This window comes from Chroicocephalus ridibundus, chromosome 11 (assembly GCF_963924245.1).
Source record: "Chroicocephalus ridibundus chromosome 11, bChrRid1.1, whole genome shotgun sequence".
Lineage (NCBI taxonomy): Eukaryota > Metazoa > Chordata > Aves > Charadriiformes > Laridae > Chroicocephalus > Chroicocephalus ridibundus.
In genome coordinates this window covers 8,598,228-8,659,175 of record NC_086294.1, presented here as the reverse complement: position 1 = coordinate 8,659,175, position 60,948 = coordinate 8,598,228, and the positions used below count along the sequence as shown (strand labels likewise).

The 60,948-nt window shown below is 38.3% G+C and overlaps 1 protein-coding gene across 2 annotated transcripts; it reads left to right on the top strand.

The window, feature by feature from the left end:
- The first annotated feature begins 3,789 nt into the window (after nucleotides 1–3,789).
- On the top strand, nucleotides 3,790–30,391 carry GABRA6 (gamma-aminobutyric acid type A receptor subunit alpha6). Of its 2 annotated transcripts, XM_063348652.1 has the most exons (10): nucleotides 3,790–4,295; nucleotides 4,714–4,832; nucleotides 5,146–5,213; nucleotides 6,481–6,701; nucleotides 6,807–6,889; nucleotides 7,460–7,603; nucleotides 8,036–8,188; nucleotides 12,614–12,873; nucleotides 23,473–23,736; nucleotides 28,322–30,391. In XM_063348652.1, the coding sequence occupies exons 1-10, from the start codon at nucleotides 4,258–4,260 to the stop codon at nucleotides 28,370–28,372; spliced, it is 1,401 nt and encodes a 466-aa protein (XP_063204722.1). In that variant the 5' UTR covers nucleotides 3,790–4,257; the 3' UTR covers nucleotides 28,373–30,391. The 2 variants fall into 2 exon arrangements, with proteins under 2 accessions (XP_063204722.1, XP_063204723.1); XM_063348653.1 differs by lacking the exon at nucleotides 4,714–4,832.
- Nucleotides 30,392–60,948: the final 30,557 nt, after the last annotated feature.

Below are 60,948 nucleotides of genomic sequence, written 5' to 3'. Positions count from 1 at the left end.
CATCCTACAAGGTGATAAAATTAGCAGTTGGAAAGTGTAATCTTGCCACCACACTTTTCAATTTGCCATTCACTTCTTCCAAGCTGTTGTCCAGTTCATGTCACTTTTTCAGCAAATTTCCAAATTGTTTGTTTGCTTAAATGCACAAAGCATATGCTGCTGACAAGCCTTTTATAAGATAAATATTTTTTGTTATTCTCATGAGACCCTCCTCTCCCAAGAAAATTCTCTTGTCTCCATAATCGGTATTCCTTTATAAAGCTTGCTCAGATCACTTATAAAATTATGATTTCCAAATAATTTTCTCAGCTGTGTTTACTCTCAAACTGGCCTGATAACCACAGTCTCATTAAAACTTGCTGGTGGTTCAATCTTCTCTGATAAATGAATTTGTGTGTTTGATAGTGTGAGCATTTCTCTTCACAGTTAGAAAACAAATACAAGAGCACACAACTTGGTTCAAAGAATATCAAAACTGCTGAGAAAGGGAATCTATCTGTTTCACTCTTGAAAATTCCAAATCCATGAAAAGAAAACATTAACTGAAAGGTCAAGATAAATTAGATTTAAAAATCTATGCAAAGTCTATTTCAGCTCATGAAACCATTTAGCTCTGTGACAGACAAAAAAGTCCCTTCTACTGACTTTACCATGCAAAGGCTTTTTTTAGCATTTTAAAAGGCTGGGATATTTTGAATGGTTTTAAGATTTTTTTGCCTGTCTGACTCTTCTCTGCAAATTCCTTACAAAGAATATTATCATGTCGTTTTCCTGCAGAGAAATGCCAGACTGAAATTATATGACTCATTCAAACACTGCAGTCCACTTGCTCAGGTTATCTGCCTTGCCATGGTATCAGCCACGCCATCAGAGATCCATGCTGCCATGCAAGAATTGCTAGGCTAGCCTCAGAAGATAATAATAGACAACTAAGGGAGTCCAGCCAGTGTTCAAGCTGATGCACAGGTATGTTTTTCCTCTAGTTTTTTCAATACATATATTACCCTAAGATGGATTTGCTCTAAACCCTCATTGATTCACTGCACTTGGACTCACACTCAGCTTCCAACTTGCAACTTGCACTCCTTTATTTACAGCATTCATTAATTTCAACAGTAGCATAACAGCAAAGCACAGTGCTGCGTAGAAGTATGAAAGCTAGCTCGGGGACTGAAAAGGGAATAGCTGTGTAGCACAGAATCCCGTGTTAATTTACTTTGTTACTCCTGTAAATTATCCTTTTCAGCAGGGCAAGCTGGCATCAAGAGATGTGCGCTACACTCGTTACAGTAGCAAAATTAAGCCTGGATAACCGAACACGCGCTGCTAGACCTCCCTTAACTGTTGGCTGGGTTTCAACACAACTGTCCTGTTTGAGGACAAGTGTCATGATCTATATTTTTAGTTTGAAGGCAAATATTGAATTGTTTATCTGTCCAAATCATCCCTTCAGCTTGCCTGATCTTAAGCAAAAAGGATAGACAGAGCACAGTGAACTCCCAGAACATTTAAATTCATATAGTGTTTCTGTTCTCTCTTACTTTGTTTTCTCTACAAAGCACCTATTTTTCAGTCTAAATAAGTTACGAAGTAGGCTTCCATGGATGGGCATATATCTAACCCCAAATTTCTTAAACCCTGCACTTACATAGATGCCTTATCTATAAAACCATCACGGATGTCCCAGAACAGCTGCTGCACTGTAGGTCCAACATGATCCAAAAAGCAAATGTAATTATCTCCCCCAATTTACAGGGGAAAACCACAAATATTCCATTTCACTGACTCCTGTCCTAGTCTACTCTTAGTGAATAAGACAGACTGTCTTTTCACACAATAGGAGTCTAATTTGGAACTGGGTGCTATCGAACAAAAGCAGCTGTAAATTATTTGATTAACAGACAATGTGTTCTTGTTTAATTCACAACAAAGCAAAGTGAAGTAAAGAAAATAAGGAACAGTTGGTGTCCCAATGCAGCACTGGGCTTTTAATGCCCAGGAGATGCTTATTAAAATAAGTTGCTAAAATAAACCTTTTAAAAGAAGACAAATTGGATGTGTGCAATTAAGTTGGGGGACGCTGATTGGACAAGGTATGTGCTTAATTTTAAAAAGTTTGCTCCTCTTGCACATTTTGTGAATGAAATAAGAATACTCTTGCTAATATTTTACTAAGACTTCTTTTTCCTTTCATTTGAAAAGGAAAAGGACATTATTCCAAGAGGAGTCATAAGGTAAGCCATACAACATAGATCTCTTAGCAGTGAATAAAATGATCCAATGGAGCCAGAAAAAGAAAAAAAATACTTTAAAATGTGTTTACATATTTAATACTAATGAAAGCATATTTGCAAAAATGAGTATTAGTGGTGTTTATATACTAAATGCAGTTTTAATATTCTGAGAAAAGCAATGCACACAAAACCCTCAAACATGTCAGTAAGATCAAACATATTTGAAAAATGGGGTAAGGTTTCAAACTGGTAGGTTTAAAATCAGGACCAGACAGAAGAACATAACCCCCAGAAGGTTCTGATTTTCTGATCTCCCTTTTCTACTTTTCCCCTTTCTACCTAGTAGTTCATTCAAGCCTTTGATTTTTCATAGATGCAGTACTATTGTCTGTCAATAAATTCATGTAGATAAATGGTTCCAAGTACCAACAAAAATATTGAACACTACTAACTCATGATGAATTCACAGAGATAATATCTTTGGTGCATTCATAGAGCACCAAAGCCTCTCAGGAATTTGGGTTCACAACTGTTCAATGGCAGAGCCAGAGCTCTGTCTGCCTGCCACTAGCCCATCTATGTGGATTATATGATGCTACTGCCCATAACAGGGAAAGGTTTTCAGTGGCAGAGGATATCCTATATTTTTAACCACATTTGTACATTCTCCTGTTTTTGTAGTGTCACTGTCCCTCTTAAACACAAAACTTAAGCACAGAACCCCAGTGTTGGACTTCATCTAGTGTTACTGCTGAATAAATACATGGCTCTCCTAGTTTTATGCAAATACTTACTTTCCATTGCTTGATAATTATATTTACTTAGGAGGTGGTAAAGCAAATGTGGTTTATGCAACAAAATTTTATGAAAAAAAATAATTGCTTTGGTCTAGTTATTTGTTCCTCTGTACTACCATAAGGAAAAAAAGTGACATGATTGCTTTGTTCACAGCGTAGCTAAATGACATAGGTGCTCTATCATTCATTGGTTTTACAAGTAATGAAGTCACAAAAAAGGCTGGGGCAGCCTGAATTTATTTTCCTTTAGGGCTGACTACATTAACACACTTACTGAAGGATGATTGTGAAAGTGACTGATTGTGAAATCAGTGAAATCAGAAGTGAAAAAGATTGTGAATCATAACTGAAAGTAATGATTCAGTCAGTACTTATCAGGACAAAATTAGTACTGATATACAATCCCAGTGGTTTAAAAGTAAGGAGCTCCAATTCTAACAAAAGTCCTAGTAATGCTCTGCTTTAAAGTCCAAGTGAAATCTGTGTATGTAACCCTCCAAAACAGCTTAGTATTAAAAAAAAAAAAAAAATTAAAATCCAAAAACCTGAACCGGAATCAACTTTTATCGTTCAATGTTCATGTATTAATATGTTTAGATACTCATGCCCTCTGCACAGTTCTGAAGGATTGATCATGAGGAAATCTGTTCAGAAAGGGCAAAAAAACCAGTAAATTGGAAACTGTCGGGTGGTGGTTTTTTGTGTTTGTGTGGTTTTTTTCCCCAAAGTTCTAATGATGCAGAAGCTGCATAATAATCTCTCTGTGAGCCATAAACATAATAAAAGCTGAGGCCATTTCTAACATAATCTCTATCAGCAAGATGCCAGCGCTTTTCCAGATTTCCTAACGGGTCCCTGCTAATTCCATGCCAAAACTAGCAGTGGATTTCTTCCTTTTAATCTCCCCTAATGCCTTATTCGATTATTGTCACTGCTCTACGACCGCGCACCGTCCCTTCAAACCCTAATTCCCCCCTGGAACAGTCAGATGCGGCTGAACGGCGGTGGCGAATCTGAAGGACGCGCACGGCCACAGACACCCCCCACCTCCCCGCCCGAGGCAGAGGGCGGCCGAGGACCACGGGGAAGGGGGTGAGCCCGCCGGACTCTCCCATATCCTCACCCGGCGGGGCCCCGGGCCAAGAGGGGAAGAAAGGATGAGCCCCGGCACTCGCTCCAGTTGTCGGGTCTGAGGGCACCTGAGCGTCCTCGCACATACGTGAGGCATGGCTCTGCTTATCGCCTGGGTGTGCGTCGCTGTGAGGTGAGTGAGCTCTCCCCGCCATAGCACCGGTCCCACCGACACCCAAAGGCTTCCTCCAGCCCCGCTGCAGCCCTGAGGAGCAGGCAAGGGGGAGCCGGGCCCTCTCCCCTCCTCTGTTCCTCCCGGGGGCCGGTTCCTCCTCAGGCGCCGGTTTGGCGGGAAGGCTGAGGCGAGGGGACGGCGGCGCGAGGCCGGCGCGAGGGGGCTGAGGCGAGGGGACAGCGGCGCGAGGCCGGCGCGAGGGGGCTGAGGCGAGGGGACGGCGGCGCGAGGCCGGCGCGAGGGGGCTGAGGCGAGGGGACGGCGGCGCCAGGGGGGCTGAGGCGAGGGGACGGCGGCGCGAGGCCGGCGCGAGGGGGCTGAGGCGAGGGGACAGCGGCGCGAGGGGGCTGACGGCGCGACTCGCCTCTCCTGGCAGCATAGAGAAGGCGCTGGGCGGCCCGGGCGACGGGGCGGACCTCTTTTCGGAAAACATCACTCGGATCCTCGACAAGCTGTTGGACGGCTACGACAACAGGCTCCGGCCGGGCGTCGGAGGTAGAGGGGAAACTCCCGTCCCCTCGGGGGGCCCGAGAGCGCGCGGCTCGGGGCGGGCGGGGGCTCTCAGTCTGCCGGTGGAGGGGAGGGGGTGGTGGCTCGAGGGGCGCGGAGACCAGGGCCCTGTCCCGGACTCGGCAGGAGGTAGGCGGTGAGATCCCGAGAGGCGGGCGGCACAGGAAGGATGTTTCCCGTGCCCCGCCAGCCGCCGGCTCTGGCGGGGCGGCCCCGGTACTGTGCTCCCATGGCGGCCTCGAGGGGCCCCGCCGGCTCTGAGCCCGCTCCGCGCCCAGCTCGTCTCCCTGTTCCCCAGGAGCCGTGACAGAAGTCAAAACGGACATCTACGTGACCAGCTTTGGGCCGGTGTCCGACGTGGAGATGGTAAGGGCCCCGCTTGCTGCCCCTGCTCTCCTTTCCCGGGATTCATTACGGTGGCATCTGAGTTGACCGTCATTAAAGCAGATTACGAGGCTTAATCTTTTTGACAATCTGTAGGGCCCAGCAGAGCGGTTTGGCTGGAGCTGCATATAGCTATTTCCCCATCAGAGTCAGCCAGGGTGGCCCAGGCCCAATGCTGGGCACAAAGGGCAATGCTAGTCTCTGGTAGGGGCACGGAGGGGAGGTTAAAGATGCTTCTTTAACCTCGTCAAGAAGATTGTAAGCATCTGTGGCCCCACACATCGGTTTGCAGGAAGGCTGCACGGTAGGCAACCTAATGAGCAGCTCCAGGGGAATGGTGCCATTTCTGAGACAGCTGCCCCTTGTCATGCTGGGCACCCCCAACTTCAGGCAGCTGTGGACTTGAGTGAACTCCACCAATTACAGTAGCAGCCCCAGGAAAATGTTAAGCCACTGGAGTGAGGATGGTGTTGCTGCTCTCATTCTGGAAGTTTACTTTGATCGCTGGTTTTGCTCTTGTACACTTCCTCCAATACCTGCTCACCTGAGCCTGCAGTCCAGGTAGCAGACAAGGAACTGTGGGCCCCAAGACAGAACCAAAATTTTTCCACCTCTCTTCATCAGTCCATCTAAGAGAAGGCATAACCTTGCCCTTCTTACACATTTGCCTCCAAATAAGCTTTAGCTCCATTTCCTGAACAACTTCTGTAGAGAACTCCTTTCTGAAGGCTTGTGAGAATATTACTAAAAATCCTTAAGAAAAATAACTTAGATTAACTTGACAGCATAATCCTACTGAGATGTGACTCACATCAGTCCTTTCTTTATGAATATCCAAAGTAAGCTGCAGAAGAGGCACTGAGCATGTCTTTTTGTTCCTGGCAATTAAACATTTATAGTTTGTTTTTGGACTTTGAAAGGATACTAAATCAGACAATTGTACCTCCTTAGACCTCAGTCACTTTGAATTAAATTATTACCTCTGAAAGGAAAATTTTCCTTACTCATATCAAATTATCTGTTCACTGATTAATTTGTAACTATTCTGTAAATAATAAGAAAATACGATATTTTTTCAGAGACTTTTTTTTTTTAGTAACTACTTAATGGTAATAGGATTAAGTGTGTAAGCAGTAAATGAAATGCCATTGACATGTGTGCTAAGTTCTCTCATGGAGTTACTGTATACACAGCAACTTGGGAACGCTGGCCCTCACACATAAGTCACCCACCTGTTTATTTTCCATAGGAATACACAATGGATGTCTTCTTTCGGCAGACATGGACTGATGAGAGGCTGAAGTTTAGTGGACCAACTGAAATTTTGAGATTGAACAATTTAATGGTCAGTAAAATTTGGACACCAGACACATTTTTTAGAAATGGAAAAAAATCAATTGCTCATAATATGACAACTCCTAACAAACTTTTCAGAATTATGCAGAATGGAACTATTCTTTACACAATGAGGTGAGAGCCTATTCTTCTGCTTTTAGTTGACCTTTATTTTTGATTCTTTCAGCAGTGTTCCTGCATACCATTTTTTTCATTGTCATCTACTATAATGTATTCTAGACTAACGATTAATGCTGATTGTCCTATGCGGTTGGTGAACTTCCCAATGGATGGACATGCTTGTCCATTGAAGTTTGGAAGCTGTAAGTTTTTCTGTATCTTTCTGGTTCTTACAGTAATACATTTGGTCTACATGTATGTGAGAAGATCAGCAGTGAGATCTTAGGACACTAATGACATTGAAATGTTTTATTACATTTTTTCATATGAGAATACTTTCTCGTCTGAGACTCAGACCATTCATAAGTACATGGATTTATTCACTGAAGGGTGACTGTTGAAGCACATTATTTTGTTGTTTATTATTCTTACACATCTAGTAGTCAAAGTGGGTCCCTCAACAAGTCATAAAATCTGTGGTACATTTATTCTATTACTTCTAGTTTTGGCAAATGAAAATATTTAGTCAATCTGTGGTAATCAATGTATGTGTTTTATAGCAAATCAAGAAACAAAAGCTAGTGCCTATCAGGTCCCACCTCAACTGTTCTCTTGCTGTTGAATTTTTTGCATTTTGTCATTAGTGAGGTTAGGAACTTGCTGGAGTAGGATGCGTGTTTCTCTGGGTATTTGAGCCACAAACGGGATCATGCTACTTATTTTTTCAGTTGCTTACAAATTACATAATAGTAATTTTTTCCTCTTGAACTCAGATGCTTATCCAAAAAGTGAAATAATTTATACATGGAAAAAAGGACCCCTGCATTCAGTAGAAGTTCCACAAGAGTCTTCCAGTCTCCTGCAGTATGACCTCATAGGACAAACTGTATCTAGTGAAACAATCAAATCTAACACAGGTAAGATGTGGCCATGCGGGAACTACTGATATTATAAAACACATCTTGAAAATAAATTACAGGTTTTTTTCCATATAGAATGGGATTAGTTTAATTCTCTTCTGCCATTTTAAAAACTAAAATCCTTGGAAATAATCTAACCATTGTCTCTTAGAAGATAGCTTGTCAATACTGTCACTTTAAGCATGCAATTTTTCATGAGATTCTTAAAAATCACCTCTGCCTCCCCTCCCCAGTAGAAACAATACATAAAATGAATATTATTCTCTTCTGCTTCCATAAGGTCACTTAAACTTTTTTTAATCAGATAATTTTTATTATGCACTAGAAGGCCTGTAAGTACTTTTCTCAGAACATAGTACGTTTGGTTTAAGCCAATAATGTTTACTCATGTGTTGCCAAAATAATGCTGACATACTTGTCTCTTAACAGGTGAATATGTAACCATGACAGTTTATTTCCACTTGCAAAGGAAGATGGGCTACTTCATGATACAGATATATACTCCATGCATTATGACAGTCATTCTTTCTCAGGTGTCTTTCTGGATTAACAAGGAGTCTGTTCCAGCCAGAACAGTTTTTGGTATGCTGCATTAAGGTCATTGAACAGCTCAGCATCACATATACCATTCATTCATTACTTTCATTGCTTGTTTGTTTTAGGCGAATATTCACTTCAGCTGCTCTATTTCCATCTTCAAAGGAAAATAGGCTACTATCTCATTCAGACATACATTCCATGCATCATGACCGTAGTCCTGTCTCAAGTTGTGTTTTGGATCAACAAAGAATCTGTTCCAGCAAGAACCGTGGCTGGTATTAATGTTTTGTTCTTTTATCATTCACTTCATTCACTGTATTGAATCCATTGTATCAAACAGCTACCTGTAATCCAGTGGGAATTGGAAAAGACAGCTAGGTTTCAGTGAACAAAAGTAAATCCTAAAATTAAATCAAATAATGTTCAATCTGCCCACGAGGGTCATAATTCTTTACTCAGAATGTTTGGTTATACATACTTGTTCATGATGTTTTTCTTCCCCTCAGTATTTCTTCATACGCAGGAATGGACAATTTCAGAGTAAATTAGTCAACCTCTCCATTTTTTAAAGAAGAATTTTTCTATTGATTTAGTCTGTTGTTAAACCAATCTCAGTTAAAAGTTTTAAAAAAATAAATCACATGGGATGGAATTAATCTCATCTGACCTAAGGTCTCACTTAGCCTTATCTAGCACTCATTCTGAAGTACTCTCTTCCCCTTGTCTGCTAGTTGTTTAGATACCAACTAGCAAGAACTTTAGATGGATAAAGTTGGTGAGATAAATCCTGTCTCTAGCACAGGTCAGAGTCGTAATGTGAAAGGTGGGTCCATATTGCATGGCAAGGCCCTTTTTTCATTCCAGTGGTTTGAATCAATGCTCCCAAAGCTGCTCCAAAAGACGGAAGTTTTGTCTCCTTAATTTTTAGTGCGTGCTCTGCTATTAAATCTGCCACACACCCCCCACTTCAGTATTGATAGGCTCTGAAACTGCACTCATTGTTAAGGGGTAAACTTTCACTGACTGAATTGTTTCTAGAAGAGCAATCATAAAAATATTAAGAAAAATAATAAAACTTGTCAAAAACTTCATGAATCCACTACCCATGCATACACGTTTTGCAACCTTATCTATTTTCTCTTAACCCAGTAGTTGGGTACAAAAAATTCCCTTTGTGAGACTTGTCTTCAGTAAAAAGAAGGCAGCTATATGTTCCCTAAGCATAAATGATGCAAATCTCATAATTCAAAATGAGTCTATATTTGTAGTTAGCAGGCTACAGAATTTGTATAATTTGATTTCAGTCAATTGGCATTTCCTACCTGCATGGAATGGCATTGCAAACTTTTAGGAATGCTAAGTGAACACAACTTCCTCAGGTGCCTCTTGAAGGAAGATCAACAGTTTTGTTCTTGAAATCCCCAACTGGGAGCTGGGATACAGTTTGGCATCATTAAGCACTTACAAGTCTTATTTTCTGATAATAAGGATTTGTTTAAGTACTCAAAAATATTAAAATATCAGGCAATAGATTTTCAACGATGTTTTTTGCAACTGAAGAATAAAATATAGATAGGAGGTTTGTGCACAAATTAAACTACCTGATTTGGCTTTGTTTTGCATCTCTAGACTATACAGTTACATCCTCTACATTTTGACTAAATATAATTGCTACCTAGTGGGCAGTGGAAGTCAATTCTATATGCTTGAAGCAATGTGCAAATGAGTCTTTAGCTGATTCAGTAATAATTACATAGAGACCCCAACCCTGGAATGACAACTCTTAGATGTCATACTGAAGAGTAAATATAGAATTAGAAACAGAAAATATTTTAAGAGAATTGTAAAATAGACACCTTTTTCAATATTGTGGAAAATTAGTCATGTTGGCATTTTAAAAGAATGTTTCAATCCTTATTCCACTCTTATTTCTCCCAGGCACAGTCTGAATTTTAGTCCTTACTAATTCAAAATCCCACAGATTCTGAATACCTTTATCTAACGAAAAGAGGGCAAATTCCTTATGACAAAAAAGACTTTCAGGCCCCAGTAAAAAAGAAAAGGTTTAAAATGGAGAAGTAAGTCTCTTTTCTGCAGCATATTGCAAATACTTGAACTATAAATTTTCATTTTTACTTCTAAGTTCCTAAACTATAAGTTTGAGTGAAAAGAAATTAATAGTAGAAGAATAACAATAGTGTGCCCAAACCAGTTTCTCAGAACAAATTCATTTAGCGACTCTACCTGCTAAATGGATGCCAGTTATACTTTGCAGGTAATATTACAATAAATACTCTCAACATTTTGCAAAGATAAATTAATGGTCAAAAGCACCTACTCTCTACAGACCCAAACGTGAAAAATGGAAGACAGAAATACTTGAAGATGCACTCTGGCATTCTTTATAATTCTGCCATTGGAAAGAACAGCAGATTGCTAGTATGAAATTCCTTATTTTATGTGGAGCTATGTATATAGCTATGCATATACATATATGTGTATACATGTGAAGTTTTATGAACTTATTATCAGAATATTACCAGAAATTACTTAGAGTAAGAAACATGGTTACTGGAGGCCTAATTTTAAGTATGCTCTGAATCTATACAGCAATAGCTATTATTTCACATTTTTATGTGCCTTTATCTAATCTTTTTAATTCCTGGAAAAAAGTTCATCAGTTATTTTGCAGAAGGATAGTAGTCAGCTTCTACGTTCCTAGCAGGTCACCCTGGGAATTTTAAATTAATACCTAGTCATTAAACTTTAGTTACAATAAAGACTCAGACAGGGAAAGGTGTTTGGCTTTTATTTTTGTTTCATTTTTAATAAGAGAGGATAACATATTTCAGTATTTGCATTATGTAACAGATTCTTCAAAACTTACCAAGAAGTGTACAAAGTGAAAAGACAAGGGTAAACAGTCATCAGTTACACAGTTTACCAACTGTAATTTGGCATTCAGTTTGATAAAGCAGTTTTCCACAGTGCAGAGCATTTCATCAATATTCCGTCCACATTGACAGAAGTCTTATCTATATCTGTAACAGAATAGGACTTCCTATTCCTAAGTTTAAATTCCTGCTGCAGTAAGTTTTTATTCAGACACAGAATATATCATTTTTATTACTAACTAGCACATGGACAGATTCTAATCTAATCACACATCATATTGAAAAGTTCATTCTGGACCTTTGAAATTGAAATATATCTCAGCATACTTGTATTCATATTATAAAATGAGTCTGGCAGATTTGGGAGAAGTAGTGATCCTACATATTTTTATACCATCTCCTATTCGCATTTCATTAAAACATTTTGAGTAATGACATTGGGATGTAGTTAACCTTAGACAGCTGGCAAGCTACATCATGTGAAAGAGTTGCAAAAAACCTGAAAATAATCAAGTCACCCTGTCTTGATGCTGCAGTATACAATGACACTGCATCCTTTCCACTGAGCATCATTCATAGCATACTGATTCATCATCACGACATGACATTATAACATCTTTTACTTTCCCACCTACCCTTTCCCAACTGCAGAAAAGACCAGAAGAGGGTATTCTCCACCTTACTGTCTTTAAATACCTGTAGTTTTCACATTCTAGCAGGCGTAATTACAAGTAAACATGAGTCACAGAGGCTTATATGTTAATGAATGAGTTTGCTCTTGCACTTTTTGCTTGTATCAGGCAGCAGTGGGAAGTAAGTATATTTCCTACATTATTAATGTTGTACAATCTAAAACAGAAAGAATAAATTCATGAGTTCACGTGAAGAACACTATGGGGCCCATGAGCTACATCACCAGATTTGTTGTATGAAAACACATAAGCAGCTCTAGAGAAGTAGCTTTTCTGTCCTTCATATTTGTAACTATGGGTGCTTTCAAATCAAGATACTGTTAGTGAATCTTAAAGAATGTATTCAGTGATTAAAAACAACTGCACAGAGGTCCAAACCTATTAGTAGAAATATTTGGATCATAGCCTACCAGTGATTTTAATGAAGAATTAGATTCATTTGTTGACGGTTCTGTAAGCCATGATCGGTTTTGTGCAAGAACAGGAGAGAGGATCACTGTTGGGAAATGACAGTATGTTAATCTAGATTTCTGCCAAATGTTCTGCTTACTAACCCCTCAAATAAAGTGTATTTCATAGTTTGAGCCTGAATTTTATTATACCCACATTTATCACAGTTCTAAGAAGCTGCACCATGTAGTATGTAGTTAACTTTCAGTTTGATCAATGTATTAAGGAAGTTTGTTCAGAGCTTTTAGATGCTGAAGCCAATATACACGAATTACTTAAGAATACAAAATACTTAGCAGTCTTGTTGGTTAGCTGGTACACAGCTAAAAATAAAGAGGAGTTGTTTGGGTTTTTTTAATATATATGAATTTAAGAGTAGCAGGGTTGAAGGAAAATTCTAATGCCCCCATTTTCTTTTTCTTATTTTCAAGGAATCACTACAGTTCTAACAATGACGACATTAAGCATCAGCGCACGCCATTCTTTGCCCAAGGTGTCCTATGCTACTGCCATGGATTGGTTCATAGCTGTGTGCTTTGCCTTTGTCTTCTCTGCACTTATTGAGTTTGCAGCTGTCAACTACTTTACCAATCTTCAGACTCAGAGAGCAATGAGGAAGGCAGCCAGGGCAGCAGCACTGGCAGCAGCACTATCAGCAGCAACTGTACCGGCAGAGGACGAGATTGTCTCGGTAATTGCTTGCTTTTCTGATAATAAGCATCATATAGGAAGAGGCAGCTGAAGTAGTGAATGCGAAACAATATTAAAGTGATCTTAACCTGAAACAGATTATGTAACTAGATCATGTCTATTTATCAACAACATTGCTCTTATTTCAGAAACTGAAAAGACTTCGTTTATTCATACTGTTCATTTATATTTGAGATATGATTTACTAGAAAGATGTTTATTTGGTAAGATATTTAAGGAAAGCCATTAGATTGTAATCCATAATACTTCTCTTGAGCAACGCTGTAGGCAGTGTGGTCAGGCAGCTGCGGTTCTCTCAGAAAGTGCAGAATTTGTAGGACGCTATACAATGGAATGAACATGTGCATGGCCAGATGATTATGGGATCAGTGTAGTACACTGGTGCATACCATAAGTGGGTCATCTGGAAGAAGAGGAATTAGCCTTTACATAAATTTGGCATCTGTTACTTTCATAAAAATCTGTGTTGGTGGAAGCTTGAGGAGAAAACATAAATGTAAAGATTAAGATAGATTTTAGTACATGCGAAAGACAGGAAGGCTTTCTAGTATCAAAAAAAGTATGTCAGAATTGCTTGTAAGTATTATTCCTTACATCTCAGGCTAAGTAGTGAATGCTGTCTCACAACATATGTTAATGTATTTACCTCTATAGCCCTCCTGTTCTAAAAATCAGTTTTACTACCGCCACATTTCCCATTTTGAGAGAAATAACAGAATTTGAATGACCTTTGCAAAACCTTTTAGTTTGTAGTTGAATAACAAAGTCAATCTAAAAGCTATTAAGTATCAGGGCAACACCTTACCCACCACATAGTAATTTTTCTACATTTACTTATAAAGAGCAGTTAAAGTTATAACATTTAGGTACATTCAAATCATTAAATTCATAATTGATAAGGTCCAATATTGGCAAAACCAAAGCTCCACAGCATCTGTGATTCTGTGATCTTGCTACTAGTCCTCATTGGAGCTAATCAATAAATGTTCTTCGACTTGGAAGCATTGTGCTTGTAAGCCATATTGTATTTTGCTTACAATTTCATTAAATATTGAAAAAAAAGAAGACATTATAAGATATAGTAAAATAAAGAATTGCATTTTATTTTCACTAAATATGTAAATGCAAAAAGAAGCAAATCTTTATACATTTTAACTCAGAACCACAGCTTTTTTGTTTGGTTTTTAAAACCACAGTTATATAAAGAAAATACAAAAGGAAGTCCAAAAAATTTAAGTGGAGCTTGGAAGCAAACGTTCACTGAATCTTGCACTGATTTTGAAGTGATAGCAGAAACGCTGATTTAGATTTGGCAATATTTGCAATGCTCATATCTACATTTATTTTAACTAGTAAACTTTTATAATTATATTTAAACCTTACAAAAAACAATGAGAGGAAAAGAGAGTATGCATTTGCCAATATTTAGGACATACTTCCCCCTCCCCAATATCATGATATTTGACTGAGAAGTACTCCGGACTGAATAAGCAAAACATTGCAACAGTAAAATACTGCAAAATAAGAAAAATACTTTTAAGACTGAAGGAACTTTAAAATGTACTAAAGCTTCATTTTTATTCTTTTGCTGACTTTTTTTGAGGGCAAGCTATCAGAAAAAAAGTTAAAGAGATCACTTGGCTTTATGTAGCATGAGGAAAATATTGATAACTGCTATATAACAAAGAGGAAAAACAGCTCTGATCTTTCCTGCACACACTTCCTTATTCAAGTTTGAGTTAATCATAGGGAGGTTTCCAAGAAGAAAAAAACCCCAACCAGCTACTAATTTTAACTGAAGTCCCTGCTGAGTGATATGAAAACAGTTTGGCCTACTCTGCACATGCTTCTACTGGTGAATCCACAGCAGATGCTACAAAGCCACCACCACCTCCAATCTCTAGAAGACAACTGATTCAAAAAATAACCCTCTGCATGTGCCCAGATATACTAGAACATGAGGATTGTGGGTTCTCCAGTACTTGTGGGTGTTTTACATGGTCTGTGTATCACTGCAGACCAAGCTAAGCACAAACTACAAAATTGCTGTTGAACGAATTATTAAACAAAAAAGAAATTGCAAAGACTTCAAGTCTCTTATCAAGGGCTTCAGCAAAAAACAAGCACAGAGACAAACTAAAGACACACCTTCCTGATTTTGTAAATACTTACTTGTTAGCTTTTCCAAATAAAAACAAGCAAAAAATAAGCATCTAGGAATAAAATAAACATTCAAGAAGCACACTGCAACCATTTTGTCAAGAAAGCCATTTACAACTAGCTAACAACACACAGATTTAGAAGAGTAGTAAAACCCGTAACATCAAGGTCCCAAGGTAAACTCAGCCTCTAAAACAGCCCAAAGTGTCCACAAAATTCTACAGTCCTGATCTTGCTCAAAGCTCGTATTATCCAAGACAGTAATTTTCAAGCCTTGTAAGTCCAACACTTTTTTCTCACAGGACCAGTTCTCTGTGAGAACCCATATCTGCAGTAATAGAAAAGCAAAATCAATGAGATCATAAAAATGAAGGTTACTAACAACTGAAGAAAAGATGATGTAGTCAAAATGGCTTCTAGAAGAATTAACTGATGGATTTAAAAGGTCCCATTCCAGAAGGGCATGCTGGGAAAAAAGAATTAATTCTAAGATAGCAGATTTTTAAGAAACTTCTTTTTTCTTTTTTCTTTTCTTTCTTTTTTTGTGTAGTGAAGGTAAGGGGGAAAGAACTTTTGTATGTTGTCACATAGATGGATGTACTGCAGCCAGTGATCTAATTTCAGCTGACACAGACCTGAACTAGCTAATTTGAATGCCAGCAGTGTAGTTAGCACAGGCTGATTGTGTGAGTATGCGACCATTTCCTCAGGATTATCATCCTCTACTGAGTTTTGTACTTCTATAGCTACATTACTGGTCTTACAGCAGTTATGTTTAAATAAGCATAATACAGTTTCTTTCTTATTGTAGCTTTAGGAGCTGTTTCTGAGGACCTGATTTCCCTTTTGTTGCCCCTTACACCCCAACTTGTTCCATTTGTTTGCCTCTAAATTCTTTCATCACTTTTCCTTCCAGATTTTTCTTTTTACTCTTTTGATTGGATAGTAAAGGTTTTCATCCACTTGTAATGCTGGTATTTTTATTTGTGATTTTTAAGTGCATGAAAGTTGTCAGAATTTTAGCTATATGAAAGGGCAGGTATAGGATGAAGAGTAGTGGACAGTATGTTAAAAATGCCTACTGTCTTCTGCATTTATAGAAATCAGATTGTATTTTTACATTGAGAAAACTTCTGAAGATTGTAAAGGTTTACTTAATTTGGGGGAGTCCATTTATAAAAACAAAAGTGAAAAAGTGAGATGTACTTAACTTGAAAATTTTCATGTCTATACAACTGCCAATGGAATTCTCCTACCAGTAGCAACATTAGGAGTAACAACATAGACGATATGTTTTTAATAATCTATTACCTTAAATTATCTGAAGAGTGACTAAAGAACACTGTGGTAGGAATAACCTTAGGCTGTCTGAACTAGTACTTTCTGTATGACAGACCTATTCTCCTGCTTCGCATAAGAGAAGCTCAGGGAGACAGTTTGGGTATTAATGAAAATTCAAAGGAGTTATAAAACAGCCAGTTAGAAGCTTTTTCTGCTTGACTGAGGGCCTACCATCAAGATAAATGTATTTACACAATATATTCAGTGTTTTTTAAATTCCAAATTAGCTGTTTCCTGAAAAAAAAAATCAAAAATCTTTCAAAAATAATATCAAAAAGCCTCCTTCCCCTTAAGTCCAGTTAATTTTATTCAAAATCTTTCTTTATTCAAAATCTTTCTTTATGCAAATGAACAAAACTTTTTCTCATGGGTTTTTATATTATAGCCATAAAACCTGTACACTCAGAAAAGAAAGATGGCAGAAAACCAAATTCTGCTCTACTGTACTAATGAAAGTAGGAGGAACTCTGCTCAAGTCATTGGACTACAGTGGTTTCAGTAAGAGAGAGAGTGGTCCGACTACATTGTCAGTTAACTGATCACAGCCCAGCACGCCTGTTCTGGTTCCAGGAAAGCCACTCTTTACCTCAGTTAACTGAGAGCAGAATTTGGCTTGCTCTCTCTGTCAGCTGCAGGCAATCCCTGTGTGAAATACAAAACTATGGGTGTTCCACTCCAAAATACGATGGCAACAAGCTGAGTAGTCATCTGGACCCTGACAGAAACCTGTTTTTATTCATGCGGTGACCAAGCTTCTTCTAGCATGTACAAAACCAAACATTATATATACATAAAAAACATTATGGCATTTAGCTTTTTAATCCATTTCAAATATGTATTTTCTATATTAATCGTATTATTTCATCATTATGGTTTCCTTAATCCAGGAATATCCCAATACTAGAAGTTGTAGGGGAAGGGGAATTGGTGGTACTGTCTGGTGTGCACCATTTTGAAGTAATGCTGTGCGAGATGGTCAGGAAGTACACACCATGGATCAAAAGTCATGCTTTCCATACGTGAGACTACATGTAAAAGACAAAAGATGGTGACGGGGTGGTAGCTTGATTACAGTTATATTCTAAAAGACCTGTTGTTTTAACAGAAAACGGCACAGAGCAGTGAAATACTGCTGGGAGAGCTTCCTTCTCCCTACTAATAGCCCTGTCCCTGTGTTTCAAAATAAGAAAGCTTGGGCAGAAAAGGATTCTCATTCTCTTTAACAACCCTGCCCAACTGCAGAGAAGCCGTATGGCACTTCAGTATAGAGGATTTAGTTTTCCATGATTACGTCAGAATATATTGAGTATGTTTAATGAATATCCTAGTGTAACTGAAAGGAGAGCACTTCTATTTGGATTATCAACAACCCTTTATGAGATCATCGTAGCAACAGCTATATATATATTAAAGTCTTGACTGAGAACATGGCACTTTCAGTCAAATTAGGGAGACCTTCCTGTTCCTCCACAATTGCAGATTATCAAGTAGACTATTAAAAACAAACAACAACTTTCAATTATATTAACTTTTCATCATTCCAAGAAGGAAAGCAGATGCCAATTATTTGGTTCCGCCTGAGATAAATATTTGTCTGATTGACAAAGCCAATGCAGGGCACTAAGGAAGGTCTAGAAGTAGCTGATATACACCAAAATAGAAAAATTCAAGATGAACTGGATTTAGACATTTTTTTGTTCAACATTGAAGTCTAATCCCAGTACCTTTTTTGCAGGGGGGCAGCGAGAACAAAATGAAGTTAGTTAAATTATAGAAAAACACCCAAACAAACCTCTCTACTGCTGTTTGTATAATTCTGTCTCACTTAAACACTCAAAGAAGTAGTTTCTATACGCTGCAGAAATTTAGCAAAGTTAAAGAGACAAGGATTGTTCTGGACTGACACTGATAAATTTAAGAGCCAAATGTGACTTTGAACATTTAAATCCATTTAACATAAACATGTATTTTGACAGGGGCTTTCTGCTAATTATGTGATTTTTCTGATATGCTACATATAAATGTTAGGAAGAGACTCTACCACAGTACATTCCCATTGGAAAAAGAATGAGTAGGGTTCCAGTCTCTGTTCTCCTTCGTGCTTATTTGTTTCATATGACAGCAGTTTTAATGCAATGGGTATGGTATATTTTTCAAAGGTATGCTTTCTGCCTCGAATGGCTCTTCAGATTTTCCATGCAAAGTAAACCAGCTTTGAAGTAATAAAGCAAAACCCTCTCCCCCTAACCACCTTCACCTGATGGTTAGGCTGTATTTTGAGAGGTGAATTTCAATCCCCAAGGGCTAAGAAAGAATCTGAACATGGCTTTCCCATGCTCCAAGTGAGTAATTTAACCTAAGTGATTTAACCCTTTCACTAGGGTAAAGCCTGAAGAAAACAAATTTGCACGCTATTCCTCATAATACTTCTAGGAAACTAAATTTAGAATTCCTAAAGAGATGCCTAAAGCTAGGACTGCTGATGACTTCTAAGCTATATTCAGCTTTTAATTATGCAGAACACTGTTTATAGATGTTTGCAATACACGTTGTTTGAATCAGATGCCACATATGAGATATGCAAAGAAATGTCTAAATTATAGGTTATAATCAATCTCTGGCATGAGATGGATACTTAAACTGCACAGGACTGTAAAGATTGAGGTATCTTAGTGCATGCCCAGAAGGAGCTCTTACATAATGTGGTGAACTTTCCTGCTGCAAGGTGCTGCATATGGATTGTTCAGTAGCTAAGCAGAGTTTTTACAGATCACACTGTTGAATGTAGGGGCTAAACGATGCTTAACTCCCTGTTTGGAAGTTAAGTCACTAGCATGTGATTTTATGTGTATAATATGAATGGCTGAAATTACTCAAACTGTATCTACTAATGAGATGGGCAGGGAAAAAGAATGTTATATATTTAACTTAGCATTCTGCCTTGTACAAACATTGAGGTTTGGTCTTAGGGTTTTGTTTGTTTCTGGGGGGTTTTTTGTGTGTTTTGTGATGTCAGCAAAGTTCAATATCCTTAATCCAATAAATGATAAAGAAAAGGAGGAAAAACACATTTTTTTTGTCTAAACTTTTAGAGTTTATTCTCACAAACCTCTTTTTACTGCATTGCCCGCAGGAAAGAGAGACATAAGCGAGTAAGAGAGAAGTATGTAAGGACATACTGATGTTAATTTGTTTAAAGTTAGCCAGTGTCTGAGTGTATACATAAGATTTTCATGTTACTGCTAGGTCATAAACTAAACTGATAGTAAGAATATGTATTTTCAGTACAAAGGAACAGTAGAGAATTTTACAAATAGGAATTACAGAAATCTCTTGAAGAAAAGAAACATAGGAACAAAGTGCATTCAGAGCCTCCTGAAATATTCTAAGCATAAGCAAATTCTAGTGATATTGATGAGAGCTGTGAAGGAGCAGCACCTTTATAGACAAGATGAGGCTGCTTTGTGAGCTTTCTAGGGGATCAGATAGCTGAGCTGCAAAAGATTAACAGAAGCCAGACTATACCTTACAGGCTATATACATACCAGTCTTAGTCTACTCCAGCTTTATGGTATCTCACATTAAATAGCGATCTTGCAATCTGTTCTGTGTCACTGGGTAGTCATACATAGTGACAAGTTTAATTGCCTTATGGGACTAAATTCCACATGAGCGCAAGAGTACTCTTCTGAATCAGGATTCAGTAACTTAACAAAATTCATTCTTTCATTATGACACAGTGTGCCATGCCTCAGGCTTCCTGTTGTTGCTCTTGGTAGTTGTAAAAGAGACCTTACTGTTTGAGTGATTGGCTGTGTGAACTACGCAAAACAGGCTATTCATTCCTGTTTTCTCTCTGTGTTATGCTAAAGTTTCATGATGTCATTGTAGGTAAGCTGTATCCCGGGTAGTGGTATACAAGAAAACACACTTGACCCTGACTTGCTGGATGGGCAAACGAGGGTGATAAAGAGAGTATGAAGAACTACTCAGGGACTTTCTGAATGATTTATATCAACTCTAAACTATCTCCTCAGCATGTGAAGAGCATGACAAAAAACTGTGGCTTTACTGAGACAGTAAAATGCACTGGTCCTTCCTGAATATTGGAATAGGCTATTTTAGGTAATGAGAAGTTATTAATATTACTCCATTGATAGAAATTGATGTAAACTGGCCCCAAAGTGGGAGCATAATCAAGTTAGTTAGTGCAGTTCCCAAGTTCTGAGGATATACACTGACTCCAGATCTTCCCTTCTCCAAGGTGAGATGAAATTGCAGAGATAATCCTGCTTCTGTAGCAATCCTCCTTCTATAGGAACGAGCTTTAATAAATATTCTAAATAAAATAATGACCAGGATTACACTTTTCCAAGTGCCTGTTCAGATGATCACGATTATTTACTACCTCTACATTCTAAATACATTCAGTATGGAATGTCATCCGGAGACCATAAGCTACATCTGTTCTGCCTGCCATTAACTCTATCACCTCAGTACAATAACTCCCAATTCATGCTTGAATGATCCAGAGCAGAATTTGACCCACCTTATACCAGAATATTGCACATCTTAACACTTACATTTTTAGGAACCACTCATTCTGCACAACAGGTCAAGCAACCTTGCAGTAAAGCAAAAAACAAGCTACCTTATAACTTCTACAATTCAGTTCAAAGCAGAGCACACAAACAAAATGGAATAGCAACCTGAATGAAAGCAGTAGCCCAGGCTCTTGTCAGTCAGTCTGTTTATAGAGTAGGATTATTATAATTTTTATTATTATGATTAGTGCAAGTGGACATGGATCCATGTCCCTTGCCCTCTTTCTGAGAAACATCTGTAGATCATCCTCCATTTAAATCTGTCTGTTGCTTGCTGTGTTACTAGAAAATGCAAAAACAAAGGTCTGCATTACAGATAGGCACAGCCCCAGAATATGAATGCCATTTAAGATCCATCCAAATCACGATACTAATCATTTAATGTGTAAATAGCAAAGTGAAATAAGGAGGGATATGGCAAGTTGGAAGTATTGGGAAGTGTTGATGGGATGTGGGGGAAGAAAAAAATTAAGAGGTGAAAGAGATATATACAGAAAGAGCACTTTTTTTTTTTTTTTTTTTTTGCAAATAGGATGTTGTTCTCTCCTCCTTTTACTTAGACTAAAATCAATTGTGAGGAATCTGTCTCTCCCTAATTTCAGTTAGATACCAGTCCATTCATCCACGAGCATCATGCAAGTGACATTGTAGCAATGTCACTTGTTCTGATACTGACTGTTAAAAGGCTAATTCCTGTTATAACTCTATTTTAAGTCATACATGAGATACCAGGTGTGTTAGGCTAGCCTTTTATCTAGAAATTATGGCCCAAGTACAAGTATAGGCAATGTATTTCCAAAAATACTTATTTTCCTTTTAACACATTCATTTATGCGATTGACTAAAATCTTTTTCCATGCATAGAAATCCTGCAAGTTAAATCCCAAAAATGCTGACAATGGGCTACATTTAATTGAATGATTACCACTAAATCACTCCTAAGGAATTAATTTGGAAATTACATATCTAATAGAATTTTGCTACCTTAAAACTATTCAAATGTTATGATTCCATTTTACAGTACATATATGCAGTTGTTTTGTAAGTTATTTACATTGTCTAAGACTTCCCTCATTAGTTTCAGTCATGTAGTTCTGCTGAACAAAAAAGCTGCTATTTCAAACCCAAGAATAGCTGCACATGTTGTGCAATTTTGCTGCACAATATTTGTCATCAATAACCTGGAAGTTTTGCACTCCCTTATTCATGAAGCTTTAGGTTCAAGCTCAACTAAAGCGTTGCATGTTAGCATTGCTTGTTAGAGTCTATGGTATTTCTATTGCTCCCTATTAACAGAAAACTTGAGCACTTCGTATCAAAACAATAAAAAACAACTTGACACTCTAGCATTCTTCTGTATTTTCCCAGCCATCAGACAAAGCTTGTGCCTGCTGCATTTGCATTACTAATGGTAGTCCTGGGTAGTGGCAGTAGCAGCAAAGAAATTTTTGAAAGTTTTCTCGCATATGATACTACTGTGAAAGTGGGTAACGGATATCCATTATAGCAGGCTTGGAGCCTGTGGTAGATTCTATTCCTAAGCCATTTCTGTAAGGAAGAAATCTTTTACTTCTAGTAAAAAATGGTGATTTGGCCACAAATAAAACAGGTGTACATAATGAATAATATGTCAGCCTAGCAACTAAGAGGTAAAACTTAACGTTCCGGTGGTCTGGCTAAATTTTTTGAAAGTTTTCATACCACTTTCTAAAGAGTAATTGGACCTGGCTATGAATATTGCACAAATATAGGAATAATTTGGTTTAATTTTACCATAAATGAAAATAAAAGTAGTCCTATTACAGTTAGGATGAGTATTTGTCTTCAATTATATGCATGAAACTGCTGTGGGAATCATGAGATATATCTGAAACAAATTTCAGTCTGAAAAAACTACAGGACAATTTAGGATTTGTGTCTTCAGCACCTGTAAAGTTAGTCCATTTCCTTTTGTGCAGCAGTGTTTTAGTTCATCGGCAGCTAGTTTGGGGACTAATAACAGTGTGACAGCTTGACTACGTTCAGTGAGAGTTTACCAAAACTCCTCAATGGGCTCACACAGTGAAGTCTGCACTTGAGACAGCCCATATGTGCTGTTTTATTTAAACTTGATTCATATCTACGTAAACTTCACTCATACCAATATATTGCAATTTAGATACACTATTACCTTCTTTTATTTTCCTTTTACCTCCATCTTTTCTTTGTCTCTTGTAGATTCCATTTACTACCATGTTAAAAATACGGAAAGAACATATTCTTTTATGTTTTTACAGCAAAGCTCTAGGCCACAAATGTACCTCTATATTTGCAGTATGTTTGTGATTTCCTTAGGTTGCTCTATAGCAGAGAAGCAGCAATAAAATCTGAAAGTTGAGTAGAAAGGTGGAGAGAAGCCTGCTGATCACAAAACCTAAGACTCTGTATTCAAAAAATCACCTTTTTTTTTTTTTTTTCTCTTTTTCCTTCTGCAGCATTCTGACTCCAATTGTAACCTGAAGAAGCGAGTAAACTCCACAACATCTCAGGCAGATCAATCTCCCGAAACCAGCATAATATCAAATAGTGCATCCCAGTGTCAATCAGTGTCTGTTCTGGCACCAGCGCCGCCACCACCACCACCGCCTATCGGAGGCACCAGTAAAATAGACCAGTATTCTAGGATTCTCTTTCCAGTGGCATTTGCAGGATTCAACCTGGTATACTGGGTCGTTTATCTTTCAAAAGACACTATGGAAGTGAGTAGTAGAATTTCTGAATATTTGCTTTTAATATGTAATATGTTTATTTATTATTATTTTAATTGTTCATTTACTCTTGCAACTCCAGTTAATCAGTCCTTTCTGAAAAAAACTACTGATAACAGCTTTTCTAAAAAAATCAGCTGTTGCTTCCAGTAGTAGTGGCACTCAGTACAATGCAGGAAGGCTATCTGAAGATGAGAAATGTAAACACTTATCTCTATGCCATGTTGCACTGAGCAGAACACATTGTGTAAGACAACCTATGATGCCATTCTCAGCAAACAAACTAATCTTAAATCTTCCATTTCTTAATCTTCCTATCTGCAGTAAGGAATGGTAGAATTATCTGTTGAAGCAATGCAGCAAAGGAGATAAGAACTCTAATATCTCCTAAGGTTTTCTCAGTGAGGTAATAAGATAACAGACTCCCCAAAAAAGTTTGTTATTCATTCTATACATTTATCAATAGTGTGAAGAGTTGACAACTGCAGTATACAGTCTGTGAATCGAGTCACTTTTTTTATACATTTTAACACTGATTTTTACTGTTTCGTCATATAGTTCAACTGTTCTATGCAGATAAAGCTGCTGAATTCTTTGCTTAAGTTTGTTTTAATCAGTTAGAGAGTGATCATGTCTTTAGATATCCTTGAGGTCCAGAAGAGATGTGCGCCTTGCAAATTGAGCATGTCTAGAATAATCAGTCAGTTATTACCTTATAATTTTCAAGCAGTCATTAAACTTTAAGTTTTTAATGCTTTAATTCTCTAATTTTTCCCTTTTCCCTAAATACAGCTAATGGTGTCTGTTTCCTTGGTAAAAAAATATATTCTATTGCCTTGTTGCCATAGAGTTTTTGAATCTCACTAGCCATTGCAGTCAATATGATTGGTACATTTAGCTTTATTTAGGACAGCTAGAGAGATAATGATGGTATTTAGATGGTACTGAATGCACATCAATAAAAACAGAGGCTGGCAATCTGGTATGACTGGTGAGCAGATTGTGCCTTTATTTCCTAGATTAGTAGTAGAGCAGGCCAAGGGAAATCTCATGGGCAGCCAAAAGATGTTGCAGTTCAAAGTACCAAGACAGTGCTGATCAGCTGATTGGTGGCATCTTGCCTCTGCTTAAAGCAGAGGCTACTAGCCTCTAATTTTGCTGATTTTTGCCACTAGTATGATCTGGAAAATGCTGTCTCTCGAAGATGGAGCGTGCTGCCAAGCAGCTTGTATGAAATCAGGAGGGTAGGAAGACAGGAGACACTATCTCTTACAAATGTTTCTGCAGATGTCTCTCTCAAGAGGTCACAGCTGCTAACTCCTGGCCACTCAAAACCTGCCCAGTGCTAAATTTAGCATTTGTGCCAGAGTTACTGATCCTGCTATTAAAATATTGAGTATGTGTGCAAATTGCTTATCTCAATCAGAGAAGGGAAGTATCAAAAAAAGCTCATGTATCATCATTACAGCTTCTGTTTAGAGGCCAGTTCCTTAGCATGTGTAGCTTGCCATAACTCCAGTGATATCATTCAACCAGTCACATTTTGGATCTAGAAATATTTGGAATATAGTTGCCATTTCCTTCAGTAGTGATGAAATATTTACACTGAACCTTGTATATTAATAGTTATATTAGCACTAAGCTTTTAAAATACTCTAAAGTCTAGGGCATAGTGCTGACTAAATAGTTTTAAAATTATGCTTTTGCAAGCCCACAAACCTGCTTACAAACTCAGAAATTGTTTCTGTAGTAGCCTTATTGAATGGCAGAAATCCAGCAGCAAGATTTAGAAAACAGAACAGTATTGACAGCTGGGGTGTTTCGAATGATGAAGAATGTAAACAATTATGTAAAATGTTGATCAAGCTCTACTTCATAAATTACATTTTCTTGTTTGTGTACTCAGTTGTAACTAATAATGATTGTGATATACATTGCTAGGTTTCTAATTCAATATAATGTATCACTTTACCAGTTGTTACTTTCAAGGAAAAATAGGATTGGGTTTGTTTAAAAATACATTAAAAATATGTAAGCCTTTCCACTGAAGCAGAGAAGATACAAAAGTTAGGTGAACAAAGCATGGCACGCTTCAAGACGAGTTCAACTCAATCACAGGCTCAAGCCCATAAGATTAAGTATTGGTACAGTATTACTCAGGTAAAAAATTTAATTTCATTTAGAAAATGCATTTTGTGTAGTATTTCAGGTATACTAGCTTTTCTTTTTTGAGTTGATTTGTCTCTTGTTTAAAAAACAAAATGAAAAAAAAAATCAAATCAGTTCATTGAAATAACTACATTTCCTGTGCATAAGTTCTTGTAGTGCACCTTTCTAGGATTTTGATTAGTGTAGTTTGGAGTGCAGAACATCATTCTAACAGCATTCCTAAGCTGTTTGTAGTATTTCTGCACACTACTATGCAGTTTTCTTATGGCTTACGTAATGCGCCATATGTTACAGAAATGAAGAAGTCATGCTTGTGTATTGTACCTGATAATATTTATAAGAACCTTGGGGCTTGAGTACTTTTCAAAGTGCTCCTTGGAGTACCTTATTCTTCCCCCTCCATTTAAACGTTTTCTTTTTGGAAGACTTCAGGTCAATGACCCTTTGTCTTACTGTACATGTAAACTAAGAGTATGTTAATTACACAGAAATTTTAGGATTTGGAAGTATGTATAATGAAGAAGGTGTTTCCAATAAAATGTGTGCCTTTAAACATTTGAATATTCTTTTTCAGAGCAGCCAGGATTGGGCAGATAGCAAGAGCATCTTAGACTGAACTCTCTGTATTTGTACTTCCATATATATCGAATTAAGTTCAGCTCAGGAAACCAGGAAGTTTAGAAGCAAACTTTACTTGTAAAATTAATCTTTTGCTATATTTTTAAGCAAGATGGTAGCATTCTCTGAATGAAAAAAATGAAAAAAAAAAAAATTCCAGGCTGAAAGTAAGTGCTTCAACTGAATGCTTTTATATGTGAATGGGGATATCTTCTAGCCTTAATATTTAAATAAATGGTTCTATTCTCGATGGTTCATTGGAACAAGTGGGAAAACATTCAGTATCAGTCATCCACTTGATACATAAAATATATTTCAATGTAAACTGGTCTGTATTGTAGAGTAGCAACAGCATTGCAGGACAACAGTTATATTGGAAAAGTATAGAAGTGAAGCTAATATATTTTTCTGCTTGCATTTTGCTAGACGGCCTGTTGTTAGAACCCAATATAACCAAAGGACACGATAAAAGTAGAAGAAAGGAGTTACTTGAAAATATGTATATGAAAGAATCCCAAGTTGAAATAATAATGCCAGTTTTTAGACCACAGAAAATGCTGATATTTGTATGATAAGCCCATATTTCTCTCAAAATGTTTTATAACTGTAACGCTGACAGATGCTTAACTATAGCAATATTACTGTGCCATTTACAATATGAAAAAAAATAAAGCATTAAAATTACTCTAAGAGGACTTACTCCCTCAGTACATAAGGTCAGTTTGTAATTAATTTAGATAGAAGCTTTGAAAATGTGACATCCCCCATGATTTATACATGCAAAATGGAACAGGGACGTTTCTATGGTGCATTCTTCTGTAGAGTACTCTAATATCTGCCATCCATAAAAAGCTCTAAACAAACAATAGACATTTGTCTAGATAAGCCAAATACAGAAATTCTTTAAAAGGAGAACAAACCTATCTGACAAACGAGAAGTCATACAGAATTTTTTGGCTTTGTTTTTGGTTTTAAATCTTGCTAACTCCTTGAGCTGGATACCAATTTATGACTGACTTTGGTAGGTGAATTGGGTGCTTAGTTTAATTTAAAATTTGCTTAATTTAGAATGCAGACTGCCCTTTTAATGAGAAGAATACAAATACTCAGTCTACCTTTGCGTATCGTTCACTGTTCTCGCATCTCCTTACACGTCTTTCTAAAGTAACCTGTCTTAATTTTTATATATAACGTTATATTACATTTTTTCATGTAGCGAAACATGGAATGATGGAGTGAATCAAGACTAAAGAAGGAATATTATGTTAAAGTTTTGATGATGAACTGCAGAAAACTAAGCAGAGGCCAGCTTTTATGTTTGGGAACAGAGGAAAGTACAAAGTCACTGAATGTGCTAAATGTGCTGAGTCCTGGATATTATTTGGACGCAGAGAACATAGTACGATGGCCAAAACAAAGAGTTACATAGCAGGTTGAAAGAGAAGACGAGATGCTAATGATGCATGGGTCAAGTGGGAAGAAACAAGAACCAGAAAAGTATTTAGCTTCAGTATGTTAATACTCATAAAGCTTTCACTGCATATTGTTACATCATGTTTCCATTTAAACACTGTGAAAATAAAGTTCAGGAGAAAACAGTCGTTGCCATACATACTTACAATTGACCTTTGGTGATCCAGGTAATAAACATCAAATTCTAAGAGGATTCTCCCTTGTAATGCAGTTCTGTTTTAAGTCTGCTGAGACAGGTAGAAATCAGGTGGTTTTGCTGGTTAACTTTATTGTTAACAACCCTTAGCTTAAACTTCTCTTTAAACTTTTCTTCCAGTTTTTTGAACCTACTGCAATGCATCTTCGAAATGACCATCAGTCCAACTGAAGAACAGCTCAAGGTTTGAAAGAAATCACTGAAGGTCGTGTGGGGTTGAAGGGACTTCAAAGGATTTATCTATCCACAGGTGCTCTCAATTTTCAAACAGGGAATATTTATATTGGACATCACCTGGAAACAAACTGTGGACAAATCAAAAAGATAGAAATTGCACAGGGTTCTAACAATATTTTCTTCATATTTCTTACATTAATTTTACTATAAAAGTTGTTAAATTATTTTGTTCCGTTGTCAAAGAAATGAATGTGTATTTGTTCTAATGCTGTTATAAACAATTGAATGTTTACAAGATATAAAACGTCAATAACAGGATTATATTTTTAAAATACAATGAGCATTGCTAAAATAAGCCTGATTCTGAACTGGTATAACTTGGCATGATTTCACCGAAAGGTTAGGAGCTGCACTGATTTGCAGCACCTGAAATTGACCCAAAATAATGTTAAGAAATCCCATCAAAGGGAGCTGCAATCTCATCATGTTTTCATCACCCTTTTGTAGAAAAGATAAATGAATTCTGATTTTCATCTCCTTTAGTTTGAGATAATACTTACAAAGGACAAGATGTAAGAAAAAAGGAAATAGAAACTGTTGTTTAGATGTACTTTAGATGGTTAGCTATGATACTGTAACTTTTTTAGGTGAGAGCGACCATGGAAGTAGAACCAGACTAATAACAAGCATCTAGAAATGCAGGACTGATGTGTCAGGGAATTTTCAAGGTCTAAAGCTGAATAGCCACCCATCAAGCTAAATGCAAGCCTCCAGCTCCAGGAAACTTCCTGGAAGCAAGTCTTGAGAGATAGTTAGGGAACAAGGGGCATTTTATCAGCTGATTCTACTGAACTGCCCATAGCAAACTCCCTAGAACTTTTTTCCAGAGGCAAAGTACTGTCAGCATATTAAGAGTTTAAAGGTAATAATATTTTAATTTATTTGTCACTCCCAACACAAAGAGTCACAGGATTTCTTTCTCATATTTCATAGTCATATACCCTTCATCTCCATAATAGTTCTTAAGAATGTAATTGGGAAAGAGATGCCTAATCAAATCAAACCCATGCCAACTTTGTTGAGGTGTGATGGACACTGGTGGGAGTCAAAAGCATACAAACAAGTTTTACACACAGCCAAACAAACATTAAGAACTCCTATCTTGAAATTAATCTTAGTACATTAAAATGAAATTAATATTAACAGAAACATGAAATGCTGCATTGATTTAGGAAATTCAGGGTCTTTTGCTTTGTCTAAACAAACATTTTAGTCACTGTGAGAAAATATGTAGGGTCTGACTAATTGACTCCAGTAAGTTGTCAACTGCTTTATTAGCACTATAACAATTTTAACTATCTGATGACCTAGCTCCAGCTGCTTTCCTTCTATTTCAAGAGCAGTATATAGCTTTTACTAGTGTGGTAGCTGGACTGAACATGTGAGATCACTTTTTGTACTCCCTGTTCTTTAACTCCAAAGAGCTTAGATGGCGACAATTTAACTAGACTTGAGTCAATAATAACTGTTGTTTGCACAGAAATACCATGTTTGCAATTTGCTTTTCCTGACTGGCTGCAAGCTGGCACACTTGGATATATTTGTAAGTGCACTGAATTCTTTCTTTATTTTGCTTTGAAACTAAAATTGTGACAATGTTTCCCATTTTCAGTGTTTATATACTGGTTGGTTTTTTTAAAATTAAAATATGGACACTGGACAAATATTTTATAATTTGTAAATACATCTTATTTTGCAAAAAACAAATTGCTGTAGGGACACAGGTTATTTCTCAGTATAACTATACTTTTTTTTTTTTTCTGTTTTGGGTACATTAATATCTATAAGAGTTTTCAGAGTTTAAAAGTGGTTTATACGCAAAATGAAAATGTTTAAAAACTATAGGACAAAAAAGTGACACTGAAGAAGCTAAATTTTGTATCTGATCTTTGTTTAAAAGAAATCTAAATGTAAATTTTACAGCAGGTGCAGAGTGAGTTACTAAATGCTATTTCCTTGGACTGTAGTATTTCAATATTAATAATGTAAAGTTATATCCTAGAATAAATATAATTTCTTACAATTAATGTCAGTTCTTAACAGTCCTGGTTACGGTCAAACACTAACCAAACAAGCAATGCAGTAAAAAGAGCAGATAAATAGAAAAGGTTTATATATATATATGTATATATTTATGTATGTGTATATACATATCTATTTCTGTAGAAAATACAAATAATATATATTTCTCTATTTAATACAAATCTAAAGGAAATGAGGGGATATGGGTTTCTTCCAGTATTTTTGGGTGTAATTGCAAATAGGAAGAAGCAGGAGCTAAAGTTGCTCTAAGATAGGAATTTGTATGTGCAGAACAAGACCCTGCAGGGGAGAAGACAGGCAGTTACCTTGAGCTATCGCACTCTGGCAATATATTACTCAACATTGACCTAACTTTCTATGTATCCTGGTAGAAAGGATGGTCTGGTTTTAGCCCACAAAGCCCTCAAAGGGACAGAGTGTAGTTTAAATGAATCTTTAGCATGTTCTACTTCATCAGAAGTGCAAGAAATACAACTAAGAACACAACTACAGAATTATATCATAGTACAGTAGAAACCTCAATTACAATATTAGTCTTTATTATTATTGATCTGGTTTTTTCTCCCCTCTCTCTCTCTCCCCCTTATTTTTTCATAATTTCTAAACCAAATAAAAATCCTGCAGATTTAAGATACAGAAACTATGCAATGGCGCACTAGATCAGCCCTAAGATCATACACTACTGTGTTGAAAGGATAGTCCTCACCAGAAGCTAAAGGAAGAGTTGGATAATCCCTGGAAATGTGAAGATGGAAGTATTTAACACTCTTGATAAAGCGTACTCTCAGTGTTTTGATATTTTGATGCATCCTGTCACGTTACTAACTCAATGCCTTTCTCTTAAACATACGTGAACAGAATTCAGAGGTGACTTTGTCATGGCTTAGTTCATTGTGTTCATGTTTCTCCTATAGTTCATGACAAGAGCAGCATTCCTGATGTATTCAGCAGCATTACTGATGTAAGCAAAGCCTTTCGACTCTCCGCATAAATGCTGTCCATTACCTGGTTTTATGGAGAAGCCTGTGAAGAAAATAGTCCTTACCCACAGGCAGAATGGGCAGAGGCTTGGGCAGTAAACTATTCTTTTCTGCATCACTACTTCAACACCACCATCACGCAGCCATGGCTGGAGTGGTACTCGCGTACAAAGAATAAGATCTGCAGTTCATTTCCAGACCGCAGTTTGATGCAAGTGATAGTAATTGAGTGTCAGCAAAGTATTATTGGAAGTAGAAGTTAGTGACAAAGCACGAATGAGACAGCCATGCTTTCCGAGATGCAAGTCTTAAAACAGAAATCTTAACCAAGAGAAACAAAGGAATCCAAAGAAACCCAAAGCATCCACACAATGGTAAAGCAGGAAACAGAATTCCATACATCTTGAGAGTCCTTTATTTAGAAGAAAAACCATGAAACTATTCTGAGTCCTATCCAAAGCCAAAATATATGTAATGTTTCAAACACAGATGAGGAAAAAACCCTAATTCATGTATTTAATGTAGTTATACAAAAGCAAGACAACATGAGTCATTGCAGAACTTCATAAACCACGTAACATGCATTTTTGCTAAATCACTTTGCAACACATTTGGGTTGTTATCAAAGAGGTCATTCGTTTGTGGAAACATGGATCTGACTGCAATTACGACTAGACTGTTTTTTACTCCATAAACGAGTAATCTCTAACAGATTTAAGACACTAAATTCTTTACATGCCTTAAGGGGCAAATAAGCCTTCTTTAGGCGATAAATAGTTATATATTCAAGCACTACTGCAAAGGTTTTTCTCCTCACCTCACACCTGCTTTGTTTATAATAATGTTTTCATAGAGCAGATAGAAATATTTTATGATGTAAAACTAACAATCTAAACCTCTTTACTGGAATACTTATGCCTGGTATTCCTGTACCTTAAAGCTTCAACTATAACTGAATGCCAGCTTTGCTTTGGTTAAAGTTAGGAAGCGTCAGCTGTTACAAGTTGACTTTTCTAAGGGCTGTAAACTCTGTGTGCTGATTTAAACTTCATGGAAAGATTAGTTCCCAACAGAGATGTGGGGAATAGTTACAAGATTTAAAAGTGGGTTCTCAGCAAAGAAGTCACAGGTTCTATCTGCAGGTGAAACAAATCACAGTAAAAGACAAATACTAAAGCTGAAACTATGCCCTTTATTGTCTGCTTTCATCCTGTTCGTGTCTACCAAGTGATCCGACTCAACTATTATTTAAGTCAATGCAAAACGTTTGCAATCTCAGCAGGAACTTATATTCAAGGAGGGTTAGTTCCACAGATGAGTCTGTGGGAAAGACTGGATTGTGACGGTGAGACAGACTAGAAATGATCAAAAATAGACTAGTTCTTTATCCAAAGATTTTAATTTCACTGGATTGAACTTAATTTAAAGGGCTCAAATATCTTTGTATGAACAAAGAGATGGGTTTTGGTCAATAAATGTAATCAATGTGCATTCTCAAGTTTTAGGAAGTTATACATTCCTTATGGGCTAAAACTTGTTATGCTTCTGCCCCCCCTCATTTTAGATAAATAAAAGCTACTGTTTCCTTTCTGACCCAGTCTTCACATAAACAACATTAATTGCTTGGTAAGAGATGCCTGCTTGCAATTCAAGCCTATTCAAAAGTAAAAATACGTTTTCTTTTTAAGCTTCATCAGTTTTAAATTTTACCCAAGTACACTTTATTTTGAAATGCTCTTTAGCCTTCTCACTTGTTTTCCTACAGATTTTTATGAACTGAAATTTCATGAAAATGAATTCACTTGGACAGGGGCCTCTTAGACCTGAGCTGTAAGCAACTACCTGAATAACGGAAGTTTATAAGGTGTTACTGAGTTACCCCGGAACAGCTGCACAGCCCTAAAGAAGTAACTGAATAATAAAGAATAGTTTTAGTGTTATGAATACATACATGAGAAACCCAGAGCACAGCCTCTGAATTACCTATTGATCTATTGTATTGATTCCTGTACTACGTACTGCTAAGAGCAGGATTTCTATTTTGTTAAGTAATTTAATTTGAAACAGAAAAAAAAATTATTACAACTGTAAAGCAAAAAATTTTGCATTAGATCTCTCAATGTGAGCAAAAGCTTGTAAGCAGGGTGGCAGGTGACTGGTATATGGTTCTTCCATGAATGAAAGAAATTCCACTAATAGCAGCCAGGGCTCAAAACATGGACCGAGGGCAAGAAATTCTTATCTTTGTAAGATGCAGAGCTAGCATGGAGAATCCGAACATTTAAGGCTACCTTTGGGTTTTTCTGAATCTTACTTCATTTAGGTATGTTTCTAGGTAGGTTTGCTTTTAAGGAGTAAATTGCTGAACCACTCACAGATGGAGTAAGACCTTAATAACATTTAATACAGTCTCTGTAAAATAGTTCAAAACATTTTGCAGTGTAGCGACCATAGAATTCCTGTTTTCAAATTATTGCTTCCCAATTTAAAAAATAACAAGCACATCACCTATCAAGTCTTGGATTTGAAATCATTCAGACATTTATACTTCAATTCGGACATTTATACTACATCTGTCTCCCCCAGAAAAAGTTCTTTTCTGATAAGGTGAACAGAGCCTTTGCTGACAGAAGTCAGTGTACGTGTCTGACAGCTGGAGTCAGACTTCGTGCTTTTAGTAGTAACTGAAGTTTTTTTCAGGTAGATTTTTAAATCAATATGAAAAAGCAGTCAGTTTTGCCGTTACTACTTTAAGGACTTTATTCTGATGTTACTTCCAACACCATAAAAGTGGAGTCATTCTAGTGGAACAGACAACAAGACCAAAGTGAAAGGAAGTAACTAACAGGTGCCGTATGTAAGAAGCGGTTTTAAACACCAGGCTTTAAGCCTATGTGACAGCTCTGTTGTAATAGTACTATATTACTTAAAATTAATATGGAACAACCTATTACAAAAAATTACATAAATCCATTTACCACAGATTGAGATGCCTTAAAAAGATTAGCTATAAGGAAAAACAGTGTCTACAACTTTCAGTAATTACATGAATTAAGGCAAATGTATCCTTAAATGCTATATTTAGGAATGCCTACTATAGTACTTGTTTTAAAGAATGAAAACAAAAATGAAACCATGCTACGTGTGCCCTATGAAGGCAACATGAGGAGATTATAACAGCGAATAAAGGAGAAAACCCTCAGGGGTGCAGGAACTTAGAAGCCAGAACGACCACTATCAGAAGCTCTACATACAGTGCAGCTATTTGTACTTCTATTCTGCAGGCACACAAAAATTCTCTATCAGAAAATCACTTTCTGTTTTTGAGATCTGTTCATTAACAGCTCTTTACAGAGCAGTCACAGGAGTATTATTGTGTGCCTGAAATCAATTAAAAAGACTGGGTAAATGTGCTCCATTCATTGCCAATAAGCAGCAAATAAAGCTAAGTGAGTTTAAAATTCTAATTCCAGCTGCACTAGAAGTTAAGATCCACATGACTCCAACATCCTACCTTTATTTTAAGATTGGAAAGCCATTTATTCACTCACAAGGTATCGTTTTATTGGGGGCGGATCAAGAAGTCATGACTTTTATAAGTGAGCACCTTAATCTTCTGAAATCACCAGGAAAATATTCAGGTCAGTGATGTGCAAACTAACACTTTTTTTCTCTACAAGTTCTGTTTAAAGGTGCAGCAATCTCAAAACTTCTCCTATGACACCCTCACAAGGAAAAAATAGTTCCTGGAGACACTAAATTGAAAAAAGTAATTGGAAACCGTTCCAATTTTAGTACTACAAGGAGAAGACAAAACTGGATTTTGTTACTTACATATTTCTGCAAGGGACAGTTTGGCCATTAAAATTTTTCAAATCAATATAATTTGTAATGCAGGCTGACAATAACAGACAAATTAAGACCCACATTCACCATCTGAGCCATATTCCTTATTGGCCACACTATTCACATTGCCTTAAGGGCTGAAGAGATGGTAAAGGTGTTGGCACGATTACAGAGAAAACATGGCTCAAAGAGCAAGTTTTTTTCATGGTGTTGAAGGACAGGAGGCCTTCTAGTCCCTTCACATCACTGGAACAGCACAAACTGACTCACGCTCGGACTTGAGTGCAACCTGAACACTTGCTGCTAAATGCACTTCCGCTGACATTTCATATTTCATGAAAGCCAAAACGTCACATGAAAATTAGCATCAACAAAACTGGTAAGCAGACGGCATTCAAGTCAGCTTTACATTGTTTTCATTCACAAGTTTCATTCTAGAGACAGTAAAAAATTTCCTCAGAAATTGTCAGGGAACGGTTTTCCTCTGTCAGTTCTCACATTACTCCGCATACGTTTCTAGCTAGTTAAATAAAACCTCAACAGGTCGCGTCAATACATGGGCACCAGTAGTGACACCACTGATGTGTCACCCCACTTACGCTGTTATTAATACAAACGCTTTCCTTAGATGCAACACAGGTTTTTCTGTCTAGGAGGAATTACGAGTAAGGTTTTTATTTCTGTGAAGTGCAGCATGTCCCACACCAAGGCTCAGTTTACATTTGTACGAGGGACTGCCCAAAGGCTGCTGGGTGGATTCTCCAGCAGGAAAAAAAACCAAACCAAACCAAACCAAAAAAAAGGGCTGTGGATGAGACTCATATCAAAAGTGGTTCTTGCACTAGAAAGCTTAAATGTAGAACTGGGCAGAGAAATGATCCTGTCTTCCCTCCTCTGTGAGGTTTTGATCATCATAGATTAAACCAGAGCATTCATGTTAGTTATTTTTTGATTTTAATAAAATCAAAACACTAGTTTTCCAAATAATCTTTTTTCTTCATCTTAATCCTTCTGGCTAAAATGTTTTAGGTTTGGGTCTAAACTGTATCCCCATCCCCACGGCACCTTCCCTGAAGAAGGTGGATGATTTTCCACTGGGGGGGAAAAAAAAAAACAACAAAAAACCAACAACACAAAACATTCTCCAGTGGACAAAAACTCTGTTGCAGAGACCAATTTTCCATTGAAAAATAACTTCAAGAGAAATTAATCAGAATTTAGTTATCTATATGGAAAAGATGGAAAAGAGTTAGGAAGTAAAAGAAGTGGCATTCCAGGAAGTTACTTTTCTAATGGTTGTACAAAGATCAATTCACAGTGGAATTAGTGATAAAATGCAGGACTTGCATCCAGAATATCATCCCCAGGATGGTACGTCTTTTATTATGAAGAACTTTAGAGGGTAGGAACTTCCTCTGAGAGGAGACGTTTTCACTCTCACTTGTGAGAGGGCAACAGCTCCTGCTGTAAATTCGAAGCTGAAGCAAAGACGACTGACAGCACACTCACCACGCAGGACAGTGCTCACGCACACACTTAGTGTGCCAACGGCACTGCGAAACCACAGGTGGCCTCCGAAAGAAGAGTGCGCACCTAGAGGACCGTGGCAGCCATCCCAGACACTGCCCGAGGTACAGATACAAAACACAATCAAGGCTGTCAAGAGACTTTCAGAAAGGGGACAAACTGAGTGAACAATGTACCACAAATGTGCCAGCAATGTCATCTGGTCTAAGGATAAAAGAAGGCAGCGCAGACGGTCCTGCACGACAGTAAGGAATTATGACCTAATCTCAGAGAATGGCTACAGCCTGCCTTATCCAGCCAAAGGTCTTCTGGTACAGACGCTCCCTGGAAGGGAGTGAATGCGCCACTACTGGTGATGAGCTGCTGCTAACCAGGGCGAGAGAGACATGCCTCCGCAACTCACAGCTGTGAAAGAAAGTGGCCTCTACTATTTTAGTTATAGGATTATCTTGCTGAGTCTGCCTAAAAGCTTCTTCTTGTCTCATACGGTGCCCAGGAACATCCCAGTCCTGTGCAACTGAGCGGTTCACAGATTCTTTGGTTGCTGAAGATCACAGCAGTTGCTTATTTTGTTGTGGTTTTTTTTTCTGGTTCATTCAAATAAAAATCACAAAAAGAGTAACAAACTCTGCTTGTAACTCATTGAGTTATATAGGATACGTATTGCTGTGGCTTTTATAACAAGACTGTAACCATCACCTGCTCTCGTCCACTCAAGCCCATGCAGTCATCTCAGCGTTTCTTTCTCATTTCCATGAAGTGTGGTTCCCAGAGTCTTGTTCCCATTATTTCAAACAGCGCTCACAGAATTTTCTTCCAAAATATCAAGGCTAATTTTTTTCCTAACGCCAAAACCCCAAACTTGCTCTATACAATTACTTCATCTATTTCTTCCACATTAAAAAGTCTTTCTACTGAGTAATATAAATCCCTACTTTATGACATTTTTGTCAATTGCTGAACACATTATCAAGAATAAATATTTATTACTACTGAACCAGCTCTAGAAACAGCGAAACAAGATGCACGAAGTAGTTTTATTGTGCCTTTTATTTTTATAAAACAAAATAATTTGTGAGTGTATTGCTTTTTTAATCCAATATGTTGTGTTTGTTTTAGGGGCAGCGTACTCTTGTGACAAAGCACTTCCATAAATGCATTCCCACGGGGCGGCTGGAAGACTAGCCTATCTCCTGATGCCTCTTCTAAGGGTAGAAAGAAAGTATTCCACAGCGTGGTGCCACCCAGGTAGCTAAGGGCAGGCACGTGATCACATTATGCCTAAATCCCACGGTCCTTTTCAGGCACACAATTCAGTGAAACCATTATTTTATTATAAGTGCTATAGACACATGTTTTTGCAAAAACATGATGGCACATAATAGCAGGATAAGCTAAGGTAACAATAATTTCTTTGAGATCTTAAACAGGCCCTTTATCATCTTACTACTAGTTTAATACCAATTTTCATCCAAGGCTATTAACATGATTTTAACACACAGCAAGTTCTAAACGGGAGACAGGCAAGTGAAAAGAGGATAAGAGGCAAAGACATTCCAAGTTGCTGTAAAATAGGAAGAGGCCACTTACAAATGCCAAGATTCTACACAAGCGCCCATCCAATGCACATCTATTCGCAGAAAAGAAGTCTGTGAAAGTCACTTAGTGATCAGACCCAAAGACAAACATTTATAGTAAATCGATATTAATTCACTGTTACATAACCTTGTACATGTCTCGGATCAAGGGGATGTCGTCACTTTGTCTTACAATACAGTACAAATGGCTCAAAGGTACTTTTCCACAACAGTTTCTTCAAGAGTTCATTTCTACCTTTTCACTTTTAAGTGCTTTGATTAAAATGCTTATGATGTCCCTGCAATTTATAGAACCTTTACTTACCTTATAGACACGCTTGTGTTCATCTGTTGTTTCCGCATACACAATTAAGCACCCGTAACACATGGTTTATTGACTAAAATAGCTGTTTGCTGGAACCCAGACAGTCTTTCAGGTCAATAGAAGAGTTGGTGCACTTAGTAATAGAATGATGCTAGAGTTGTTTTCCCCTACTGTATGTGCCATGCAAATACACAGATTAATTAACCTCTTGACAAAGTAATTATGCAGAAAGTGTAGTATGTAAAGGAGATGTTTCCATCCAGAACAGTTGTGCAGGCAAATATCAGGCAAATATGCTGAGAGGCTTCTAAAACACCTCATCGTGCTACAAGCTGGATTAACAATTGTAATTAAAGTCTCCAATACTGTTTATCTAAATATTGTATATATAAAAAGTGTGGACTAATCTGTAGTGAACAGGTTGAGGAGGAGAGAGCTGGGAGAAAAAAGTGTATTTTTCAACAAAGAGCAAAAATTTAAATGCATAATATTTTACTGTAAAAAATAACTGATAGGTTACAAGATTGTCTGAAACATATTTGTAAATTTTAAATATAGCAAGGCCATTGAGTTTTACTATTGTGATTGTATGTTATACAATGCAGGATATAAAAGTGTAATCAAGTACGTCATGAAGCGCTGATGAGCTGAAGGTTCAGCACGAAGATATCACCTGGTTAGATCGAGATAAACTGGGCCTAAACACCACCCATTAACTTCACTTGGTCCCTTTACGACCAGTATTTTCTCACTGGAAATATTTAGAGAAATTTCAAAATGTAACTGTCACTTTCTATTGCTAAGAGCAAAGTGGCTTACTTCAGCAAGAGCCCTGGGTAACTTGCTGCCTGCAAGTGTCGCTTTCAGGAAGGTCCAAGGAAATATTTCCTTAAACATGACTTTTATACCTTAGTTTGATCTACTTGGCATCCGTTTTGCACCAAACCAAACTGCTTGATACTTCAGGTGTAGTTGTCATTCTAGAGAAAGCACTTTTGTACCCACAGGTATCCATCATGGGTATCCATCTTAAGTCGAGTTTATTATCCTAGTTATATTATTAGTACCATGACAGCTTAACCCTGCAGTTCATTACTAACCAAAAACAGTTCTAGCAAGTAAAACTGTCTAATTTAATAAAAATACCAGCTGTTGCTTTTCCTTTCTAAACTTAAGTTAAATTGCTATAGCCTTTGTGGTGACGGAATACTTTCTAAATATAAGCACGTTTATAGTCCTGAATTGGAAAACTTACTGGACACACATTTTTCCTGCTGCTGTTTAGGTACACCAAAAATGTCTCTATAGTGCTAACGAACTGTTAGAAAATTAATTTTCTGCCACCATCATCTTCTGCTTCTATATCTTTAAGCGGAAGTTAAACATGGGATATTTCATTCCCAGTTTGGGGACATAAGGACAGTGAAAACAGAGTGTATCCACATTAATTCCTGAAATCTCTCTTCATTACACCAGGGAGCAGGAAATGGGGGGAGGATGTGGGCATCATCATACACACTAAATGAAAAACCCAAACCACAAACAAAAAGAAAAATCAATACCAAACAGGCCAAGTTTATAGAAAACTGGTGTGGGGATCAACAGCATCGCAGCATAACTTCTTATTTTACTGTCTCACATCATGCTTCGAAAGCGCGACTTTCCCCACCGTTGTAGGAATGGAGCAGGCAGTGAGCTGTGTGATAATCCTAAACTAACTGTGGAGACCCCCTTGGCAGTATGGTTCAGAAACTGCTCTGCCATTTGGAACAGGACAAAGAAAGAGGGCACCGAATCCAGTATTTCTAAGAAAATCAGCTTGTATTCAAAATTTCCGAGCCAAACAAAGACTATTTGGGAAAATAATTCTCAAGCAAGTCCCAAGCATGCTAAGCAATTCCAGCTGCTCAGCTTTACACTGAGTTTTTGAAGAGAACAGCATTCATGCTTTACTCTTGTGGGCCTTGTATTTCTATCTCTCTCACCACTTCCTTGCAAGATGTGCAAAATCTGCAGTTGCCTACTACAAGCTAAAAGCTGGTACGAAAGTCCTACTTTAATTAACAGAAAACAATGTTCTCAGAGTTCAGGGGGCTTCAGTCATTTTGCTAAACATAAAAAAAAAGATTGTCAAGGGTGCTTACTAACATGAGAAGATAATTATGGAAATTCACACGTAAACATACCCTTCAGACAAATTCTCGCTTTGTGGCCTCAAGACCACGTCAGGTACTACTGTTACCAGCAAAGAGGTGCAAAGGCTGCGGGGCGGGTGAGCACCTTTCTGCTAGTTCCCTCCCACAGCTGAGATTTCAAGGGTTAGAAGAAGCAAATCTATTTCGTATATTCATCAATAAATTTTAATGTACCACAGGCCACTTTCTCTGTATCCTTAAAACGGGGGATTTTCCAAAGGCTTCAGCCATATCAAGTCCCATTCACTCATTTCTGTCGAGCACGATTGATTTGGAGGAAGCTGGCCGTACAGTTTGTCATCCTGTTTCCAATGGTACCAGAGAAAGTTGTGAAAGTTTTTAAACCTAAGATCTGCATGCTATTGAATTACTTTTAAGTAATTATAATCTCTCTTGTACTCGGCTCTAATCTTTCAGTTTCTTTCTCCACCCAACTTGGCTTTCGTTATGTAATTCTGAAAACTTGCATTTCTGTTAAACCTTCCTGAAGATGAGACCATCAGCGAGAATACACTGTTCCACGCAAGATGATACACCTATTAAACAGAATAGTCATGTGCACATATTGTAATGACAGGTAGCACCAGATAGTGCAGTTAAAAGTAGCATTACTAGTTCATTTTCAGTTATGAACGATCTATTTATTTCACAAAATAAAATATAACTAACTGTTTTGCAGTCCAGATTCTACTGGTCACTTGTTTCAAAAGAAAATGGAAGTGTGCTCTGATTGTTTTGTCTCTACCTTTGTAGTGGGTGTAGTCTTGGTATGGAGTTACATCCCACCCCCCCCACTCCCCCCAAAGTCAATAAATTAATGTTTGTACTATATTCCTTGATTAAAAAAAGAAAAAAGCTATGCTTGCATTCTGTTGATGAACATCTGTTCAAGACAGTTTTATGCAAATTCATGTTTCTTGTTTAATTTGCTGGGTGGGCTCAACATCACTGAATTCTCTCCCCATGGGAACACTGTATTTACTGACACTCGGATGAGCTCGCATCTTCACCCCTCGCCCCGTCCAGCCTATCAATAGATCGAGCCTTTCCTTCAGCCACCACCACACCTGTACTGCGATAAATGAGAATAAGCAATGCCTCTTGTAAAAATGACATTGATTGTGCCTATAAATCAGATGTAGGAATGCAAATTAGTATCCGTTTTGGAAACAAGGAGCTTTACAAACATAAAACTCAACAGATTTAGGTCCAAAGTGCCTGACACATTTGTCCTAACATGAATCTTTAAAGAACGCTTAAAATTAGAACAATCACTTTACAACATTTTTTTTTCTTTTTCTCCTTTTTTACAACAGTAATTATTTTTAGTAACAGATTTTTCAGAATAATTTTCAAGATAAACTACCTGATTTTACACCATTCCTGTGAGCTGAATGCAGATGCAGTGGGGTTTTTGTGTGAGTGTGTTTTGTTTTTTGGGGTTTTTTTAACTGATGAGAAAACGAGGATGGGCGGTCACCAGCTCAACATGATATTCATCACCAGATGCACTGGAAAATTCTAACTCTCATTAATTTCATTTAAGGTTGTATGTACAACTCAGCTGACATAAGACATTCAAAATTACAGACTGCTTTTAAAGAGCTCAATGCAACTTTCCAAGGTCAGATGAGTCAAGACAGAACAAAAGTGAAAATTCGTAAGTTTCCTCCTCTGTGGCACGTTTTATAATTACTGATAGACTAGCAAGAACCACACAAGGAAGTCTAAGGGTGGTACAATTGCAAAATGATACATTTTGCAGAGGGATAAAGTCCACCTACTCTTCTTTTAGCTGGAATTTTCCAACCTACTTTTGCGTATTCAGCAAAACCTGAATTCCTATTTTAAAGAGGCAAAGGATAGCACTCACCCACCCCATCGGAGGATTTGCTCAAATATTCGAAGTAGGGAAGAGCTAACACACAGTCTTCCACCACAGTCCAGATACAGCTATAACAATCTGGACCCAATTTTCAGTTACCAAAAGGAAGCCAGTAAGATACGGGACTTTACAGTACATGCACTAAACTGGGATTGAGGGTATTGAAATTTGTTTCCTGATGCTGTCAAAAGTCTCACGTGTGACCTTGAGAAGTTCGTGATCTCTCTGGAATTTACATTTGGGCACTCCACACAATAATGATTTCTGTCTTTTCTACATATATTGTAAACTCTTCAAATCAGGGTTTGCTTTATTACATGCTTATTACAGCAAAAAACCCCAATTAAGTACCAAAACCATCGTTGTTCTCCAAGTTTCCACAATATATAAATACACTAAGAATAATTTGAGCCTCCAAATCATACAAGTCAATGTCAGGAGACATTCTGTCTCGTTAAAGAGAATGTCAGGAGCCTCTTCATCCCACTTACTCTGCAATTGGTGAACATTCATCCACCTCACAGTGGGTAGAAACACCTCTCACTTTCAGAAGATACGATATTTTTATGCACACACTTATATGCAGCTGTTATTAAGAATGCAGTCACATCATTTTTTATTCTAATAGTGGGAGTACATAATCAGTTCAAGTGCTGCACTAGTAAGGAGAATTCAAGACAAATTATAAGTCATAGATAATTACTATTAATAGAAAATATGCCTCAAGGAGAATGGAGTTATTAGATAAACATCATTGCAGTGCTTAGTAGCTCAGGAGTAGATAAAAGAAAGGAGAATGATTTGCTTTGGGATTCCTCCACCCTGTAGTAGTTGAAGGCATATCTTTTTTTAGAATCCTTTCTGTTCCTAGCCACATAAATGCAGATTTTGTTTTAGAAGAGGCATGAGAAACTACAGAACAGTGCCATCTTGAAGCAGTGCGATATTTGGTATTGTTGCAGGAGACGCAATAGCTCCTCTGCCAAAGCCAAGGCTCACACTTGCCCGTGCACACTTTTCTGCCTCAACTGATCGCGGCAGAGCCTCCTTACAGCGATACTGCTGAAAACAGGAATTAGTTCTCAGAAGGAAGTTTTTGTGTACATGACCTGGCTACTTTAGATTTGAATTTGTGTAGAAGTGACATAATTTGCTTGCTGTTTTCAGTTTTATGCCCTGTACTGGGGGAAAAAAAAAAAAAAAAATCTTTCCAAGCATGCCCTCCTTCCTCTCAGCCCTATTTCAACTGGACAACTGACTGTCGTTCTTCCAGATGGCAGATACTTCTCCTTTACTTTAGTATTAAAGAAGAAATTAAGAAAAAAAAACCTAGAAGAAATATCTTTTCATCTTGAAGAGGAAAGCGTGACTATTGAACCACTTGATTTGCTTGACACACTGGTGTAATCTTTGATTGACCCATATTTCCTCCAAACATTTGGTGGCTGGCTTCCCTTGCCAGCGCTCTGGGAAGGGCTACCTTTAGTGTCGCACGAAGCAAAGCCATACCAGCCAGCCCACGTTCAGCCCTACAGCGGGTGGCTGCTGGAGTACCCTACTGGAGCACGTCTAAGGTGGGAGACGAGAGGCCAGAATGGCAATGCTTTTGACAACCTGAAAAAAATAAATCAATAACTTACTAACACACCCCCTGAAATGTCTCGGTGCTAACAAAGAACAGATTATTAACCTGACACATCAAAAGGTTTTAAAATGAATGTCTCTCTATTATACTGTCCAAACTATTGAAAAAATTGCTTGTTTAAAAGACCCTTTTACAGAGAGAAAGGGGAAAGAGATCACTGCAATATTTACCTTTCTACGTTGAACATACCTGGCTTTATTATGAATCCTTCCCCCTTCTGTAACTAAAAGCAAACAACATTTTCCCAAGCTATTTAAAAAAATTACCTGCAGCTCGTTTAGACTAATCCCTTTGTGCTATTTGAAATCAACACGTTTCCTGTAAACAAGAAAGGTTTCTTCATTGTGGCTTCTGTGCAAGAAGAGGAAAAAGGAAGGCAAAGCAGAAAGATGAGGATTGAGGAATCTGGGTCCAGGCGTTGCTGGCAGACACCGCGGGATTACACAGCACCGCCCTGCAGACAGGAGGGCGTCTTTGGTAAGCGATATCTACCCCAGATTGCTCTGTTTGCTTGTTCAGGTGGAATAAATAGTGCAGGGTTATACATATAAAACTTCTGTTCTTAAAAGGAGATCTTTTCTTCTTAAGTTCTATTCTTAATATACTTCCAGTATTTCTGGCAATCAATGACATCACACTTTATGATAATTCTTGATAAATTAGCCTGATTTCACACTGCTTTGTAGTCAAGGACTGCAGAAGTGTCTGGCATTTTCTAGTCTGTGTGCCCGTAGGCAAGGTAAGCGTATAGAACATTTTCCATGGAAAATTTCCTTGGCTTACAAGTATTTCATGTTTCACAGAAGGCTGATGTATCACCAATTTACAAACCTCATTCAGTGTGATTTTTGTAAAAGCAGAAGACTAGGTAATTTTAGAAAACTGAGCATTATATAGGGCATCTAGGAAAAGCAGCATTACAAGTGTTCATGCCTGGAAAATGAAACCATTGTTGCTTACAGAGCGATGCAATAAATTCCTGAGAACAGCTATTTTTCACCTGATCCCCTTTTTAACATTGGTTCTTTCTGAAAAAATATACAGGGGAGGATGCACAGCCTCCCTGAATCACAAGTAATTACAAATTGTCTTTTTCACCCCTGAAATTTCTCATACACCTTTTGCTCTTCCTTTTCCCTCCGCCTCCAAGGCTGGCCAGGGCGCGTAACCGCGTTGGCTGGGATGGCAGGGAGCTGATCCCAATGGGATATTGGCCTCCACAAGGCTGCTGGAAGCTGAGGAGGAGCACTCAGGCAGCAGCAACGTGAGAGCTGGCATAAGCACTGTCTTCTCTGCTTTTTGTGAGTGAAAAACAGTCCCCACGGGAGTTAGACCATAAATCACAATCCATATAACTGCTTGTTTGAGTCTCTGTCACATTATATGTGACTTCCCAGACACAGTTCTGTGGCGTTTTTATCAACACATCAACACAAGCTCACAGACGCGTAACTCCCCCGTCGTATTGAACGGCGGTGCCAGGTTTGGCACAGTTTGATCACCCTCTGTGTAAAGACACGTCTCAGAAGGGACATCTGTGAACTCAAGTGGGAGGCAATGACAGCCCTCTCCTGCCAGCTGGCCGAGGGGCAGCATGGATGTCAACTGCGAAACATCTGTTTGTCCACCTGCAAGAGCCGTGGTGGCAAGCTGCTTTCAGAGCAGTGGGGGAAAGATACAAATGTATATTTTCTAATTATGCAATTGCACTCTCCTGCCTATTTTCCATTTGGCAAAGCAGAGCAAATTGGCACAACTAGAAGTTTTGCTTCACTTACACCCACACGGATCAAACCGGCGCCTGCATTACAGAACAGAAACAATAGTCAAAACAATTCCCAACCTCCACTCGTTGTAATGACAAGAGATATGATGTCTAGTACTCTGATGCAAAGAAACTTAGTGCTGTAACAGAGAAGAAATGACGTGAGGAAATATTTAAAGCCAAAGGCTAGGTTCCATGATACATAAAGGTTTTCCCTTTTATAAGTCACAGGAGTCAGAAGTGATGTGATTTGTCTTTGAGATGCTTCACAGAAGGGATAGTTCACGAATCAGGGAACCGATGGAGCTATGGCAGAGCAGCCCCGGGATGCATACCCCTCCTTGTTGCCCTCACTGGCCACAAACCTGGACAGAAGCTTCATGGTGCTCTGCACAGTTCTGCTCTTAAATCCTTGACAGCTCGACTTCTGCACAATGACATCGGCTAGGTACACAAATAGGTACTCAAAGTAGAACCTGAAACAGCTCGGTTTGGTCCTTGCAGCATGGCTATTCTCCACCAAAAGACGGGACGATAAAAACCCCTTATTGCAGTTCTGGACCCTGAAATACTTCTCTATACAAAATACAAAGTAGTAAGGTGTGACAGCAAAGGCAGGAACTTCAGCAAGCCGTCTTAATTGTCATACTGCATTCAGACTCACCGTCTGAACAGCACCCTGAAACTCTCAGTTGGTCATTCCTAAAAGCCTTCATATGAAGCAAAATGACACATTAAGAACAGTCACACAGTAATAAGTTACCTCCTTCATCCTACCAGTATTTAAAAAAATAGGTTCTAAATAAGCAATACTTTTCAACGAAAGACTTTTGAGACAGAAACTTGGGCAAATAAAATACAAAATGAAAGCACGTAGCTCTTCCTGCCAGTGTCCCGGTCATAGCTAGTCAGTCAAAGCCTGAAAAACATGCGCCTGTACAGAAAGTGGAAGGATCCACGTTTAAAATAAAAAAAAAAGCGAGGTGGAAAACATTAGATAAGGCCTTCATATTTCTGAGTGACCCCCACCCTCCCTTTGAACCAGGGGGTATCCACAGTGAAATCCATCGTTGGAGCTGAGCTTGTCAAAAGCTTTCAAACCAGATTTTCAGGCTCTCGCTGTTGATATTTGGAGCTGTATCTCCAAGGGAGGACAGCTGACAATGAAGTGCTGTCATTAAGACCATAATACTAAACTTCTGTTTCAGGAAACAACAAGCAATGTAACATATAAAAATAGTTACAGATATTCAGGATTGTTTTGTTGTTGCTTTATGTTTAATTTTGTTGGCTTTCTTAAAGATGGGAATATCTCTTCCAAAACCAATGTTTGAAAAGTATCCTCACAAGGCTGACTAAAATTAGAATGAATAGAACTAGAATAAACACAATTTCATATTAGTTTTCATCTGTTATTATTTTCAGCTCTCCATTTAACTGGGAATGATCACGAACAAAATTTGTTTCTCTTACTAATGATCCAGTCCTCTTACTCTTTCATGTGGGATCACTCAGATTGAAACACACTAATGAGGCTTTCAGAGCTGAGCTCCCGTTTCCCACTTTCTTTGAGCGCTGCTTCAGACAGCAGATTTGCAATTCGTGGAAGCAGAGAAGAGGAAGAAGCTTTAAAAAACGAGCGCAGGGCAGGTCCGAGGGATGATCCTCAGGATGCCCCACCGCCTCGTAAAGCAAGGAGGCTGGGGTGGGATGCCAGAGAAAGGAGTCTGAGCTACCTGCACCCAACAACATCCCAGCAGTACCTAATGGTTAGGTTTTCAGAGGCATACAGCACTCCTTAATTTACACAGAATCGGGGAGGTGACGAGCAATACAGGACCACGCTACACCTAAGCAATTCAGCTGTGAACCCAGCGCTTCCAACAGGCCGAGAAGCAGAGAGACACTACGAATGGCCAAGAAAGTCTAAAGGACTTTGCTTGTACAGAACAATAAAGCGCTCACGCTCAAAACCAAACAAAACCAGTCAGGCAGATACTTCATTATTCCATAATAGGTTTCTGGTCAAGACAAAATAAAAGTGAGGAATATCATGTCTTGTTTTCAGTAACGTCCTTTGCCAGCAAGAGCAGAGGTATTAACAACAGGAGCCTAAGCAAGATATAACCGAGTTTTAGGTTAAGAAGCTTTTTCTACTCCTATTCATACACTGGAAATACATTTAAAAATCTAGAATAGAGCACTTAGAAGTCAAGAAGCCTACAGTTACGGAAAAAACTTAGAATCAGAAACTTACTCAGAAAAAGCACGAGAAGAATGCAGTTCTAAAAAGGACAAAAATAAAAACCTGCAAATATTAACAGGAAGGCAGGAAGAAAAAAAAATAATACCAAACATCATTCCAAAGCTTTGAGAAGGTGATTTCAAAGGAAACAGGGAGATAAATGGATGACAACATGCATATTAATGAGCCCAAAGCAATTCTCAATTACAGTTCATTATCATTAACCATTTGAAAAGTAAAAACCAGATAAACAACTCAGCCTACTCTAGCAGGAGTTGAAAATTGCCTGGCAAGAAATGCTTCCCTCTCAGGAATTCTAAGTAAAGGCAAAGGGCCCCTGAATGTAACACTTAGGATTCAATTCAGATAATGAAAAAGGCTTGGGGAAAGGGAAAATTGTGTTGCATTATCCAGAAGGACATAACGTAAGACCCAAAGACAACACGCTATTCATAATATTCTGAACCCTCCGTCAAATACATCCTCCCATGCTGGCTCGCATTAATTCGCCCGTCTGAGCACCAGGTTGCAGTGCAGCTCCCCTGACCTCTCCACCTTCATTTAACCTTATCATCTCACACCCAGCCCCGCTCATTCTGAAATAATGCCCCATCAGCAGGTTTTAGGGTCTGCTGATTGTTTTCTTGGTGCTCGCTGTTGTAGAAACCTTCCCTGAAGGCTGCTGACTAAATACAATTCCCATGCAACTGCATACATGCCGGGGAGCTAGTCACAGCACACACATTATAGGCTCAATGTCAAGAATTTCTTGCCTTGTAAGTATAAAATGAGTCACCTGCCTTGTTTAGATCCTGAATTAAGTTTTGGAAGGAAGAAGGATATCAGAAGGGGACAGGATTTAGAAACTAAAAGGGCAAACTAAGGCTGGTATAGAGAAGCTTTGAGAGGCAAAGACTCATCATACTTACTGTAAAGAGTACAACCTTCTCTCCTTCTCTATTTGTCACACCAAAGAAGTTTTAGAAACTTTCCTGCTCCTCTCAGAGCCTGTGGCTGACTGACATGGTAAGCCCAAGCCACCACTCAACCTCCTTGGGACAAGGGTCTAAAAATTAATAATTTGCAAAAACCTGAAGGGGTTCGGACAACCTGCAGGAGCGGGAAATGAGGAAGTGGCGCATGTATCGCTCAGCAGCTTCTCATCTCTGCCATCTACCAAAACACCCAGGTTTTGCTCTTGAGAGTCTAGCATCAAGCATTTAATTTACAGACCAGACGAAGCACCAAGGGAAGGTGCTGGTGCACCCTCCTGCAAACTAATTGAGAGTTTGGCACCTCTGAAGAGATTCCTAGAGTGCTGCCTTGGAGTCAGCTCCTCTGCTTCCCCAGGGAGGCTGCCCTCCATCGAGGCCATCTGCAAGGGTTTGTGCCTTGTGGATGCTGTGGGCGTCCCTCTGTGGCACAGAGGCTTCAGGCACCATGTCCACTGCGCCCAGCGGCATCCCCCGCAAGTGGAAGGACCCCACCACCATGGTGCAGGCAGCACTGCCACGTTCAGAACTTCATCGTTACTGTCATATGTTTCAAAAGTATTTGATCTATGCACTAATTCTATTTCATACGTATTCAAAAACAGTTATATCTACTACAAAGCTTCAACAATAGACAATTTACGAGCTCATTTCCACGAGGCTTTGGACCACTCAGAGAGGTGGGACTGTCACGTCTAACACAACTTCTGTTTCACTCCGAACAGATGTATGTATGCGTCAAGAAAACAACTGGAAAAAGACGAGCAAAGAAAGAGAAATCTTGCAATAATGCCATAGTAAAACCAGAGAGGTTCAATGGCATTACTTTTTTTTTTTTCTTATTCAATTTTATTTTCTTTTATTTTTCTTATTTGCAAACTTCTACCTTTTGGTAAATTCTATGTATTCTTGGTATTTTCCCTCCTTTGATGTTACAAAATCTTCCACTTTCATAGATCCAAAGCAGGAAACCATTTTGCTAACCTCCAAATTTAAGCCTTTTATAATTGTAGCTTGAAAAAAAATTCATATCCTACCACTGGGTCAGCAGCCAAATCATCAATGATTCCCTTGATGTCAGAAATTTTCACTGTAACATTTCTAAAGTAAGCTGCTTTAAACTTTTATTGCCATCCTGCATCTAATAGAGAGGGAATAAAGCATTTGTCTAACACTAGACGATTACAATTTCTATGAACATTTTATTTGTTAAAAGAGTTTGTGCATACCATCAGAAATATAAACTGTTTGGCTTTATTTAATGACACTGTATGATGAAGTTCGCAGACAAAGAATTTGTTCAGAAGTTCTGTTTCTTTCAACAGAAGACCATAGTTCTTGCTCTTTGTAGTGGCGTTCAGCAATCATTCTGTTCCGTACAGCATGGCCTTCATACTGCTTTTTTTTCCCCCCAAAGCTGGTCTTGTCTAGTCCTAGTCAGAATTTCAAAACAAGTGCTAAGACTTGGAACACAGAGGAACAAACCCACGAATTTGAAACCTTTTCTTTAGTGAAATTAGCAGAACCAATGCCCAGTTCTACACAAACACTTCCAGCACCTCTAAGTGAAAATAATTTGATTTTCCTAACTCTTAGTACACTAAGCAAGGAAATGTACTTATATGCAGTTGTTCAATATTTGCATCGGTCACTAAAATTTAGGAATTGTACCCTGATATTAAAAGCATTTGATTACTTTAAAAATATCCTTTCAATAAATAATTACACAGCAGCTTCTGTGTAGTCCATAAATCTGATTTCATTTTTTTAATTCACTGTTGGAACACTGTGGGATTCTTTTCCATAAGAATAAATACTTTCCAAAGCAATTCTTCTTTTTTTTTTTTCCTTAAAAGTACATGGTCACTACAGAGTTTGGGAAAACAGAGCAAAAATAATTGATCTGGACAAAGACCTTTTTCATTTTTGCAGACATCCTTCAAACACTTAAACCAGAGTCAACCTATCATAAGCTCTTTGACTGAGAAGGGCTCTAATGACATTTCTTTTAGCAATTAACAATACCTGTTCTGCATTCAAATGTGTTTAAGCAGGCAGAGCTAGGGTAGAAATCAGGGAATAGAGAAGCACACAACAATTACAAGACCTATTCAAATAACAAACTCGTCTTTTAAAATACCTCCCTACACACATCAAGTGCACGACGTTCAGGTAACAAGCGAGAAGAATGCTCTAAAATTACTTTCCCACGCAGAAATTTTTACATAGGATTATCACCATTTTGTATTTGTTCATTAGAAATTTTCTGCTTCATTTACAGGAGACCTGCTCAGATTGACACAATTTACTGGCATCCCGCCTATTTATGAAGTTTCATTTACTCTTCACAGTGGCAGTACGATTTGTATGACTTCTGATAAAGAGGTGATCTGGAGTAATCACAAAACTCAGCTACTATTCTCCCATTCTTAAAGTCACTGTCATACACAGCATTAGGGGAAAGAAAAAAGAAAAAAGCCCATGATCTATTTGATAATCAATTTTTTTCCCTGCAACTTTCATTAACAAAGTTCACTATTAAAGACATTTTCTGCTCTATTGCTCAATATTACAACAACGCTGCATTGTTTAATTTCAGAAAGACACTTCAATGTAACATCTACTGTTGAAAACTTCTTGCAGACTACCAAGCCAACAAAAGTTTTACCATTAATTTCAATTAGCATAAGCTGTCAAATTCATATTAAGAAACATATTTTGCCGATGTGCCAGTAAGCAATGCGATTATAGGGGTGTTGTACCCATCTATCATTTCACTGCATTGCTATTGCAATAAAACATTGGGTTTAACTAAATGCTTTGATGTCATCAGCATCCATGAAAATGGAGCATAACGAATGTGTGAATGGGAGACCTCTCCAATCTGGAAGTTAATTTGCATGACATTATGACCTTGTTTGCATTGCAGAATATGAAAATATTCCTTTTAGAAAACACTGGCATTTTGAATACCCAGGAAATGCAGTGCTGAGTTCTTAATAGGTTATTAATTACATTTCAGCTTCCCCAAATTTTTCCAGATGGGTGTAATATAAAAGAAATCTGTATTATGGGAGAAAGGGTAGGGTTTTTTTCTTTAAAGATACAGGAGAACAATGATAACACATATTCAGAGAACAGTATCAAGCTACTGCCAGTCCTCCCTATTAATATTGCACTACATTTTAGAGGAATACACACACTGTCATTTTCTCTAAGAATTTATATTGTTCAGGAAAAAATTATTACCTGTATTTTCAGCTTTATAAAAAGCTGAATATTGTTGGTGTGATTATATTCATTAACGAATGAATAGAATGAAATAAGGCAGGAATAAACTTGTTTTCATCCAACAGCACAAAATGTTCAGCACTTACAGCTTCAAGAAAGAAATAATAGTTTACTACCCTCAAACAGAACTAAAAGGAAAAAATAAATTAGGACCAAAGCTCTAGCCCTTAGTTACGACTTGCTTCGGCTCGCAGGGGTCAGGCCCAGAGCCCGTGCCATTCTGCTGCCCTCCCCATCCTGGTAGCTGACCTAAGGCAATCAGGAGCAGAGGTGCTTAATTGAGAGCAGCAAAAGGGAAGCCTGTGGCCAAGAAAAGGCTGAGCGGCTCCCAGCTCCTAACGACAACGTTCTCAAATGGATCAGTTCGGCACGCGTCCCATCCTGCCTAAGATGCCGACAAACCGGACTGCTCCAACGAGAAAGCAAAGAAATAGACTGCAGATGCACACTCACATTTGGTGTTTAGGGTAAATGATATTTTCATGCACCAAGGTCTTTTTTACTAACGGAAACTAAGCTCCAGAAGTATTTTGAGAAAGTATCATAAATCCTTCAACCCTATAAATCATGCCATTGCATATGAATATACAGCTGCTGTTATCTGCATTTGGGAATTCATCGTGAGGTTCAGGATGCAGCACACTCTCCCTAAATGCCCAGCTTCTAGACTGGCTGTTTGAAAGCATTCATTCACAACACAAGAAAAAAACCAGTATTTTTGTGCTGAGGTTAAGTACTTCAGATTCTACTCCAAAAAGAGACATAACTATCCTTAAGGCAGGGAAAAGATTATCTAATGGCAGTCCACTGCTAAAGATTCCTATTTTCATACAGAGCTATCTTCAAAAAGGAACTCGTTTGCTGGAAAATGGTACTTATCAAATCACAGTCTGATCTTTTCAAGAACTCAGAGATGCAGAATCTTCCAATAGCTGGTCATAACGTTCTTATTTTTCTACTTATTCTTTTGCTTGTATTCTCTCCAATATGTTACCATGCTGCTCTTAATGAAAATATTCCCAGAAGTACCTCTGTGAGAGCAGAGACAAGCGTGGCCAAAAATCAGGTGGGTCATTCACAGCCCTTGAAGGCGAGGGGAATGCCACGTGCCTGCAGGCCCAGGAGCGCACACAGCCCAGTCCTGCGGACAGGCTCAGCCCTGCCCCTTTCAGGTGGGATTCACACATCATTCAGACATACGGCACACTACGGGAATCTGCAATCTCTGATCTCAAACTTAGTCATGTATCCAACTTATATCCCGTGAGATTCTCTGGCTATGCAATTATTTGGTCTGTAAACCAAATATTAGCTGTCTTCAGGGAAGGGGGTGGGCACTTCATTCAGAAATGCAGAGGACAGAAATTGGAGGAGAAACCTAAAGGACTTCTCAGAAAGCAGTGCATGGGAGGAGGGAGGTCCTACCTGTAGTCATGCTGGGGACAGACCTGCAAGGGATACACCACTCTCTCTGCTTTCTGTTGTGGACATTTTCCCTTTTCATTCCTGCTGTGTTGTTCTTTCCCTGTGCTTCTTGCCTTTGCTGCTTTCCAGACTGTTTAGAACTTGTCCAAACTGCCAAGTGTCGTGCCTATTTGACTGTGATATCTCCTCTTCCCTGAGGAAGTACAGGGCTGTTTCCTCTGATCCTTACCTTAGAGAGGCCATCTTGTGCTAATTGGATGCGAAAGGTAAAAAAGTATTTTTAAGTGACTTCATTTTCGTAAGACATTGCCAATGCTACGTTACACGTAGGACATTAAGCTTTCATTCAAAGGGGAAAAAAAAATCCTTTCAATTTTTTATGTGCACAGAGATGAGTTCTGAAATTTTTGCAGAAGTTTTCTGCCCTGGCTGACAGCTTGTGCCAGCAGGTCTGAGTTTATGCAAAAAGCGTGATAAATCCCAAACACATCACTTCACAGCATACAGACACCACCTCGGAGGACTGCTGGGTGCACAGCGGGAGTAAGCAAACGCTGGAGACTGCTGGCTGTATCTGAACAGAACAGGAGGTGCGATTCACAGCATAACTGGAAGTGCTGGTCTTCCCCCATCATCTCAGGAGAACTCCAGCCTTTATCTCCATTCTTGTGTGGCCTGCTCCCTTGCAGCACAAGGGACGGAAGGGCGGGCTAGGAGGGACTCACATGTCAATTTTTGCCATGATCTGGGGACACCTGTGCCCAGTTAAATAACAGTGTCGTGTCCTGCAGTTCAGGCATAGTCCACTCGACCCATCCAAGCAGCTGTCATTCAACTCCTGCAGCATTTAAAGTGGTACTGAAAAGGGGACTAGTAACACACACATTGCTTCTGACTTCAGCAGCAACATCTGAAGGATAAGAGTCATCAAGACTTTTTTTGTTGTTTTGATGGAGGAAGACAGTTCAACCTGAAAAGGAGCAACTAGGGAAAATTTAGGCAAATGACAATTTAAAAAGGAACTAGAAAATTTGCAGATAAACTACAGAAAGCTCACTGAATAAGCTTCCAAGATTTGGATACTTCATAAAGCCTCTGGGCTCTTGTAGACTATTGCCCCAGCCACTTTCAGAAAAAAATATACTCTGACTGAATCCATTTTGAACAGATACCTTGAGCAGAGTGCAATGTTGTACTCTTTTATCGGTGACCTGAAAATGGAGTCATGGCTGCTGCTTCCTTCAGTGCTATTGAAAGCATTATACCCACTGCACCTAAAAACGGGACAAACTAGATGGGCCATACGGGCAGACATGCCCTGAAGCGGTTTGTGTTTGGTTAGCAGGTGTGGCTACCATGCTTGTTTTAGTAATGTTCCAGGCAGACCCCAGGAACTTTATTAATAAAATAGCTTTTTTTTTTTTTAATTAAAAAAATGTAATACTGAAACCATAACTTCAAAGAACTATAAAAAAATATTACAAAAATTTCAGCCACATGAGTCTCTTAGGTACTGGCAAAGCACTGCGAGTTCAGTCACACATACATACACATATGTAGATTTAGCTTTACACAAAAATATAATTTCATACATTTAGGACAGATTGATATTTTCTGTTAGAAAAAAAGACCTGTCAGTCATTTCTTTCTATTTTGCCTGTTTTCTGCAAACAGCATTGTTGTACCTGATATTGCAAAAAGAACTTGTATTTCCTTTAGCAGTAGATGAAGGGCTCTACTTGACAGGCCTTTGTTTTGGAGAACAGAACATGAACATCCTTATTTTTACTGTGCAGATATTTAGTTCCTTCTGCTGGGCAACCCAGTCATCAACTTGCCCAGTCCATTCTACAGGCTAATCCTGGACCTTGCCTATGATAGGTTTGTCACACCAAAGGCCCAGACACTTAAGAGAGTGTTTGCAGAAATGGATGATCATTTCAGATTTGCTCGGTTTGGACTCATGCAGTAGTGTTGTTGACAAATTACACCACTCTGGTTTTTTCTTTGAGTCAGCATGTCATTTTACCAATGCATTGCATGCTATGTTCATTTATGTATTTTTTTTTCCTTTTCCTAAAGGAAATAGTCCCTGTATTTCCCTTTAACCTTTCACCATTTTGTTTCAGAGGAAGTATTGTTCCAGAGGAAATCTTTAGGGAGCTACAAGGACTTGTGAATAAAACTCAGCTAGGAGTGCCGTGTGGGGAGCAAACTGAGGTTTTTCCATTGCCTTGCATTGTAACTTGGGATCACTTCCTAACAAGGGAAGCTTCATAAATTTGGGATAGTTTATGTTTTGATTCAGAAGCCTTTCTGAAAACACGCATTTCACCACTTTGAAGGGTGCTTGAGCCTGGGCGAGGCAGAAGCTTCCTCTGAGCATCAGTTACTTTGCTTGAGCAGGTGCATCTGGTTTCAGACATGAATCATGCCCATGGTCATAAAACACATCAGAAACCTCGATGCTCTGTTGCCTTGATATGGCCATTCTCCCCTCCCCCCAAGCTTATATATAGCAGGAATATTTGTGTGTTCTGAATCATTATTTTTCTTTGAAACATCTAAAAATACCATTGCTGGAGGAAGCCAGCCATTTGAACTATGTATATTTAGTCTTCTCCAGCTGCTGGAAATGCTGATAGGATTTGAATTTATCAGAATTTTGGTTTAGGCTGCAGGTTTTTTTCTTAGCAACAGTTGCTATGCAAATTATTCAGAGAGAGTTTCTGCTGCAATTGATGCTGGTAGAGATTTGGAATATCAGACTCTTAAAAAAATCTTTGCTGTAAAACACCTCAAGATCTTAACCTTTTAATGTGTTGAAAGTTGACAGCTGTATCAACAGAATCACTTGCCCTTCTCTACTGCTTTTCAGCAGTGAAATCTTAATACTTTCTTAATAATACACAGAAAAATTAGCGTTTCTAACATTCTCAGTATTGCACCGGAGAGCAACTGAACAGAGATGAAATTGTCCTTTTCTCGACTCTTTCATTACCACAGAGGGCTCAGTCCTTCGTAAAGGGAAGAATACTATTCTTGCCTAGTGACAATGCCAGGCCCTTGAAAGAGAAGTGGGGGAAAAAGAACTCCCATCTAGCACTAAATCTGTTAATATCTTTGTGGAGTTTGAGTCCATTTTGCATTCATTGTACAGGTAGATAAATCAAGCCATGACTAGGTTAAATCAACTGTGTTAGAATTGCACAGTAGAACTAGGAATAAAATAATCCTGATCTCCCAAATCTCCAACACAACGCAAGTCTGTAATAACGAAACATTGTACTGATTGTCTTTCCCAGGTCACTTCTTGAATGCGTTGAATTTCCATTATCTGCTACTATGCATTTATGCAAAACTATTTTATATAACCCATCTTGTTCTGCCAAGAGTGGCAGTTGGGGAAGTAACCTAATGCTATCACTGCCATTTAGAAGTAGATATTAGATACGGGCTGAGTTCTGATCATATTTCAGTCTAGTTTAAGCAAGGTTTCAGTGTTTGAGCTTCTCAGTAAGTCAGAGCTATGGTTGGATACTCAGTCAGGGCTTTTCTTTCCACTTCCAAAAATCCCACGAAGTTAATACAAGTGCATAAATATGAATTACTCTACTGAGAGATTTTGTGTTCAGTCTGAAGTGAGAAAATAAGCCACTAGTAGTTTGAGATCATACCCATAAGCAAATTTCTAGAGCTACGAATCTGAACAACCTTCCCTTAACCCACGGCAAAGATGATTTAAAGCCAAACTTTCAGCTCCCTGAGAAGTTCTGTATGACAAACATAAGCGAATTTATCCTTTTGCTCATTTGACTCAAATGGGGTAGGGGGTGGGAATGGGTGGATGGTGACAATAATCACCAGCGACCAACTGATAACTTCTGAACTTGTGCAACACACAAGCAGATGTGAGAACTGCAGGTCTGTGGTTACATTTTGCATATTGCTACAGCATTGATCAGCTTTGGGAAACCTTTATTTTTCAGCTGGACTCAACAGCAAGTCCAAGTCACATCCAGAGGAATGACTAAATGACCGAAATGAGGAAACACAAGGGAAAAAAGCTAACCCTGTCACAGCTAACTATGGGGTGAAGAGTCATAAGTCTATAGAGATCTTCAAAAACTGAAAAGAAGCTGGACTATTTGGAAAATTTCCCCACAAGTTACAGTTCTATACTTCTGCTAAGTGTGATGATGTTGAATAATAGCTGCAGAGCTTGAGCTCAATCTCTACATGCCCTTCTGTAATCAGTGATTACTTTTGCAAATGTCGTACTGATTAGTCAGATTCTCATTGTCAGAGAATTGTGCATTTCTGTTTTGTGTAAACAATCAATGAACAAGAAGTCCTTTTCCAAGGGCATGACAGGCAAATACATTATGTAATATCTTACATTAAAGAAGTGGAAAGAATAATGTGTGGGACCTTCTAGACTCTGCAGCTAAAAGAGGGTGTATCAGCAAAAAAGTGACATTTGTTGTGGTGAAGAGTATAATCTAGATTTCAATTACTATGTTAAGTAGCATACAATGGAAACAAATTCACAATTTAGATACTCCTGTCCTCAACTGCTATAAGCCAGTACAGCTCAGCAAATGTACCGCGCACTAACTTAACCTTCTTCTGTGCCGGCTAAGGAAGGCGGGCATTTTGAAAGACATGGCAATGAGCACCATACCAGCCTTTTGTACAGGTAGCTCGGGGAGGGGGGAGGGAGGAAACATGTATTGCAGTAACGTCTTTGTGAACCACTAGCAATGAATTTACTCACTGAAGTGAACTAAGAGACAAAAATGCTAATAAAAGCTTGCCCTGGGCAACAACTTCTTTTATTATTATTATTTCAGAAATTCTATTTCTATTTCCATCATCTCTGAGCATTACGAAAATCTTCATCTGACTGTACTCACAAGAACATTTGTTCCCGTGGCAGAAGAGCTGCAGTACCGCACTTGGGGTGAACTCTCTTACTTGGTATGTTTGCTCTTTTGTGCAAGGCTCATCTCAGCTTGTGTTAGATGTGCTGCAACCAGGTCCACCTCAACAGGGAGTTTAGACTCCTGTTAAAGACACTGGGGAGAAGCAGGTTTGTCCTGGGTACAACTAGTCCCATTCTGGGGCAGTTGTCTGAAATAGTAGACAAAAGTCACATTCTAGAAATGAGCTTGTGAGGGAGTCTAGCTGAGCAGCTCAGATGTCGGCACCTGTTAGGTAGTGCGTGAGAGTCACGTGAGGCAGAAATCCCAACCATTCAGGCTGCAGTCGTAAGTCTTACACATACCTGAAGCCACAGCCTATGCAGGAAGTTATCAGACAGATCCAGAATGACTATTTTAATAACTACTTTTGAACACTGAGGATTACCAAAGAGCTTCCTTCACTCTTTCCTCTGCTTATTCCTAGTATCAGCAACAAAGTCTTCCTCTGCCTCAAGAATTGTCTCTTCCATTATAGCTTTAGCCATTAGTATATTTTTGATAATTTGTTTCTCCCAGGAATAAGCACAGTCCTCTGAAGCCTTTTTGTGCCTTTGAGGTATGACATGTTTCAGAACCGGCCACAAAATAGGGCCTTTCACTAATGGGTCACCAAGCAAAAAAGGAAGGGGAGGAATATCGTGTTGTATTGAGTGTTATAACCAAACAGTCCCCTTCCAGTTTAAGAATTAACAGGGTTCTGTGAGTGAAGAATAAGTTCCTTTCTTTCAGAAGATACCCGTTCCTTGCCTGGGCAACACTACGCTCACATAGGGTGGTTAGGAAAAACTAAGTGAGTTTGGCCGTTAAATTTAAAGTACTGGCCTGAGATCTTTTATATTGCATATTGTACGCTACGGACATCTAACTTTATCTTCGGTATCATTCCCAGAAACACGATACAAAAATGATGAAAGTCCTTCAAGTCTATACGTACAGTTATAAGATGGTCCCTCACAAGAGTGAGGAAGGATGACCCTATCTTCATGTAAAAGGTTCAGAACAATAAACTGTATTTATTTAAATTTTTGTTCATTTTTCATTTCTTGTAGCAATTAAAGTGAACTATTATCATGAGTTAGATAAAGGACTATACAGATTATTATGATGACATGGCAAATTAGTATTCGTTTTGATTTTGCTGTTAGACTATAGGTTACTAAGATTCACTGAAAGATCTGAAAGCTAAAGTTTTCTGTTACAAAAGACCCTTATTTCTTCCTCCTCCCAACCCATTGCTTAGGTATGTCTTGTATTTTTTCTTTTTACATAGCCTCAGCAACCCCAGACTAAGAAAACTAATTGCTTTGCTGTTTTTGAAATTGCTGTGAGCATTCCACTGTAGAGAAGCTGCTTTTCTAAAGCAAACATATATGAGTTTCTGAGATAGAGAGGCTTCAATTGACATCAGAGGGCTTTAGAATTGCTTCTTACTGTTTACATATTTTTTAACAAGCCTGAATTCCCTTTGTAGAAATCATTAGTGCAAAATTCTTTAGCAGACTACATTCTCTTCAGTCATTGCAGTTGCTGTTTATTCTGAAATGATTTAACATTCAACGCAAATGAAGGTCTGCTGCAGTAAAAAGACAACTTGCTGTGCCACTCTGTGCCACTGCATGTAATAAATACAGAGCAGACGGTGTAACAGAATTACAGCAAGAGTGATTCGAACCGTAGTCATTTTTCTAATATGTTTAGTACTGACCGCTATGCTGATATAACTAACAGACAGAGCTGTGGTATTTTTAGTGTCTCATTTCCTAGCTTTTTTGTAGAAGTCAGGT

Excerpts from the sequence above, each read along its gene's own strand:
- GABRA6 (XM_063348652.1), top strand. The coding sequence starts at position 4,258 with ATGGCTCTGCTTATCGCCTGGGTGTGCGTCGCTGTGAG. Across the intron at positions 4,296-4,713 it reads TGGGTGTGCGTCGCTGTGAG|CATAGAGAAGGCGCTGGGCG; the intron begins GTGAGTGAGCTC and ends CTCTCCTGGCAG. Across the intron at positions 5,214-6,480 it reads CGGTGTCCGACGTGGAGATG|GAATACACAATGGATGTCTT; the intron begins GTAAGGGCCCCG and ends TATTTTCCATAG.